Genomic DNA, 72,089 nt, shown 5'->3' on the forward strand with positions numbered 1-72,089 from the left:
GAGCTGGGATAGGTACAGTAGACAGTGTTTTAAGCAAAGAGAGGAGAAATGGGCTAAGAATTCTATACTTGAATGCGCGTAGTGTCAGAAATAAGACAGATGAGCTTGAAGCTCAGGTGAAAATGGGGAACTACGATATTGTTGGGATAACGGAGACATGGCTGCAAGGGGATCAGGCCTGGGAATTGAGTGTACCAGGGTATACGTGCTATTGTAGAGACAGAAATATGGGAAGAGGGGGTGGGGTGGCCCTGTTGGTGAGGAATGAGATTGTCCTTAGCAAGAGGTGACTTGGGAACAGGGGAAGTAGAGTCTGTGTGGATTGAGCTGAGGAACAGTAAGGGTAAAAAGACCCTAATGGGTGTTGTGTACAGGCCCCCAAACAGTAGCGTGGATATTGAGTACAAGTTGATTAGGGAGTTAACATTGGCATGTGCTAAAGGTAACGCAGTCGTTATGGGAGATTTCAACATGCAGGTGGACTGGGAGAATCAGGTAGGTGCTGGACCCCAGGATAGGGAGTTTGTGGAGTGTCTAAGGGATGTATTTTTGGAACAGCTTGTGCTTGAGCCAACCAGGAACGAGGCCATTTTGGACTTGGTGATGTGTAATGAACAGGAATTGATAAGTGATCTTGAAGTAAAGGAGCCATTAGGAAGTAGTGATCATAACATGATAAGTTTTTATCTACAATTTGAGAGGGTTAGGGGCAGATCAGAGGTGTCAGTGTTGCAATTAAATAAAGGAGTCTACGGAGCCATGAGGGAAGAGCTGGCCAAAGTTAAATGGGCGGATGCCCTGGCAGGAAAGACAGTGGATCAGCAGTGGCAGATATTCTTGGGCATAATACAAAAGATGCAAATGCAGTTCATTCCAATGAGAAGGAAGGATTCAAAGAGGGGGAAGGGGCCACAGTGGTTGACAAAGGAAGTCAGAGATTGTATAGCATTAAAGAAAAAGAAGTATGACAGGGCTAAGATGAGTGGGAATACAGATGATTGGGAAAGTTTTAAGGATCAGCAGATCTTAACTAAAAAAGCAATACGGAGAGAAAAAAAATCAGGTATGAGCTCAGTCTAGCCAGGAATATAAAAGGGGATAGCAAAAGCTTTTTTAGCTATGTGAAGAGAAAGAAGATAGTTAAGAACAATGTTGGCCCCTTGAAGAATGAATTGGGAGAAATTGTTATGGTAAACAGGGAAATGGCAACAGAATTTAATGCATACTTTAGATCTGTCTTCACCAGGGAGGACACAAGCAATCTCCCAGATGTATGGATGGGCCAGGGTCATAAGATATCAGAGGAATTGAGACAGATTGACATTAGGAAAGAAACTGTGATGAGTAGACTGGTAGGACTGAAGGCTAATAAATCCCCGGGTCCAGATGGTCTGCATCCGAGGGTTCTAAAAGAGGTGGCTCGGGAAATTGCGGATGCATTGGTAATCATTTTCCAATGTTCCTTAGATTCAGGATCAGTTCCTGAAGATTAGAGAGTGGCTAATGTTGTCTCACTTTTCAAGAAGGGAGGGAAGGAGAAAACGGAGAACAATCACCCTGTTAGCCTAACGTCAGTCGTGGGGAAGATGCTTGAGTCCATTATTAAGGACGAAATAGTGGCACATCTAGATGGCAGAAATAGGATTAGGCCGAGCCAGCATGGATTTACCAAGGGCAAATCATGCCTGACTAATCTGTTGGAGTTTTTTGAGGGTGTAACAAGGATGTTAGACGAGGGTAAGCCAGTAGATGTGTACCTAGATTTTCAGAAGGCATTCGATAATGTGCCACATAGGAGATTGGTGAGTAAAATCAGAGCTCATGGCATTGGGGGCAGGGTTTCAACATGGATAGAAAACTGGTTGGCAGATAGAAAGCAAAGGGTAGCAGTGAATGGGTGTTTCTCAGACTGGCTGGAGGTGACTAGTGGGGTACCACAGGGCTCTGTATTGGGACCACAGCTCTTTACGATTTATGTAAATGATTTAGATGAGGGCATTGAAAACTATATCAGCAAGTTTGCTGACGATACTAAACCGGGTGGCAGTGTGACATGCGAAGAGGACGTTAGGAGAATACAGGGAGACTTGGATAGGCTGAGTGAGTGGGCAGATACTTGGCAGATGTCATTCAATGTGAATAAATGTGAAGTTATCCACTTTGGAAGCTGGAACAAGAGGGCAGAGTATTGTCTGAACGGTGTCGGGTTAGGTAAGGGAGAAATGCAAAGAGACCTAGGAGTCCTAGTTCACCAGTCAATGAAGGTGAATGAGCAAGTGCAACAGGCAGTGAAGAGGGCAAATGGAATGTTGGCCTTTGTTACAAGGGGAATTGAATACAAGAGCAAGGATGTTCTTTTGCATTTGTACAGGGCCCTGGTGAGACCACACCTGGAATATTGTGTACAGTTTTGGTCTCCAGGTTTAAGGAAGGTGTTACGTATTCAGGCAACAATAAATATATGAGTTCGGCAAGGGTTTCTTATAACAAACAACACGTTTATTAAACACAGAAAACAAACCCCCCAAAAGTAAACAAACACTACCGTAACCGGAAACAGCTGCTGAGCGGCTGTTCAAACAGTTCGTAAAGTGATATTCCAAAACAGTTCTTTAAAGTGGTATTCCAAAACAGTTCTTAAAGTGATATTGCCAAAAGTTCGATATGCTCACAGTCCATTTAAAAGGAGAGACTTTACAGGACGATTTAAATTCTCTTTCACGTCGCTTGCTTCGATCCCCGACGTTGAAATTCCCACGAAGAATTTACGAAACAGAATGGCTTAAAGGCACTGACCTTTCCTTCTCCACTACCTTCAATCCTTTCTAGGTAAACCTAGGGATTAGCACGAAGATAGTCAACGAAATCCTTCCAAATAAGGATCAAACAAAGGTCGCCCCCGTTTCACCGTAGAAAGCGATCCTCCTCGATCTTTACTTCCAACCTTGAATCTTCACTCTCCTCTAATTCCCTCGAACTAACAGAATCATAAAGAACCTGTTGGCATTAACCTTTTAAACTTTAGGCATTAAATAAAAACTTCATCCTTCAACTAAACTGCGTCATCACTTCAAACACGCAGTGGCATGAAGTCAACTTGGCAAATCCAGCCACGAACTGCCCCTCCTCACAGGGTGGGGTCTACCTTTTATAACCTGTAAAAAAAAAACCGTCACATGATCTCTACTGGCGGGAAAATGACGTCATTCCACCATCACAAGACCATCACCTCAAGTCCAGTACAGCTTCAACCCCAGTCACATGACAAGGGCACCACTGTCATGTGTCACGAGTACGTAACAAAGGACATTCTGGCAATTGAGGAAGTGCAGCGTAGATTCACTAGGTTGATTCCTGGGATGGCAGGGCTGTCTTACGCAGAGAGATTGGAGAGATTGGGCTTGTACACGCTGGAATTGAGGAGATTGAGAGGGGATCTGATTGAAACGTTTAAGATAATTAAAGGATTTGATAGGATTGAGGCAGGAAATATGTTCCAGATGTTGGGAGAGTCCAGTACCAGAGGGCATGGATTGAGAATAAGAGGTCAGTTATTTAAAACAGAGTTGAGGAAGAGTTTCTTCTCCCAGAGAGTTGTGGAGGTGTGGAATGCACTGCCTCGGAAGACAGTGAAGGCCAATTCTCTGGATGCTTTCAAGAAGGAGCTGGATAGATATCTGATGGATAGGGGAATCAAGGGATATGGGGACAAGGCAGGGACTGGGTATTGATAGTGAATGATCAGCCATGATCTCAGAATGGCGGTGCAGACTCGAGGGGCCGAATGGTCCACTTCTGCACCTATTGTCTATTGTCTAAAAAAATGAGAAATGAGTTGGAAGGAGGTTTTTACATGTACCCATTCACACAAACAAACTCACACCTACATCCACGTGTACAAATTGCTTGCACTCACCTCAATAGTAAGTAAATATTTTGAGAGGCTGGTCAAGGACTACATCTGCAGCATGCTGCCACCCACACTGGACCCCTACAATTCACCTAATGACATAGCTGATCAACAGATGAGGCAATAGCCAAAGCTCTACACACCATCCTTACTCACTGGGGAAGAAGGATGCTTATGGGAGAATGCTTTTCTTGGACTATTGTTCAGCATTCAACATCATAATTCCTCCAGTTTCAAGAAGAAGCTCAGAGACCTCGGCCTTCACCCTGCTATGTACAGCTGGATCCTGGACTTCCTGTCAAGATTGTCGGCAGATGGTAAGAGTGGGCTCCCTCACCTCTGCCCCTCTGACCCTCAACACAGGTGCCCCTCAAGGCTATGTCCTAAGCCCCCTTCTTTACTGTCTGTGGACCCTTGACAATGTTGCCACCCACAGTTCCAATCTGCTAATTAAATTTGCTGATGATACTACATTGATTGTCCTAATCTCAAGGAATAACAAGGCAGCCAACAGAGAAGAAGTCAACACATACAAACAAGCTGGAGGAACTCAGCAGTTTGGGTAGAATCCGTGGAAATGAGCAGTCAATGTTTCGGGCCGAGACCCTTCATCAGGACTGAGGAAGAGGGCAGGAAGGTGGGGGGAGGGTGGGAAGGAGAAGGCTGGTGGGTGGCAGGTGAAAAACGAATCAGAGGAAAGATGAAGGGGTGGGGGAAGGGAAGCAGGGAGGGGATAGGCAGGCAAGGTGGAGAAGGAATGTAAGGGGAAAGTTCTATGGGTAGTAGAAGAAGACAGAATCATGAGAGAGGTGATAGGCAGCTGGAAGAGGAGGCAGCGTGAAAGTGGGATGGGGGAAGGGAGAAGGAGGGAGTTACCAGAAGTTGGAAAATTCAGTGTTCATACCAAGGGGCTGGAGACTACCCACACGGTATATGAGGTGTTGCTCCTCCAACCTGAGTTTGGCCTCATCATGGCAGTAGAGGAGACCATGTATGGACATATCCAAATGGGAATGTGAAGCAGAGTTGAAGTGGGTGGCAAGCGGGAGATCCTGTCCGTTATGGCAGACTGAGTGGAGGTGATCGACAAAGCGGACCCCCAATCTGCTTCGGGTCTCGCCGATGTAGAGGAGGCCACACCAGGAGCACCGGATGTGATAGATGGCCTCAACAGACTCACAAGTGAAGTGTTGCCTCACCTGGAAGGACTGTTTGGGGCCCTGAATGGTGGTAAAAGAGGAGCTGTAGGGACAGGTGTAGCACTTACGCTTGCAGGGATAAGTGCCAGGTGGGAGATCTGTGGGGAGGGACATGTGGACCAGGCAGTCGTGGAGGGAACGATCCCTGTGAAAAGCAGAGAGGGAAAGATGTCCTTAGTGGTGGGGTCCTGTTGAAGGTGGCGGAAGTTGAGGAGGATAATATGCTGGATCCGGAGGCTGGTGGGGTGATAGGTGAGGACAAGGGGGACACGGTCCCTGTTGTGATGATGGGAGGATGGGGTGAGGGCTAAAGTGCTGGAAATGGAGGAGATGTGGGTGAGGGCATCATTGATGACGGCTGAAGGGAAACCACGATTCTTAAAGAAAGAGGACATTTGGGATGTCCTGGAATGGAAAGCCTCATCCTTGGAGCAGATGCGGCAGAGACAGAGGAACTGGGAATAGGGAATAGAATTTTTGCATTTGGCAGGGTGGGAAGAAGTATAATCAAGGTAATTATGGGAGTCAGTGGGTTTATAGAAGATGTCAGTGGACAGTCTATCTCCAGAGATAGAGACCGAGAGATCGAAAAAGGGGAGAGAAGTGTCCGATATGGACCAAGTGAATTGAGGGCTGGGTGGAAGTTACAGGCAAAGTCAATGAAATTGACGAGCTCAGCATGGATGCAGGAAGCAGCATCAATGTAGCGAAGGAAAAGTTGGGAAGCAGTACCAGTATAGATTTGGAGCATAGACTGTTCCACATAACCCACGAAGAGGCAGGCATAGCTAGGCCCCATGCCAGTGCCCATAGCTACACCCTTGATCTGGAGAAAGTGGGAAGAGCCGAAAGAGAAGTGATTAAATGTGATTACCAGTTCCGCCAACCGGAGGAGTGTAGTGGTGTTGGGGAACTGGTGAGGTCTATTGTCAAGAAAGTAGCAGAGGGCTTTGAGGCCTTCTGGATGGGGAATTGAAATGTATAAGGATTGGACATCCATTGTGAAAATGAAGCAGTCGGGACCGGGGAACTGGAAGTTATTGAAGAGGTGGAGGGCATGGGATGTATCCCAGATGTAGGTAGGGAGGGACTGAACTATGGGTGACAAAATGGAGTCGAGGTAGGCAGATACAAGTTCGGTGGGACAGGAGCAGGCCAAAACTATAGGCCTACGAGGACAGCCAGGCTTATGGATCTTGGGGAGGAGGTAAATGCGAGCAGTGCGGGGTGTGGGAATTATGAGTTTTTTTGGCTGAGGATGGAAGGTCTCCGGAGTTGATAAGGGCATTGATGCACTGATGGTACGGGAGACAATGGTTTGATGTTTTTTGGTTGGGTCCTGTTCCAGGGGTAAGTAAGAAGAGGCATCAGAGAGCTGCTGTTTGGCCTCAGTGAGGTAGAGGTCTGGCCACCAGACTACTACGGTACCACCTTTGTCTGCGGGTGTGATGGTGAGGTTAGGATTAGTGCAGAAAGAGTGGAGGACAGTGCGTTCAGAGGGACTGTGGTTGGAACAGGAGAGAGGAGTGGTGAAGTTGAGATGGTTGATGTCTCAGCGACAGTTGGAGATGAAAAGATCGAGTGCAGGTAGAAGGCCCAGTGGGGGTGTCCAGGAGGAAGAGGAGGGTTGAAGACAGCAGAAGGGGGTCATCAATAGGGGGAGGGGAATCCTTGTTAAAGTAGTAGGCTCGGAGACATAAGCGATGGAAGAAGAGTTCAACATCATGCCGGGCACGGAACTCACTGAGGTGTGGACGGAGGGGGACAAAAGTGAGGCCCTTTCTGAGCACAGAACGCTCTGCCTCAGAGAGGAGATGGTGAAGACATGGCAAGGGTTGGGGCTAGGGTCAGAGGAGGGTAAAGAGTGGGAGGTTTCAGGAGGGAGAGGGGGGTTGGGATGTTCAGGGGAGCGGGCTGAGGATCATAGGAATGGAGGGGACATGAGGGGTGGAGGGAGGGTTGGGAGTCGCAGGGAGGATAGGGGGTAGTAGAGACTAGCAAGCTGGATGTTGGGTGCTGGGGGGTGGGTGAGTGGGAAGTGTACTGGCCAATGCTGGACTTTGAGTTTAATACTATTCTGGTGTCCACCTTATACTTAATTTTCCACAGTTCCTATTTCTATTAATTACCAAGTCTTTATTGAGCTCCTGTGAAAAGTCATCTCTCTGCAAAAAGATTTTTTTCTGTGGAAAGTTACCTGATCATGGTCTGCTTCGCTTAGTTAACTGTAAATGCATTGCTCAGTGTGTATGTATAAATATGATGTGTATATATAAACATGAGTGAACTATTTTTGCATCATTGTCAAACTGGGCACATTACATTCCTCCCCCTCTTCCATTAGTATAATGTTTTGAAATGATATACGTGGACGGCATTGAGTCCTTTTCTGTATCTCTACATATGACAAGAAACAACTAATTAACAAATACTTGAAGGCCAAGAAATGATTTGGGACATTCCACCAGTTACGTCTTCCAGCCTGAAGAATCCAGTTTATTCCAATTTTCTCCTTTGTCTTCAGCTCTTGCTCGCTCTCTTCCATGATGTGCACCATAAATCTTGCACATTACCATGTGCCTTCCGAATTCAGTCCATCTTGTCCTGGGATCCTTTGTTTAAAGTGGGATAAATTTCTGCTGAGTGCAATGAAATTGCTGTTTAAATTCCTTTCATGTCTTGGAGATGCTGCAGCTCCCAGGGAGAAGTGCTTTGCACAGTGTAAGCTTGATGGGGAACTCCTGGACCTTGTCACCAGTGCAGAAGGAATGGCACCAACCAGGATAACGTGAACTGGAGTGGAATTGGGAGGTGGTTGTCTTCCAGTGGACCTGCTGCCATTGTCCTAGTGAGTGGGGGCGGGGTCTTCAACCTGTGGGCATGAGAATGCCAACATGAACAAGCACACATATTAAAACATGAGACCCTCCTAGCAGGGAGGCAATGTTATCTGCGCTGGTCACCTGTACTCGTACCTTGAACAAGGTGTCATAAGAAGTGGAGAGGAACAAACTGGAGGGAGACAGACATCAGAGAATTGGCAGTAAATCTCTCTGACCTGATGAATGAGCCATCAGGGCAAGGCCCATCACCTGCCCCACTAAGTGGCGTTAAAGATACCATTGGGCAGGAGAACAATATAGAAACACAGAAAACCTACAGCACAATACAGGCCATTCAGTCCAAAAAGCTGTGCCGAACATGCCCCTACCTTAGAACTACCTAGACTTTACCCATAGCCCTCTATTTTCTAAGCTCTATTTAGCCATCCAGGAGTCCCTTAAAAGACCCCATCGTTTCCGCCTCCACCGCCGCCACAGGCAGCCCAATCCACACACTCACCACACTCTGCGTAAAGAACTTAACCCTGACATCTCCTCTGCACCTACTTCCAAGCACCTTAAAACTATGCCCTCTCGTGTTAGCTATTTCAGCCCTGGGGAAAAGCCTCTGACTATCCACATGACCAATGCCTCTCTTGTACATCTCTATCAGGTCACCTGTCATCCTCCGTCACTCCAAGGAAAAAAGGCCAAATTCACTCAACCTATTCTCATAAGGCATGCTCCCCAATAAAGGCAAAATCCTTGTAAATTCCCTCTGCACCCTTTCTATGGTTTCCACATTCTTCCTGTAGTGAGGCAACCAGAAACGAGCACAGTACTCCAAGTGGGGTCTGAGCAGGGTCCTATATAGCTGCAACATTACCTCTCAGCTTTTAAACTCAATCCCACAATTGATAAAGTCCACAGTCAACCTGTGTTACAGCTTTGAGTGTCCTATGGACTCGGTCTCCAAGATCCCTCTGATCCTCCACTCTGTCAAGAGTCTTGCCATTAATACTATATTCTGCCATCATATTTGACCTACCAAAATGAACCACTTCACACTAATCTGGGTTGAACTCCATCTGCCACTTCTCAGCTCAGTTTTGCAACCTATCAATGTCCCGTTGTAACTATTGACAGCCCTCCATACTATCCACAACTCCCCCAACCTTTGTGTCATCAGCACATTTACTAACCCAGCCCTCCGCTTACTCATCCAGGTCATTTATAAAAATCAGAAAGAGTAGGGGTCCCAGAACAGATCCCTGAGGCACACCACTGGTCACCGAACTCCATGCAGGATATGACCCGTCTACAACCACTCTTCGCCTTCTGTGGGCAAGCTAGTTCTGAATCCACAAAGCAATGTCCCCTTGGATCCCATGGCTCCTTACTTTCTCAATAAGTCTTGCATGGGGTACCTTATCCTTGCTAAAATCCATATACACTACATCTACAGCTCTACCCTCATCAATGTGTTTAGTCACATCCTCAAAAATCAGGCTCATAAGGGATCACTTGCCTTTGACAAAGCCATGCTGACTGTTCCTAATCATATTATACTTCTCCAAATATTCACAGATCCTGCCTCCCAGGATCTTTTCTATCAAATTACCAACCACTGAAATAAGACTCATTGGCCTATAATTTCTGGGCTAACCCTACTCCCTTTCTTGAATAAGAGAACAACAACTGCAACACTGCAATTTTGTGGAACCTCTTCTGTCCTCATTGATGATGCAAAGATCATTGCCTGAGGCTCAGCAATCTCCTCCCTCGCTTCCCAAAATAGCCTGGAGTACATCATGTCTGATTCCAGTGACTTATCCAACTTGATGCTTTCCAAAACTCCAGCACATCCTAAATATCTACATTCTCAAGCTTTTCAGTCCACTGCTAGTCATCCCTACAATTGCCAAGATCCTTTTCTGTAGGGAATAATGAAGCAAAGTATTCATTAAGTACCTCTGCTATCTCCTCCGGTTCCATACACACTTTTCCACTGTCGCACTTGATTGGTCCTATTCTCTCACATCTTATCCTCTTGTTCTTCACATACTCGTAGAATGCATTGTGGTTTTCCTTAATCCTGCCTGCCAAGGCCTTCAGATGGCCCCTGTTGGCTCTCCTAATTTCATTCTTATGCTCCTTCCTGCTAGCCTTATAATCTTCTAGATTCCTATCATTACCTAGTTTTTTGAGCCTTTCATAATTTTTTCTTTCCTTTTTGACTAGATTTTCAACAGCCTTTGTACACCATGGTTCCTGTACCCTATCATCCTTTCCCTGTCTCATAGGAACCTATCTATAAAAAATGCCACACAAATATCCCCTGAGCATTTGCCACATTTCTGCTTTGCATTTCCCTGAGAACAGCTGCTCCCAATATTTACTTCCAAGTTCCTGCCTAATTGCTTCATATTTCCCCTTACTCCACTTAAGCATTTTCCTAACTCATCTGCTCCTAACCCTCTCCAAAGCTATGGTTAAAGAGATAGAACTGTAATCACATTCTACAAAATTGCTCTCTGACTGAGACCTGACATCTGACCAGGTTCATTTCCCAATATCAGATCAAGTCCAGCCTCTCCTCTTGGAGACTTATCTACACACTGTGACAAAAAACCTTCCTGAACACACCTAACAAACTCCACCCCATCTAAACCTCTCATCTAGGGAAGTACTCACTCAACGCTCCCTGACCTGATGAATGAGCCATTTGGGCAAGGCCCATCACCTGCCCACTAAGTGGTGTTAAAGATACCATTGGGCAGGAGAACAACACGGAAGGTCTTCTTGTCTAATATTTATCTGCTACTAATGTCCAAACCGGATTGTCCAAATGCCAACTCGGAGATCGCACTGTGCATAAATTAACCATATATCACACACTCACAATGGATAAGGATGGAGGTTTACCAGAACACAAATACTCACCATACACTAATCGCACATTGAACACAAGCACCGATGTACAGACCAGGAGAACAGCTGGAAACAACCCATATCGAGCTCTGTAATGGGCTTCACGATCTACAACAGAAGATTTGGTCTTCAATTAGCTTCCGTAAATTTTATTTTACTTAATTATGCTTTGAACAGTAGACAATCTGAGTGATCAGAAGCCTGAGAAGACATAATTCACTCAGGCTTGCTGATCGAGTGCAAAAGGATGTAACTCACAGCAGTTTTGGAGCTTTGAGCCGTAGCCAATCAGCATTCTGGACCGATTAGCAACAAGTTAAAATAATGCAGTCATCATTGGAGTTGACAGAGTTAAGAGTGGAGATTATGAGGCTTTATCTTTTTGAGGCTTCAGTGAGGAGAGGCTTCAGTCAGAGAAGGTTTAAAAAGCTGTAGGGAGAGTTATTTTATTACCGCTTCTTTCAATGTAACAGTAGAAATGTCAGCCAAGATATTTGAATGCACCTTTTGTGGGATGAGGAGGCAGGGGGACCTGTGTCCCTGACAACTATACCTTCGAGAAGTGCACCCAGTGGCAGCTTCTAACAATCCGCATTAAGGAGTTGGAGCTGGAACTGGATGAACTCTGGATCATTCAGGAGGCTGAGAAGCTGACAGATAGGACAAATAGAGAGGTAGTTACACCCAAGATGCAGGCACTGGAAACAGGGTGACAGTCAGGAAGGGGAAAGAGGAGTGTGGCCAGTGTGGAGTACCCCTGTGGTCGTATCACTTTGGAAACAAGAGAGAAAATCTGCAGCTGTTGGAAATCAAAGCAGTACACACAAAATGCTGGAGTAAACAATCGGCGTTTTGGGCATCACTTTACATTGTTTGGAGGGAGGAAGTATGATGTAGCCACAAAACATCACAAAAGTCAGGAGTCCGGCATCGAGTTTTACTCTGTGACTCAGAAAGGAAGGGGGGAAAGAAGCAAGCAGTGGTGACAGTGGATTTGTTAGTTAGGGGAACAAAAAGGAGGTTTTGTGGATGAACCAGATTCCTGGTTGGTATGTTGCCTCCTGGGAGCCAGGATCCCGGAATGATTGGATTGAGTCCTCTATATGATGGTAAGCAGCCAGAGGTTATGGCCCTTGTCGGTACTAATGACTGAGGTAGAAAGCGTGACAAGATTCTGCAAAGGGCGTTCATGGAATTACATGCTAAATGTCCAAGGCTGAGATCTCAGAATTGCTACCTAGGCAAGCAGGAACAAGTGAGGTGCCTATTGAGTATAAAAAAACCTAGAGGGCTAAAAGAAGACATTAAGTTGCCCTAGGAAACAAGGTGAAGGGATTCTACCGAGACGTTAAGAATGAAATGATTGCAAGAGACAAAATTGATCCTCTGGAAAATCAGAATAGTGATCCAAAAGAGATGGGGAAGATCTTCAGAGAATTCTGTGCATCTGTAGACTGACACAGTGTATAAAAGTGAAGCAAAGTGTCATCAACTTCATGGACCCTATACAGATTAGGGAGGAGGAGGTGTTTGCAGTCCTGAGGCAAATCAGTGTAGATAAATCCCCTTGCTCTGACAATGTGGTCCCTTGGACCCTATGGGAGGCAAGTGCAGAAATTGCCATGGACCCTAGCAGAGATATTGAAAGCATCTTCAGCCACAAGTAAGGTGTTGGAGGATTGGAGGATAGCTAATTTTGTTCCAATGTTTAAGACCAGTTCTAATGATAAATTATAGGCTAGTGATCCTGATATTGGGGAAAGTTATTGGAAGGTATTCTACGGGACTGGATTTATAAGTATTGGATAGACATGGACAGATTAAGGATAGTCAGCATGGCTTTGTGCGTAGTAGGTCATGTATAACCAATATTATAGAGTTTTTCAAGGAAGTTACCAGGAAAGTGGATGAAGGCAAGGCAGTAGATATTGTCTACATGGACTTTAGTGAGACATTTGACAAGTTCCCGCATAGGAGATTGATCAAGAAGGTTCAGTTGCTTGTCATTCAAATGAGGTAGTAAATTGGATTGGACGTTGGCTTTGTGGAAGAAGACACAGAGTGGTAGTAGATGGAGAATTGTGATTAGTGGTGTGCCACAGTGATCGCCGCTGGATCCAGTGTTGTCTATCATCTATATCAGGGGTCGGCAACCCACGGCTCTTTCAACTCTGTGCTGCGGCTCCCTGTGGCTTTGGAAAATAAATGAGTATTTAATTAAAATGTATTTTATGTTAGTTTGTTAGTTTTTGAAATGTAATTCTAAATTTGAAGATTATGGTGATCTTTTACAATCTAAATAAAACGTTGTGGCGACCCATTTCCTGGCACATCCGAACCGGCTCACAATTTGCCAGCGTTCCGGCTAAGGGTGATAGCCTACGGGGATTTGTGAGTACGTGTCTTTTGGAGCATCCACGCCCATGGGGGGCAGGTTGAGAGAGGCTTAAAAGCAAGGCTGTGTAGTTCGAATAGTTATCTTTGACTGCAGTTTAACCACTCCATGTCGTTATTTTAGCGCTGTGTGTAGCACACCACTACAAAGTGTTTTTATCGTTATTAATATACATCACCACTGCCAATGCCTGACACCCGCCAGTGCGCGCTTCCTTTTAATTCTTCGATCCAAGGTAGGCTAACGATGTAGTAACCTTCAACCCAACGTCTTTTTTTTCGGAGTTCAAAATGTTTTTGTTGCATGCAGAAATGTAATTTCGTTTGCTCCGCAGGAGTTCATCGATTTCATGAATGCAACACATTATAGATTGTTTATACATAGCATAAAGGCAAAAAAAACGTTGTATGCAGTGTTATTTCATTTTAAATGTCAAACGGGTTTTGTGGCTCCCAGTGTTTTCTTTTCTGTTGGAAGCGGGTCCATATGGCTCTTTCAGTGGTAAGGGTTGCCGAACCCTGATCTATATCAATGATCTGGACGATAATGTGATGAATTGGATCAGTAAATTTGTGGATGAAACCATGCTTGGGAGTGTGGTGGACAGCACAGAGGGCAACCTTGGCTTAGGAGGGATCTGGATCAGCTGAAAAAATATGCTGAAAAATGGTAGATTCAATGGCTGACAAGGATAAGGTGCTGCAATTCAGTGGGACCAACTAGGGAAGGTCTTACACAGTGAACGGTCGGGCACTGAGTAGAACAAAGGGATCTGGGAATACAGGTTCATAATTCATTGAAAGTGGTGACACAGGTAGTTCAGGTTGTTAAAATGTTTTGGCACAATGGCCTTCATATATCAAAGTATTGAGTACAGGAGTTGGAATGTTAGGTTGAAGTTTTATAAGACTTTGGTGAGGCCTAATTTGGAGTATTGTGCGCAGTTTTGGTCACCTACCTACAGGAAAGATATAACTAAGGTTGAAAGAGTACAGAGAAAATTTATAAGTATGTTCCCGGGTTTGGAGGGATTGTGTTAGAAGGAAAGATTGAATAGCTTAGAACGTACTCATTAGAACTTGGAAGACTGAACGCAGATTTGATAGAGGTATACAAAATTATGAGGTGTATAGAAAGGGTAAATGCAAACAAGCTTTTTCATCTACAGCTGTGTGGGACTACACATGGGTCATGGGTCAGGAGCAAAAAGGTGAAAAGTTTCACGAGAACATGAGGGGAAACTTCTTCACGCAGAGGGTCATGAGAATGTGAATGAGCTGCCAACACAAGTGGTGCATGCGAGCTCAATTTCAACATACATGGAGGGTTATGGTCCCAGATCAGGTCGATGGGAGTTTTAGTATGGAATAGATGGGCTGAAGGGCCTGTTTCTGTGCTGTACTTTTCCATGACTCCGTGACTCTTATTATAGTGCTGAGAAGACTTCCGTTGCACCACGTTGAAAGAGAGCAGGACATCCTCCTGTTTTCCATCACAGGAGCTCCTACTGCATGGAAGGACATACAGCCTATGTATCTTCACTTCAGAAAGGTAGAAAAAGAGACACTCCCTAATCGCTGACTTTCAACTGCCAGTGCTTCAGGCTGCAGCACACATGGCTGCTTCAGAAATAGCGTACACCTGACTGCTGTAAGTTGAGATGTCGAGGATAACCTGAAGTAATGAGAAGCACAGAATTGTGAAGTTGGACAAACTTGAGTCTGAGGGGAGACTTGTTAGATGTTTATAAAATATTGAGAGGCACTGTAATGGTAGGTGGTCGAGTCAATTTCATAGGGTGGAGGTGCGTCAAAGACTGGAGGATATAGCTTTAAGCTGAAGGGGGGAATGGATCCCCAGCAGGGTACCTTGTTTACGCAGAGCATGTTGCCTGTGATGGTGTTGGAAGTAGACATCATAATGATGCGAAAGAGACATTTAGACGAGCACATAAACATGTGGAGAATGGAGAGATATCAACCATAAGCAGCCAGACAGGCTCAGGTTAATTTGACATTGTGGTCGGCATAGACACAAGCAGGCCAGAATTCTAGTGTATGTTCTCTGTCTTTGAGTTGAGCAGATTCCACCCCTCTGGTCTATGGCTACCCAGGACAGAGGGGTGTGACTCATTCAGGGGGTTGCTTGGCAGACTTGATCCGGGACCTGGTCAAGATGGCCATTCCTGGGTCCACATGGTGGGCAGTCAAGGGCTCTGCCCTCATCCAGAGTTTTGTCCATGCCCAGGTGTCCTTGGAGCAGGAGCATGCAGTGACTATGGCGGATTTCTGGGAACAGTGGCCTTTTGTAAATAATACCAATCATATTTTAATTTCAAATCATGTTTAGTTTTGTAAATTCCTGATCATTTTGTGAGAGTGGTATGGCATATTGTGGAATTAGGTTTACTAATTCCTACACTAACCAATCTTCAGATTTGAATGTAGATTGCAGATTTATTTTAAAACACAGTTCAGAACAATGGTTTTCCTGGAGCTCCAGCTGGGGCCAATTACAAATAAAGAGACACTCCATTTTACCTCAGATGCTTGCATATAATACCATATGACTATAAGATATAGGAGTAGAATTATGCCATTTCACCCACTGGGTTATTGCTGATCCAATTTTCCTCTCTGCCTCAATCTCTTGACTTCTCCCCATATCCCTCAGTAATCAAGAATCTGTCAACCTCTGCGTTAAATATATACACAGACTTGGCCTCCACCAGCTTCTTGCAGCAACGAATACCACAGATTCACCACTCTCTGGCTAAAGAAATTACTAATCTCCATTCGAAAGGACGCCCCTGAATTCTGAGGCTGTGTCCTTGGTCTTAGACTCTTCCAACATCGGAAACATCCCTTCTGCATCCACTCCATCAAGGCATTCACCGTCCAATAGGCTTCAATGAGATCACTCCTCATTCTTCTGAATTCTAGTGATGGCTGGAGCCATCAAACGCTCTTCATATGACAAGCCATTCAGTCTTGGATCATTTTCCAGAAACTCCTTTTAAACATCTCTGGTTTCAGCATATCCCTTTTAAGGGGCCCAGAGCTGCTCCCAATACTCCAACTGAGTCCTCACCAGCGCTTTATACATTCTCAACATTACACCTTGCTTTTAACATTCCAGTCCTCCAGAAATGAATGCTAACATCTCATTTGCCTTCCTCACAACAGACTCAACCTGCAAGTTCATCTGTAGGATGCTGCACAACAGCTCCCAAGTCATTTCTGCTTCAGTGCTTTGTGTTTTCTTTCCATTTAGAAAACAGTCAATACTTCCATTGCTGCTACCACTGTGTTCCATCTGCCATTCCTTTGCCCGTTCTCCTAATCCGTCTGTCCTTCTGCAGCCTCTCTACTTCCTCTACTTCTTATATTCCCCTGAACCTATCTTCATATTCTCTGCAACCTTTGACATAAAGCCATCAATTAGATCATCTAAATTATTAACATATAACCTGAATAGAATCGGTTCCAACACAGCCCCCTGTGGAACACCACTATTCACTGGCAGCCATCAGAAAATGCCCCTTAGGGAGTCACATGATGCAAGGACAGATATGGCTGCTTAGAACAGTGCTCCACGCCGGTGGTATATAATTATCCCTTAAAAATTCACTTTCACAGACTATTTTATCACTGTTGCAGCTCTAAAGTGTTACTGTCTGTGTAAGATGTCAAAACAACGTAAAACAAAGGCTTCCGGAGATATTAAGAGGCATTTGAGGTCGCAGTGCTCCAACCAGACGGCCTCTGATCAAAATGGCAGAGGACCATTGTCTGAGGGAGACCAACAAGAGGCGAGTCATGACTTGGCTGACATATATGCGGCTTTGAAAAAAATCTCGGTTGACTTGGTAAACCTTGAAGACATACGGCAATCTATATCATTAGTGGAGTCAAGCCGTCATCGCTGATAACCAGGCTTGCAGATGTCAAAAAGTGGGAATGAGAAGCCAACCCATTGGCTACCAAAGCTAACAGATAAACTGGAGGACATGGAGAATCGTAACTAGCGCAACAATCTCCGATTCATTGGCATTCCAGAGGGAAAAGAGGGACAGGATGTCATCGCATTTATGGATAAACTAGTCTCGTAGATTGTCGGCGATCGGGAGGAAAAGCTTGAAATAGAACACGCACACAGAGCGCTGGGCCCTAGACCCAGTAACAGAGATAGGCCTCTACCTATCCTTGCAAGTTTCCTCAGGTCAAAGGATCAAGATTTTGTGCTGCGAGCAGCGAGAGTCAAGGGCAAATTTTCCTGGGACAACAACCATGTTATGATCTTCCCGGACTTCTCCAGACCCACATAAGTAAAATGAGGAAAGTTTAGATAATGTAAGAAGATGCTTTGGGGGCAGACTGTGAGCTTTGCACTGCTTTACCCAGCCAAGATAAGAATAGAAACTAAGGACAGTTTCAAGTTTTTTGAGTGCCCACGTAAAGCAAGAAAATTTATTGAGGAGATGGGAGAGTTTAACTACGCTAGTTAAATTGAGTAAGATGTGAGTTGAGTTGTGTTTGTTTTTTTTAAATCTTGCCAGATTGTATTGTGCTGAAGCTACCTTAATCTCACTAGGGCTGACATACTGTTAAGTGTGCTATGTTGACTGTAAAATCGCACCGGCGTTGTTTCTGAGCAGTTAAAACTGGTCTGGGCATTTCATGGACCAGAATCCTTTGTGGAAGGGACGTTTGGCCGTGTTCTTTGGCCACTGTTGCACGCGGGACAGTTTTAAGCACCATTTTGTTACTTTTCAGTTTAAATGGAGGTTTATGAGTCAGTGTCCAAATATTGTAGTGTATTTATTTGATTGTCCTAACTATGTCTTCTCTTAATTCAGATAAAATATGTTTCACCACATGGAATGTTAACGGACCAAGAATCCTATAAAAAGGAGAAAAATAATGAATAAGCTTAGGAAACAAAAATGGGACGTGGTGTTTCTACAGGAAACACATTTATCAACAAAGGAATCAGTAATGCTATGGGGGGGGGGCATTAGAGATCATGTTTTTTACAGTGCAGGGTCAACTAAGAGCTGGGCGTTATAACACTTATCAATAGGCAGTTGCGGTTTAGATGCGAGAAACAGATCAAAGATAAAGTTGGGAGAATCCTTATTATTTTGGCAGAAGTACAGAAGCAACATATTATTTTAGCAAACGTATATGCACCTAATACAGAAGATGAAGGATTTTTGTTGATCATGAAGTAAAGTTACATTCTATTGGAGCTTATGATATCATACTTTGTGGAGATTTGTGATATATATGATTATATCATATATATGTACAATGTCTGAAATACATCATATGGAAATGTTTGTTTGATGATGAACTTCAATAAAAAAATTAATTACAAAAAAAAATCAGAAAACAGCAATCAAAATTCTTTGGACACATCATGTGAAGATTTTTAGTTACAACTGGAAAGCTGGATAGAAAACGAAGCAGAGGCAGACAGAGAATGAGAATGAGAGATGGATTAACATCACGGTTAGAAACTGGGGAGGCAACAACTACAATTCGGAGGGTCAGGGACCGTGATGGATAGAGAGACATGGTCACCCACGCCAAACAGCAAGGCACCTGAATGATGAATAGATTCCAATAATCGACTGTAGTAAGATGTTGTCATATAGAACCTCAAAACTCACTGTGATGGTGCAAAAAATGTGTAATGCCCTCGTCTTGTGGATGCTTGGCGCCTTATGAATCCCAGTGGGAGGGATTACACATTTTTTTCTGCAGTTCATAAAACATACACAAGGATTGATTTCTTCCTTATATCCAAGTCACTTATTCAGTCTGTGTCTCAATGTGCAATTGGTAAAATAATATCAGATCATGGTTGGGTTTGACTAGAGACAATACCTCAGTATAAGAGAATGCAGTCACATAGATGGAGATTTAACTCATCCTTGTTACAAGATTCAATAGTTAGGCAAGCTATGAGACAAGTCAAGGAATATTTAGAGATAAGTACACCTACGGCACCTCAACAGGGACTAACTGGGAAGCCCTGAAGGCAGTTTTGAGGGGATATACTATTCAACATACTCCTTATATAAAAAAGCAGAATAATCAAAAAATCACAAAGTTAGAGAATAAAATCAAAGAGATTGAGACAAAATTGAAGCAATGGATGTCATGCAAAGATTTGAGAGAACTAACATGGCTGAAATATCATTACAATTTAATATTATCCCAGAAAGTAGAATTCTGGCTTTTCTGGGCAAGACAAAGGCAATTTGAATTAGGGAGGAAGCTGGCAAGGTGTATAAAGCAGAGACAATCAATAACTATCATCCCAGCTATTAGGTCAGCAACAGGGGATACTTTGACGACAGTTAAGATATTAATGACACATTCCAAGAGTTTTATAAGGACCTATGTACATCAACCTCCAATTCTAGTGAGGAAGAAATTGATAACTTTCTGAAGCCATTAGGGTTACCTAAGTTGACAAAACAACAACAATACCTTGATTCCACAATAACATTGGAAAAAACTATATCAGTGATGACCTTACCTACGGTGAAAGCTCCTGGCCCAGATGGATTTACGGTGGAATTTTTAAAATGCTATCTAGAACAGCTAGCTCCACTACTGTTCTGTCTGGCTTTGGAGAATGAGAACTTTATAGGGATATCTGTGGGAGGACAGGTTCATAAACTGATGCTTTATGCGGATGATATTTATTATTTGTGTCGGACCCTAGTCAGTCGGTGCCATGACTTTTTAACATTATCAAGTCTTACTCTAGGTTCTCAGGTTATAAGGTTAATTGGACAAAATCGGAAGCACTACCGTGGACTGCATATTACCCTGCATCTGCTTTTTACCCTGGCCAAAGAAGGGTATACGATATTTAGGTATTAACTTTCGGCCTCAACTGAAGGATTTAGTAAAGGTAAATTTTGATCCATTATTACAGAAAATTTCATGTGATTTAGACAGAGAGTCATCATTGCATTTGTCAATGTCGGGAAAAGTAAATGCCTTGAAGATGAATAGCATTCCAAAGGTTAATAATCTGTTCCAATCATTACCAGTTCAAATCCCATTAACATATTTAAGCAATTTGATAAAATAATTAAGGCTTTTATTTGGAATGGTAAACACCCATGCTTATACTTTAACAAATTACAATTGCCAGTTGAAAGGGGGGAGTTTAGGTTTGCCAAAGTTAATATACTATTATTGCGCCTTTACTCTTAAGCATTTATTACATTGGTCTCTCCCTCCGGAGAGAGCGCCTCCTTGGTATCATATTGAGTATTCTGCTCTTCCTCCCATTCCTCCACTACAATGTTTGTCTAAAAAACAAAAAACCTCCTGAGGCAAGGTCTTATCTAATTATATCGCATATACATTTGTTCTAGAATAAGATAGCCAGATGATTTAAATTTAATCCATATTTGAATGAAACCTTGAGTATCTGGATGAATCCAAATTTGTGTATTGATAAGTCCCATTTTTTTCTGGAGGGATTGGCAAGGGAAAGGTATAATTACAAACCCCATTTCCAGAAAAGTTGGGATGTTTTCCAAAATGCAATAAAAACAAAAATCTGTGATATGTTGATTCACATGAACCTTTATTTAACTGACAAAAGTACAAAGAAAAGATTTTCAATAGTTTTACTGACCAACGTAATCGTATTTTGTAAACATACACAAATTTAGAATTTGATGGCTGCAACACACTCAACAAAAGTTGGGACAGAGGCACGTTTACCATTGTGTTACATCACCTTTCCTTTTAATAACACTTTTTAATCATTTTAGAACTGAGGATACTAATTGTAGTAGATTTGCAAATGGAAATTTTGTCCATTCTTGCTTGATATAAGACTTCAGCTGCTCAACAGTCCGTGGTCTCCGTTGTCTGATTCTCCTCTTCATGATGCGCCATACATTTTCAATAGGAGATAGATCTGGACTGGCAGCAGGCCAGTCAAGCACACGCACTCTGTGTCTACAAAGCCACGCTGTTGTAGCCCGTGCAGAATGTAGTCTGACATTGTCCTGCTGAAATAAGCATGGACGTCCCAGGAAGAGACGCCGCATTGATGGCAACATATGTCTCTCTAAAATCCTAATATATGCCTCAGAGCCAATGGTACCTTCACATACATGCAATTCACCCATGCCGTGGGCATTGATGCAGCCCCATACAATCGCAGATGCTGGCTTTTGCACTTTTTGCTGATATCAATCAGGATGGTCGTTTTGGCTCGGAGAACTCGACACCCATTTTTTCTGAAAACTAGCTAAAATGTGGTTTCATCTGACCACAGCACATGGTTCCAGAGTTTTTTGGTCCATCTGAGATGAGCTCGGACCTAGAGAACTCGCCGGTGTTTCTGCATAGAGTTGATGTATGGCTTCCTCCTTGCATAATACAGTTTCAAGTTGCATTTCTGGATGCAGCGATGGACTATGTTAAGTGACAATGGTTTTCCGAAGTACTCCCGAGCCCAGGCGGCTATAATTGTCACAGTAGCATGATGGTTTCTTAGGCAGTGCCGCCTGAGGGCTTGAAGATCACGCGCATTCAACAGTGGTTTCTGACCTTGCCCTTTACGCACTGAGATGTCTCTGAATTCTCTGAATCTTTTCACAATATTATGTACTGTAGATGTTGAAAGACTTAAATTCACTGCAATCTTGCATTGGGAAATGTTCCTTTTGAACTGACTAACAATTTTCTCATGAATTTTGGCACAAAGGGGTGAGCCACAGCCCATCATTGCTTGCAGAGTCTGAGCCTTTGATGGACACTATTTTATACCCAGTCATGATACCTCACCTGCTACCAATTAGCCTGCTTAATGTGGAGTCTTCCAAAGCGGTGTTACTTGAATATTCTGTGCATTTTTCAATCTTATTTTAATTCTCCCAACTTTTGTTGAGTGTATTGCAGCCATCAAATTCTAAATTTGTGTTTATTTACAAAATACAATTCAGTTGGTCAGTAAAACTATTGAAAATCTTTTCTTCCTACTTTTGTCAGTTATATAAAGGTTCACGTGAATTAGCATATCACAGATTTTTGTTTTTATTGCATTTTGGAAAATTTTCCAACTTTTCTGGAAATGGGGTTTGTAAATTGGGAGAACTTTATAATGGTGATAGTTTAAAATCTTTTAATTAATTAAGCCAACAGTACGATATCTCTAGGTCACAGTTTTGGACATATCATCAACTGTGTCAATTGCTACATACAGCTTTTGGTTCTACACAACAACCCCCACAAGTTACTACGATATACTGTCTTTTATACCGTCTGCATGTGGTAAAGGTCACAAAGCCACAACTTATCATTCAGCATTAATACAAATCTCTGGGGACAAATTTCAGTTGGTCTTAAAAGAGCATGGGAAAAAGACAGTGTGACTTTTGAGACGAGCGAGTGGGACAAAATTTGTAAAAATGTCAAAACAACGACAAGAGAACTGATTCAGCTTAAGATTCTACACCATTTTTATTGGAGTCCAGCAAGGTTACATAGATTAGGGTTGAAAAATACCCCTGAATGCTGGTGCTGTGAGGTGAATAAAGGGGACTTAGTACATGCGCTCTGGTCCTGTCCCAGAATTCAAGAATTTTGGATTATGATACATAAGTATATTGGTGATGTTTTGGGTATTCGACTCCCTTTCTGCCCCAGACTTTTTGTCTTAGGAGATACACTTGGGTTAATTGGGGATAAACACTCTCAAAATTGGAGCCAGACAAGTATAATGGTAGGAAGAAAAATTATACTTAGAGGTTGGAGGAACTTGGGGACACCTTCATTTCAGGAGTGGGTCACAGAAATAGCTAAGGTGGCAGTTTTTGAACGCATGTCTTCCAAACAGTTTGATAGATTGGACATCCATACACAAAAATGGGGCAAATATTTATGCTTCCTGAAGGGGAAATAGTGGTGAAGCATATTGCTGAATGGCACTTTTATGTTATTAGAGGTCTAAATAGACACACGTGTATTATATTGATACTTGTTTCTGCCATGTTTGCTTTTTATTTTATGGATAATGTTATGTTTTGTAAGCTTTGATTTACATAATTTCAAACACTCAAGGGTTTGGGGAAAAAATAGTGAAAGAATTTAATAAAAAGTTTAAATCATTATAAAGAAAAGGCCCCTTATATTCCCACTTGCTACATGTCTGTCAGCCATTCCTTTATCCATGCCAGAATCTTTTCTGTAACACCATGGGATATTATCTTGTTAAGCAACCTCATTTTTTTAAGCACCTTAACAAATGCCTTCTGAAAATCCTAGTAAATGACATCCACTGTGTCGATTTGTCCAGCCAACTTGTCACTTTCCTTCACAGAAACCACACTGACTTTGAATATGTTATCATTAGTCTCCAAGTGCTTCAAAACATCATCCTTAATAATAGACTCCGACACTTTACCAACCACTTAACTTAGGATAACTGGCCTATAATTAATCTTCCAGTCCTCCAGGCCCATGCCAGAATCAACTGATCCTTGAAAGATTGTGACGAATGCGTCCGTTATCTCTTTAGTGACTTCTCTCAGAAGTCTGGGATGTAGTCTACCTAGTCCAGGTGACTTATCTACCTTGAGACCTTTGAGTTTGCCTTGCACTTTTTCCTTAGTAATAGCAATGGCACTCACTCCTGCTCCCTGACATTCACGGACATCTGGCACACTGCTAGTGCCTTCCACATTGAAAACTGATGCAAAGTACCCATTAACTTCACCTGCCATTTCTTTGCCCCCATTACTACCTCACCAGCACCATTTTCCAGTGGCCCAATATCAACTCTCACCCCCCTTTTACTTTTTATGTAACTGAAAAAAACTTTTTAGTATCTGCTTTATGTTATTGGCTAGTTTGCCTTCATATTTCATCCTTTCCTTTCTTACAGCTTTTTTTTTAGTTACGTTTTGTTGGTTTTTTAAAGCTTTCCAATCATCCAACTTCCCACTCACTTTTGCTACCTTATATGCCCCTTGGCTTTCCTGCAGTCCTTATTTCCGCTTGTTGCCTACTCCTGCCAATTGAGAATTTCTTCTTCTGTGGGACATATCAATCTTGTGCCTTGTAAACTATTCCCAGAAATTTCAGCCATCTCTGCTCTGCCATCATCCTCGCCAGTATCCTCCTCCAATCCACCTGGGCAAGCTCCTCTCTCAGGACTCTCTAATTCCCTTTATTCAATTGCATTCTGATAGATGTGACTCATGCTTCTCCCTATCAAATTGCAGTATGAATTCAATCATATTATGATCACTGCCTGCTCAGTGTTCCTTTACATTAAGCTCCCTATTAAGATCTGAGTTGTTACACAACACCCAATCAACAATTGCCTTTCTCTGAGTAGGCTCAAGCACAAACTGCTCTAAAAATTCACAAGCCACATTCTTGACTTCAGAATACTTCTTCCTCTTATATATCCTGTATCTCCCAAATTTATTCCAGAAATTCCAGCCATTGAAGCTCTGCCGTCAGCCCTGCCAGTGTTCTTTTCCAATCAATTCTGGCCAACTCCTCTCTCGTTGCTCTGTAATTCCCTTTACTCTACTGTAACACTGATATATATGACTTCAGCTTCTCCTTCTCAAAATTCAGGGTGAATTCGATCATATAATGATTCTTTTATCTTAAGGCTCTCTAATCAATTCTGGTTCATTGTACAACACCCAAACCCAAACACACCCGAGGAATCGAGAAGCAGCTCAGAAACTCAAGATTTCCTGATGTGGGAAGGAGCTCGAACACCATCTGACTTCAAATTACCTGGACGTGGCACTGGATAGGACGCTCTCATTTGCCATACACGTCCAAAACCTCCGAGGGAAATTTGGCTCTCGCAATTCTCTCTTGAAAGTTTAGCAGGCACGAAATGGGGAGCTAATGGTCACACACTTAAATCAACTGCCCTAGCACTCTACTATGCACCTGCAGAGTACTGTGCACCTGTGTGGGGCAGATCAGCCCACGCGAAGAAAATAGACCTGTTACTAAATGAAGCCTGCTGAATAATCGCAGGCACGCTGCGCCCCACACCCACTAACATCATTTACAGACTTGATCCCGCAGAGATCCGAAGACACACTACAACAAAAATTGAAAAAGGTAAACAGAACTCGGATCCACGGCACCCACTACATCATCATGTGCCAGTTTCCAACCACCTGAAATCGAGGAAAAGCTTTGCTACAGTGGAGGAACTACCGCACAGAATATCCCCCCAAACATGCAGGATTGGCCTTTGGCAACAAACAGAAGCCAAAACCCCACCAAACAGTACAGTGCAAGACCCTGTACAGTGAAATGTTGCCAGATGGGGGATTGCTTGATAGACGGAAGTGGTTCACTCTTAATAGAATGAGAGCAGGAGTTTGTAGGATGGGAGACAATATGGTGAAGTGGAGTTTAAAGACCAGTGAATCCTGTGAGAGTGGCAAAAGTGTGCAAAACACCAAACACTTTCTGCGCAACTGCCCACTCTCACCTGATTTAGCCGACACTGACCTGTTCAGCATCAACCAAACAACACTAGAGTGGCTGGCTGTCTGATGTGACAAGCTATGCTGATGATGATCCAAAAGTCGGCTCAATGAGCTGTTATAAAGAGCCGTCTCATTGGCATTCTGGAAAATCCCCCTCTTGGAAACCAGCACCAACATGATCTTTCTCAATCTACCTGCATATTACCCTTTTGCCATGCATTTTGTATCTTTTGTTGTAATTTGTAGACCACATCCCTGCTACTGTTTGTGTGTGTGTGTGGGGGGGGGTCTGTATATAACTTGCAACAAGGTTCTTTTACCCTTGCAGTTCCTTAGCTCTTTCCAAAATGATTCAACCTCTTCCAGCCCTTTGTCTCCTCTTGCTAAAGATTTAATTTCATTTTTTACCAACAGAGCAATGCCACCTGCACTGGCTCCCTGCCAGGACGTGTGAGACAAAGTGTACGCTTAGACACATTCTTCTTTCAGCGACAATTCAGTGAAGCCTACATCATCATATCTGTGCTACAAGTTCATCTACCTTGTTCCATATACCGCGCACGTTCAAATGTAACACCTCAGTCCTGGATTAACCCGTCTCAATTTTGTCCTCGTTTTATGTTGCAACTCATCCTGTTGACTGCATCTTTGCCCTATCAGCAGCATCTCCCTGCTAGGAGTCTCACTGCACATTGCCTCTATTTGTAAACCAACTACCTCATCTTCAGCACTATCACCTAGTTCCCATTCCTCTGCCCAATTGGTTTAAACCCACCCAAACAACTCTGGTCAACCCACCCGCAAGTATATTGGACTCCTCTTGTTCGGTTATAACCAGTCCCTTTTGCACAGGTCATCACTTCCCCAGAAGAGATCCCAAATATGCATACATGTGAACTCCTTAACCAGTTCTTCAGCCACACATTCACCTGGCAAATCATTCTATTCTTACTGCCACTGGCACGTGGCACAGGCAGCAACCCAGAGATTATCAGGCTGGAGGTCCTGCTTCTCCGCTCTCTCCCTAGATTCCTAAAATTTCTCTTCAGGACATCATCATCTTTTCTTCCCGTGTCATTGGTGCCAATATGTATCAAGACTTCTGGTGAATACACACAAAATGCTAGGGGAACTCAGCAGGGCACGCAGCATCTATGGAAAAAAGCACTGTCGACGTTTCAGGCCAAAACCCTTCAGCAGGACGGAAGAAGCTGAGGAGTAGATTAGAAAGGTGGGGGGGAAGGGAGAGAGAAACACCAGGTGACAGGTGAAGAGGGGAAGAGATAAAGCAATGAGCTAGGAGTTTATTGGTGAAAGAGGCAGAAGGACAGGGAAGACGGAAAAGGGTGGGGGGAAGGAGGAACACCAGTGGGAGGCGATGAGCAGGCAAGGAGATAACATAAGAGGGAAAAGGGAATGGGAAATGGTGAAGGGAGTGGGGTGGCATTAATGGAAGTTTGAGAAATTAATGTTCACGCCACCAGGTTGGATGCTACCCAAGGAGAATGTAAGGTGTTGTTCCTCCAACCTGAGTGTGGCCTTATCATGATGGTGGAGGGGGCCATGGATGGAAATTGCAGAATGGGAAGTGGAATTATAATGAGAGGCCACAGGGAGATCCCACTGGTTCTGATGGACGGAGTATAGATGCTTGGTAAAGCGGCTTCCCAACCTATGTCGGGTCTCACTGATAAACAGGAGGCCACATCGGGAGCACCGAACACAGTATATAATCCCAACAGACTCACAGGTGAACTGTCTCCTCACCTGGAAAGACTGTTTGGGGCCCTGAATGGTACTGAGGGAGGAGGTGTAGGGGCAAATGTAGCACATGTTCCACTTGCAAGGACTAGTGCCAGGAGGGAAATCAATGGGGAAGGACTAATGGACAAGGGAGTCGCACAGGGAGCAATCCCTGGGGAAAGCAGAAAGTGGGGGAATGGAAAGATGTGTTTGGTGGGGGTGGTATCCAGTTGGAAGTGGCAGAAGTTTCGGAGAATTATGTGCTGGTAGGGTGGTAGGTGAGGACAAGAGGAACCCTGTCTCTGGTGGAATGACAGGAGGATGGGGTAACAGCAGACATGTGCAAAATGGAAGAGATGTGCTGGAGGGCAGCATTGAGGGTGGAGAAAGAGAAGCCCCTATCTTTGAAAAAGGAGGACTTCTGATTCATTCTGGAATGAAAAGCCTCATCCTGAGAGCAGATGTGGTGGAGATGGAGGAACTGAGAGAATGGAATGGCACTTTTACAAGTATCAGGATGGGATGAGATATAGTCCAGGTAGCCATGAGCGTCCATTGGCTTATAATAGACACTGGTAGATAAGGTTTCTCCACAGATGGAGACAGTGAGATCGAGAAGGGGAAGCGAAGTGTCAGAAATGGACCAGGTGAATTTGAGGGCCGGGTGGAAATTGGAGGAAAAGTGGATGAAATCGACAAGTTCAGCACGGGTGCAGGAGGCAGCACCAATGCAGTCGTTGATGTAGTGTAGGAAAAGTGCAGGGCGGTCACCAGTATAGGCTTCACTGTTCCACATAGCCAACAAACAAGTAGACATAGCCGGGCCCTTGGCTACCCCCTTTGTTTAAAGGAAGTGGGAGGAGCCAAAGGAGAAATTATTTAGAGTGAGGACAAGTTCCACTAGGCAGAGGAAAGGAATTGGCTGGGTCTGGTGTCCAGAAAGAAACTGAGAGCTTGAGGCCATCCTGGTTCAGGATGGAGGTGTATAGGGACTGGGCATCCATAGTGAAAATCAGATGGTAGAGGCCAGGGAACCTGAAATCCTTGAAAAGTTCAACAGTGTGTAAGGTGTCATGGATTTAGGTGGGAAGGGACTGAACCGGGGGGATAAAACGGATCCGAGGTATGCTGATATGAGTTCAGTGGGGCAGGAACAAGCTGAAATAATGGGTCTACCTGGATGAGCAGGTTTGTGGATTTTGGGCAGGAGGTAGAAATGGGAGGTGTGGGGTGCAGCAACTATGAGGGTGGTTGCAGTGGATGGGACATTTCCAGAGTAAATAAGGTTGGTGAAGGTGTGGGAGACAATGGCCTGGTGTTCCTTAGTTGGGTCCTGTTTGAGGGGTAAATAAGAGGATGTGTATGACTGTTGTTGCCGGGCCTCAGCCAGGTAGAGGTCAGTCTGCCAGACAACCAAGCACCTCCCTTATCTGCAGGTTTGATGGTGAGGTTAGGATTAGTTCGGAGGGAGTGGAGAGCTGAGCGTTCAGGACTGAGGTTGGAATAGGAGAGAGGAGTGTTAAAGTCGGGACGGTTGGCAGTTGGTAATGAAAATGTCCAGAGCAAGCAAAAAACCAGGGTGGGGTGTCCAGGAAGAGGTTGAAGACAGGAGAAGGGGTCATCAATGATGGGCGGGGAGTTCTTGCCAAAGAAATAGGCTTAGAGATGGTGATGGCAGAAGAAGAGATCAGTGTTGTGGCAGGCGTGGAACTCACTGAGGTGTGGGCACAGGGGGACAAAGGTGAAGCTCTTACTGAGGATAAAACGTTCTCTTTCAGAGAGGGGAAGGTCAAAGGTAATGGTGAAAACCCGGCATGGATGAGAGCTGGGATCAGAGGGAGGAAGTGGACTGGTAGTGTCTGAGGAGAAGGGAGGCTTGGAGGCTTGGGAGGCAGGGTGAGAGGAAGATGGAGTCTCCGAAGGCCCAAGAGCTGGCGATGAGACCTAAGAGTCTTACTGAGGATAAAATGTTCTGTTTCAGAGAGGGGAAGACTTCTGGATGCTCACTACTGACGAATGAATCTCTTATCAACACTACAGTCACCTTCACCTCCCTGCTGTGCTGAGCCAGGACACCAGACTCAGTGCCAGAGACCCGGTCACTGTGGTTCCACCTTGGTAGGTTGTTCCCCCCTCAGTCTCTAAAGGGACATACTTATTATTGAGAGGAGCATCCACAGCTGTACTCTGAACTGGCTGTGCACAGTCGACCCTCCTTAATCGCGGGTTCCGCATGCGCGGATTCAACCAACCGCAGATCGGGAAAACCCAGAGGCTCGCCTCGCATCTCGCGCATTCGCTACTTGTCTTGTCTACAGGGATGGCTGGCTGGCTATGTAAAGCGCTACAACCTCAAAAAACTTAAAGATCACGGGAGAATCGGGATCAGCTGAGGCGGCATCAGCATTCCCAGAAGAGCTACGATGGTTGCGTCTGTACTGAACAGGTACAGACTTTTTTTCTTGTCATTATTCCCTAAACAATACAGTATAACAACTATTTACATAGCATTTCCATTGTATCAGGTAGTATAAGTAATCTAGAGATGACTTAAAGTATACAGGAAGATGTGCATAGGTTATATGCAAATACTACACTATTTTATATAAGGGACTTGAGCATCTGCGTTTTTTGGTATCCCGGAACCGATCCCCCATGGATAACAAGGGCCGACTGTATTTCCCTTCCTTCTTCTGACAGTCACCCAGTTACCCGTCTCCTGGTACCGACGGTAATTACCATCCTGTAGCTCCTGTCTGTCACCCCTCCCCCATTGCCTCATCTGAGTCGATTGTGATCTGACTGCTGCTCCAGTTCCTTAATATTTTCCCTCAGGAGCTGCGACTCGGTGCAACTGGTGCAGATGCGTTTATCTGGGAGACTGGAGATCTCTCTACCAGTCTTCCCAAGTCCCACACTCAGTAGAAAACATTGCCCCCGAGCCATTCTCACTACACTTGTCTGCCCTAACAGATGAGGAATGAACAAACAAGGACAGGGAGAGAGAGGGAGAGGGTGGAGGGGAAGGGGTAGGGAGAGAGGGAGAGGAGAGAGGGAGGGGAGAAAGAATGGGGGACAGAGTCGGGGGAGAGAGAGTGGGGGCAGAGAACAGGGGGAGAGACGGGGAGGGAGAGAAAGCGGGATAGGGAGAGAGAGAGAAAGGGGTCAGGGAGAGAGAAGAGGGTTAGGGAGAGAGAAGGGAGTTAGGGAGAGAGAGGAGGGAGAGGGGAGGGGAGGGGAGGGAGAGTGAGAGAGGGGGAGAGAGAGAAAGGGGGAGGGGGAGGGAGAGTGAGAGGGGAAGGGGATGATGAGAGAGAGAGAGGGGGAGGGGAGGTGGAGAGAAACTTCCAAGACAACTTCCCACACCCAAACCTGATCAGCTAAAACCACTCCAAACACTGGCACGCTCAAAAAGAATCGCTACTCCGATTGCATTTGAATTAATTTTATTGGCCATCTCTAATGTATCCCTCTTGCTGATTCCTCAGGTCAGAAAGACTGCCATGAAACTCTGCCTTTGGAATCCCAGTCACCCTCCTGATTAAATGGTAGCTCTTTCTACGCAGCCCTAGTGTGGACTGTCCAGTTTATGCATGAACGCGGCCTAGAGTCAGTGTGGATTAGCACTCGCTTTGGGTGTCAGCATTAAGATGGAGGTGTCGGAAAATTATACGTAATTCACAGAAAGCATTGAGGATACATTGTAAGTATAGAATTGTCCTGCAATCTTCAGCATATAAAAATATCGTATTATATTGCATCAGGCAAGACTCTTCTTTCAAGAGTGTGTTGAGTGTGATGCCTGCTTGTTTTGCTTAAGAAAGACTTGTATACCCACCAGCTTCAGTGTCTCCCGGTGATTTTATTCACAGCCACAATAATATTTGCGGGCTTATCCAGGTTACATTTGTATCCCATCATGTGGCCAACAATCCGAACAGCTTACGTATTTCTTTAAGATTAGGACTCACACTTAGATCTGTTCAGGTCAGTGAGCATGGGGTCATGAAACTTCACGAACACAGCAGAGAGCTGAACTCGTACATTTGAAGGTAGTGTGGTGTGTGTCTGCTATGTAGAAGACAAGTATTTTTGGGTAATTTGGTGAGACAGGAACACCAGTTGACGAAGGGAGGACACTGAGCAGTCGGGACACCAGTGGGGTGCACATATACTCACTATATGGTAGCAGACTCATTTGCAAGTGTGTTTGTGGTTTTATAAATAAGTCTTGGTGCAACCGTTTTAAATTCAGTGGAATACAACAAACGTTATGAGTTCAGACACACAGAGTGGCAGGCTGCAGAGTACATTCTCTGGCTTTAAGTGTTTAATTTTTTTATCCATCAGTTACGTTTTGTGAAGTGTGGGAATTAGTGTGGAGGTACTGGAGGGATTCATTATACCCAGATATACCCATCATTTCAGCACCTGTTTAGGTCAGGCAACATCAGTCACAATGTCACCACAGGGAACATGATGTTAGATCTGGCCATTGGAGGACAAATGTTGCCTCAGTCAGAGGAGACACAGTAATGAAGGAGAGCTTCAAGATCCAATACACCGATACGAATCAATATGTGTAGAAGTTGCCACCAATTCTTCACTTGACTGCATATTGGACATGTGTTGTGAAGGAGACAAAGCAGATAATTCATCAATGGACTAAACACACTAAAGTAATTAAAGCACATGCCGGTAAGACAAATGAAACATTGAGTAACCCAGGCTTTGGAATTGGAGAACAAATGATTTTTACGTATTTTGGGTACATAATTATCAACTTAGAAGATGGAAGGCTAAAATAATGTAGAAATTTGGGATGTTTTATAAAACAGCAGATGATTGTTGATCTAAAGTGTTATAAATTCAGTAAGTATTAGCAGTATTTATAAACAAGTGTCCCCCGTTTTTCGAATGTTCACTTTACGACACCTCACTGTTACAAAAGATCTATATTAGTTACCTGTTTTCGCTAACAGAAGATGTTTTCACTGTTACAAAAAAAGGCAGTGTACCCCGAGCAGCCAAGCTCCTCCCCCGGAATTCCATTATAGCCGGCATTGCTTAAACATGTACCTGTGAGCATCTGTGCTTTATGTCCATTTATTTTGTGCATTCATTAGCAAGATGAGTTCTAAGGTATCGGAAAAGCTTAAAAGAGCTCGTAATTGTGTTACACTTAGCATAAAACTAGACGTAATTAAGTGATTCGATCGTGGTGAACAAAGTAAGGATATAGTGAGTTTGGCTAAAGGTTTGTGGAAATTGACAAAGATGATGTTGAAGAGGTTTCGGCATCCTGTGACCAAGAACTGAGAGATGAAGAGCTGATGAAGAGAGAGGAAAGGATAACAATTGAAGCCGAATGCAGTAGTGAAGTCATCCAAGAACTGAATGTGAAGCAATTGCATGAGATTTTCTCTGGGATTGACAACGCTGCAATGATTACAGAAAAGTATGACTTTAATTTTGAAAGGGTACGTAGGTTCAGGGCTTATTTGCAGGATGGTTTGAGTACTTACAAAGAACTTTATGATTGGAAAATGCACGAGGCTAAGCAGTCAATCCTACTGTCGTTTTTCAAGCCTTCCACGTCAGCCACAGCAGACGACAAAACTCAACCTTCAACATCGAGGCAGGCAGGCAGACATAAAGAAGGTGACCTGCCTGCCCTGATGGATACAGAAGACGATGAGATGACTCCCCAGTCTCCCAAAACCTCAACCTCCAATGACTCAGTCTAACGCACCATCCTCAGCGTCCTCACTGTCTTCCCGATTGCAATAAGTGAAACTACACTGTACATACATCATTTCTACTTTATATAGGCTGCAACAATTGCAGAAAAGTATTCCTACATTATATAGGCTGTGTATTTATCAGATCATTCCTGCTTTTACTATACGTTACTGTTATTTTAGGTTTTATGTGTTATTTGGCATGATTTGGTAGGTTATTTTTTTGGGTCTGCGAATGCTCACAAATTTATCCCATATACTTAATTCTTCACTTTCCGACATTGCAGCTTTTCATAGGAATGCTCCACCTGCGAATAGTGGGGGAAACCTGTAATTTAAGTTCTGCACACCTACTGGTGTTCCATGGCAGTCAACAGAAGGAGAAGAGGATAATGATCTTAAGATAAATATTTTTGGATCAAGGAGGGAGATATTGGCCAGATAGAACCAAAGATTACAAATCACTGAATTCAGAAAAATCAGGAACAGTGGAAGTAGACAAAAAATTGTCTTTGTTCTTGCTATGCGCTTGAAGGAGATGGAGGTAGCTGTTTTGTGGGATTGTCCTTGCAGCCCTCCCCCCCCCCTTGTGAACTCTGAACTGATTCCTGCTCTGGGATAATCTGCTCTGGGATAATTGAATGTAGACACAAGGAATTTCAGCTAATGACCTGCTAAAACTGAGACCATTCTCAGATGAATGGCTATTTATTACATAAAAGTAGCAGGCTTGCCAGTGAAGCAATTTGATTTCTCATTACACTCAGTGCGGGTCACTTGGTTTGACTAGTATTGATCCAGCCAGAGTTGAAAAAAACAAAGGCCCAAGGCTGCAGGCAAAAACAAAAGAACAATACTGGTTTTAGCCCTGGACGGAAGCCAATAAGAAGGTGACCTTGAGCCAACAGAATGGCGATGCATCATTTGAATTGATGAAGAACACTGTAAGTATCAGGAGCTTCAAATACGAGGGAGCAATAAATCTCCAGCCTGCAGAGACCAACCATTGCAATGAGGACCCCACGGGCATGTGGAGATTCAGACCATGAGGAATGCTTAGGCATCATAGACTCCTTTCCCGGTAATACCTTTACTCTTCATTGATTGTTCATGAAGGGTCAGTGAATCCTCGTGGGTGTGCATACAGGTAGTTAGTTTGCAAAGCCACATGCATTTTAGTTCTGACAAAAAAGGTTACTTGTTGGTAAACATAAATTTTCTCTGTGCCTCTCAGATTATTATTACTAAGGAGTCGAACTTTGTAACAATGTTCAATGTTCAAAATAAGCTTATCTTTATTTTTATCATTGTGCCTTTAATCAACCAGGCCCTAATGAAGGATTAATGCCAATGCAGACACCAAGATCTGTGCAATGGATGCTATGCAACTTCATGCATCCTTGACATACTTACCCTTGATGATCAGCTGGTAGGTACTATTAGTGCGACTGACTTGATTTTCCATAGTGCAGGTGTAATATCCGGAGTCCGATTCCTGAGTTTTCCAAATGGTGAGTGTTACATTCTCATCAGACAGGGACTGCCGTTGGTCTACCGGGAGTACAACACCACCTCTGGTCCATCGAATGGAAGTGGCCACCCCTCTCTGCACTGTGCAGCTCAGCACAGCTGTGCCATTCTCAGAGAAGTTGCTGGAGATGGATGGTGTGGAGAGAGGATCTGAAGAAAGACAGAGCAATTTTCAGGTAATGAATCAATAAATCAGGATTTATTGCAACAACCCAGGAGCAAATGGAAACTTGGTTCAACATTCAGAGTAAATAAGTTAAAACATAGAACAGTATAGGCCCGACAGGCCACAAAGCAGTGCCAACTTTTTAACCCACTCTAAGATCAATCTAACCTTTCCCTGATCCATAGCCCTCCATTTCTCTATCATCCATGTGCCTATCTAAGAGTTTCTTGAATGCCCCTAATGTATCTGACTTCTACCACCACCCCTCATTAAAAAAAAAGTACTCCTGACAACCTCCCTATATTTTCCTTCAATCATCTCAGAATGATGCCCCTGGATATCACCATCTGTTCCCTAGGAAAAAGTATGCCAACACTTGCGGCTGCCCGCACACATCCTCAGACCTTATTGGTCGTCGATGCAGCCCATACACTTCACTCTATGTTTCAATGTTTCTATGTACATTTAACAAATAAAGCTTATCTTTTTAGTCATGTGCTCTTTGTATTTAACAGCTTGTACTAACTCATCACACTTCTCCAAGTCAGTGCTAATTTTGCAGCTGCTTATTTTTTATCCAGACCTTTCCAACAATTGAGGTACACTGACAGGTCACTGGTACTTTATAGTGTTATGGTCATCTCTATACTACCATGCCACCCTTGAAAAAGTAACTGAGAGACTTATTATTTGTTAAGCTATTCATCCCATCAAACCCCTGCTGGCTCCCAGCGCAACAATCCTTCCTTTCCCACTCCTTCCTCATTTCCCAGGATTCTATTGATTCAAAGCAAATTTATTATCAAAGTATGCACCGTATATGTCACCATACATCACCTTGAGATTCATTTTCTTGCAGGCATTCACAGTAGATCAAAAGTGCAATAGAATCAGCGACAAACTGCACACAAACACAGTCTGACAATCAAAGTGCAAATGAAAGATGTGCAAATACAAAAAAAACCCAATAAATTATAAATAAGTAAATAAATAATCGTGAGAACATGAATTGTCGAGTCCTTGAAAGTAAGTCCATGTGTTATATTCAATGATCAGTTCAGTGTTGTGGAGAGTGAAAATGTCAATGCTGGTTCAATAGCCTGATGTATAACTGTTCCTGAGCCGGGTGGTCTGGCACCCATGGCTCTTGCTGTCTTCTCACTTCTCACTGTCTTCAGCAGCAAGAAGGTGCATGTACATTAACTCCATTCCTGTCTTCCTCTTTTTTTACCAGCGCAGGAGGTAATTTGCTACAGCCGATTAAATGAGCTGCATCCCTTGGGGATATGACGGGAAGCCAGACTACCCAGGGAAAAGCGTGGAGCTGAGAGGCTTCAGTATTACAAACAAGAAAAAAAATCAACAGAAGCTGGAAATTCAAAGCAACACACTCAAAATACTGGGGGAACTCAGCAGGCCAGGCAGCATCCATGGAAAACAGTAAACAGTTGAGGTTTGGGGCCAAGATCTTTCATCAGGGAAATAATAACAGGGTTGTGGTGCAATCAAAAGAGGATGGTCATCATGGGAGATTTTAATTGGATTGGCATCTCCCAAGAGCAAGGTGTTTAGAAGGGGTTGGGGGAGTTTGTTAGGTGTGTTCAGTAAGGTTTCCTGACACAATATGTAGATAAAGCTAAAAGAGGAGAGGTTGCACTTGATCTGGTATTGGGAAATGAACCTGGTCAGGTGTCAGGTCTCTCAGTGGGAGAGCATTTTGGAGATAATGTTTAATTGGAGTAAGGGGAAATATGAAGCTATTAAGCAGGAACTTGGAAGTATAAATTGGGAGCAGATGTTCTCAGGGAAATGAAAAGCAGAAATGTGGCAAATGTTCAGGCGATATTTGTGTGGCATTTTGCATAGGTAGGTTCCTATGAGAAAGGGAAAGGATGGTAGGGTACAGGAAACGTGATGTACAAAGGTTGTTGAAAATTGAACCAAAAAGGAAAGAAAAGATTATAAAAGGTTCCAAATATTAGGTAATGATAGAGATCTAGAAGATTATAAGGCTAGCAGGAAGGTGCTTAAGAATGAAATTAGGAGAGCCAGAAGGAGGCAGGAGAAGGCCTTGGTGGGCAGGATTAAGGAATTCTACAAGTATGTGAAGAGCAAGAGGATAAGACATGAGTGAATAAGACCAATCAAGTGTGACAGTGGAAAATGGTACTTAATGAATACTTTGCTTCAGTGTTCACTACAGAAAAGGATCTTGGCGACTGTAGGGATGACTTACAGTGGACTGAAAAGCTTGAGCATATAGACATTAAGATAGAGGATGTGCTGGAGCTTTTGGAAAGAAGCAAGTTGGATAAGTCACAGGGACCAGACAAGATGCACCACAGGCTACTGTGGGAGGAAGAGATTGCTGAGCCTCAGGCTATGATCTTTGCATCATCAATGGTGATGGGAGAGGCTCCAGAAGATTGGAGGGTTGTGGATGTTGTTTCCTTACTCAAGAAAGGGAGTAGAGATAGCTCAGGAAATTATGGCAGAATTTATGAATATTTGGAGAGGCTTAATATGATCAGGAATAGTCAGCATGGCTTTGTCAAAGGTAGGCCATGCCTTACGAGCCTGACTGAATTTTTTAGGATGTGACTGAACACCTTGATGAAGGTAGAGCAGCAGATGTAGTGCATATGGATTTCAGCAAGGTATTTGATAAGCTACCCCATGCAAGGCTTATTGAGAAAGCATGGAGGCATGGTATCCAAGGGGGCATTGCTTGGCAATAAACTGGACTGGTCAAAGAACACTGAGGCTGTCTACAAGAAGGGTCAGCGCCATCTCTATTTCCTGAGAAGACTGAGGTCCTTTAACATCTGCTGGATGATGCTGAGGATGTTCTACAAGTCTGTGGTGGCTAGTGCTATCATGTTTGCTGTTGTGTGCTGGGGCAGCAGGCTGAGGTTAGCAGACACCAACAGAATCAACAAACTCATTCATAAGGTCAGTGATGTTGTGGGTGTGGAACTGGACTCTCTGACGATGGTGTCTGAAAAGAGGATGCTGTCCAAGTTGCATGTCATCTTGGACAATGTCTCCCATCCACTCCATAATGTGCTGGTTAGGCACAGGATTACATTCAGCCAGAGACTCATTCCACCGAGATGTAACACTGAGCGTCATAGGAAGTCATTCCTGCCTGTGGCCATCAAACTCTACAACTCCTCCCTCAGAGTCTCAGAAACCCTGAACCAATAGGCTGGTCGTGGACTTATTTCCACTTGGCATAATTAACTTGTTATTATTAAATTATTTATGGTTTTATATTGATATATTTCTACACTAGTCTTGGTTTGTGCGACTGTAACAAAACTCAATTTTCCTCGGGATCAATAAAGTATGTCTGTCTGTCTGTCTGTAGATCCAGAATTGGCTTGTCCACATATGGCAAAGAGTAGTTGTAGACAGGTCATATTCTGCCTGGAGATTGGTCACCAGTGTTGTGCCTGAGGGTTCTGTTCTAGGACCCCTTCTCTTCGTGATTTTTATAACTGACCTGGATGAGGAAGTGGAGGGATAGGTTTGTAAATTTGCTGATGACACAAAGGCTGGGGGTGTTGTGGATAGCGTGGAGGGTTGTGAGAAGTTACAGTGAGATATCGATACAATGAAAAACTGGGCTGAGAAGTGGCAGATGGAGTTCAACCCAGATAATTGTGAGGTGCTTCATTTTGGTAGGTCAAATATGATAGCAGAATGTAGTATTAATGGTAAGACTCTTGGCGTGTGGAGAATCCGAAGTATCTTGGGGTCCGAGTCCATAGGACACTCAAAGCTGCTGTGCAGTTTGACTCTCTGGTTAAGGCGGCATATGGTGCATTGGCCTTCATCAATTGTGGGATTGAGTTTCAGAGCTGAGAGGTAATGTTGCAGCTACATAGGACACTGGTCAGACTGGTTCTCACCTCACAACAGGAAATATAGAAACTATAGAAAGGGCTTAGAGGAGATTTACAAGGATGTTGCCTGGATTGGGGAGCATGCCTTATGAGACTAGGTTGAGTGAGCACGGCCTTTTCTCCTTAGAGCGACGGAGGATGAGAGGTGACCTGATAGAGGTGTATAAGATGATGAGAGGCATTCATAGTGTGGATAGTCAGAAGCTTTTTCCCAGGGCTGAAATGGCTAACATGAGAGGACACAGTTTTGTGGTGCTTGGAAGTAGGTACAAAGGAGATGTCTAGGGTAATTTATTTTAAAACGTGGTGATTGCGTGGAATGGGCTGCCGGCGACAGTGGTGGAGGCGGATACAATACAGTCTTTTAAGAGTCTCTCAGATAGGTACATGGATCTTAGGTAATTTTTAAGGTAAGGGCATGTTCGGCACAGCTTTGTTCTATGTTCTATTTCCCTTGTCTATGTTCTATTTCCATCAGGACTGGAGTACTTGTTGCTGCACCACTGTTCTACTCTAAAAGGTGATGATGGTAAGGTAGTTGAGGTTTAAATGGATTTTTAAATAGAAATGTGCCACATAATACACCTGCAAACAATGCACACAGAACGAAATGAAACATAGAAACACAAGAGCAATGTCAGCAGAAGAATAAATCTGAATGATTAACACAAGCAGAGAAATAAGGAAGATTGATCACTGAACACAAGAGAAGTGCATGGTGATGGATCCAAGTCGGCACTAAGATCAAACATTTCCTTAAAAAGTTTCAATGATTGGGACAATTTAATTCCCAATTATGCCAATAACCAATCTTAGAGGCATAGTGACCTGTGAACAAGGTAATAATACTCATAGACATTTCTCCCCCACACACCCATTCCTGGGATAAATCATGTGATGTGGAAGAAAACCTTTGTGATCTGCCTGATAAAAACAATGATATAATGCTGTGGCTTTACTGGGCATTGTTCAGACAACATTTGGAGAATTGTGAACAGTTCTGAGCCCGATATCTAGATTCTTCTTTTTGATGGCAGCAGTGAGAAGAGAGCATGTTGTGGGTGGTGGGAGTTGCTGATGAGGAATGCTGCTTTCCTGCAATAACATTTCATGCAGATGTACTCAATGATTGGGAGGGCTTTACCTGTGATGGACTGGGCCGAATCCACGACTTTTGTAGGATTTTCTGTTCAAGGGTATTGTTGTTTCCACACCAAACTGTGCTGCAGCCAGTCAATATACACTCCGGTACACATCTATAGAGGTTTGTCAAAGTTAAAAGTTTTCAGTCAGAATCAGATTTATTAGATCCCATGCCAAATCTCCACAAAATCCTGAGGAAATAGGTGTGCTGTCATGCTTTTGTCATAAATGCACTTGTTCTGGGTCCAGCTTGGGTCCTCCAAAATAATAACACTGAGGAATTCAAAGTTGGTAACCTTCTCCACATCTTATCCTCCGACATGTTCCTTTGGTTTCCTTCTCCTGAAGACAATAATCAGCTCCCTGGCTTTGCTGACATTAAGTAAGAGGTTGTTGTTATGACACCACTCAGCCAGGTTTTCAATCTTCCTCCTATATTTTGATTCATCACCACCTTTGATTTGGCCTATGACAATGGTGTATTCAGCAAACTTGAATATGGCATTGGAGCTGTGCTTAGCAGCACGGTCATCGGTGTAAAGTGAGTAGAGCCATGGGCTGTGCTCACAGCCTTGTGATGCACCTGTGCTGATGAGAATCATGGAGGAAATGCTGTTGCCAACACGAACTGACTGGGGTCTGATCTAGGACCCAATAGCACAAGGAGCTATTAAGGCCAAGGTCTTGGAGTTTATTGATTAGTTTTGAGGGATGGTGGTACTGAATGCTGAGCAGTAGTTGATAAAGACAATCCTGATCTATCCATTGTTGCTGTCCAGGGTTGAGTGAAGAGCCAATGAGATGGCATTTGCTGAGAACCTGTTGCTCCTGTAGGCAAATTGGAGCAGATCCAAGTCACATTTCAGGCAGGAATTGATTATGTTCCATCACCAACCTCTCCAAAACTTCCATCACTATAGATGTAAGTGGTACTGGGTGATAGTCATAGAGGTAGGTCACCACCGTCACCATTGTAATTGAAGCCTGTTTGAAGCAGGTGGGTACCACACACTGCCAATGCAAGACATTGAAAATCTCAGTGAACGCTCCAGCCAGTTGATTACGACCATGTCTTCACAGTTTTAAACACTGAAACAGTGCCACAAGATCAGCTGATTAGATAGTTACATTAACAAGCAGATGTACGGTGTAGCTGACAAAGAGGCCACTGCTTGTAGGTTTTTCCACAAAGCTTGGGAACCTCAGATTTTCAGACAGCTTTACAACGAAGTGACTGTGATTTGACTGCTTGGAGTCTGCTAGTCTGGACATGTTTTTTGTTCCACTGGAGATACAACAATGAGGGTAAATGCAGGCAGGCTTTTTCACTAAGGTTGAGTGAGACCAGAAATATTAGTCACAGGTTAATGGTGAAAGGTGAAATATTTAGGGGTAAGCAGAGGGGATCTTCTTCACTCAGAGGGTGGTGCAAGTGTGGAATGAGCTGTCCGTGGAAGTAGCGGCTATGCACTCGACTGCATTCTTTAAGAGAAGCTTGGATCGGTACTTGGACAGGGAGGGTAGGAGGTATTATACTCCAAGTGAGGTCAATGGTATTAGGTAAAATGACGTTTGACATGGACTGGATGGGCTGAAGGACCTGTTTCTGTGCTGTAGCGCTTTGTGATTCTGTTCACATCTGAGGTATGAAATAGCAAAGTCATTTGAATTTGTTATTGGCCTAATGAAGTCCATGAAACAGTGACCATGGAGACAACATTGTATGATAAGATCCCGAGACAAGAGCGATGCAGTGTTTGCTCAAAACAAACACTTGCTGTCATTACCTATAAAGAAGCAGAGCAGGAAAAACAATTCAAACAGTCTGGTGCCAGATGTCCTGATCAAATAGAGGCAAATGGTGGGGAGAGAGCAAGGCTTACGCACACAGACACAAGGAAATCTGCAGACGCTGGAAATTCAAACAACACACACAAAATGCTGGTGGAACGCAGCAGGCCAGGCAGCATCTATAAGAAGAAGCACTGTCGACATTTTGGGCCGAGGTCTCAGACCGAAACATCGACAGTGCTTCTCCTTATAGATGCTGCCTGGCCTGCTGCGTTCCACCAGCATTTTGTGTGTTGTTTACACACACACACAGGTGTGATTTTCCCATCATTTGCAATACAGTGTCATTGGTGCATCTTTAGGGACTTTCAGCATTCGGGCCACACCCTCTTTCAATTCTCCCATCAGGCAGAGGTACAGGAGCCCAGTTCTATAATAGCTTCTTCCCACTGTCACCAGATTCTTGAACACCTCTGAGAAACAGAAATTCGGGCTACACTTCCTTTATTCTCTGGACATGACAAAAATAAAGAAACCATAATGACGTGTAAATTACATATAATTTATGTTCTTCTTGTTTCTGCTGCTGCTGCACGATGCTGATTTTCATGGCGTTTATACTCTGGGCATATATGGCCATGACAATAAACTTGACCCTGAACTTGAATCACTTGCACTTGCAAAACAACAGATACAGAACAAAATGTTGCCTCAGCATCCTGTCACCATGAAATTGTTTTACTTCAGTGATTACAGATCGTCTGGAGACTTACCGAAGACTTGAAGAGTTAGAATCCTGGTCCTCTTGGGGTCTAAATCCACTGTCATTTTGTATTGGCCACTGTCTGCTTTCTTTACAATGTACAACACAAGGGATCCATCCGAAGTGTTAACTTTAATTCGATTCTTGTACTTCTCAAATATGATAGGGGGCCCTCTACGAACTTCTATGATGGGAAGTACTATGGTAGGATTTGAAAACGCCCAGTTCAAGATCTCGAATTCCTTGTCGGTTCCAGGGAATTGAACTGAAGAACCTGTAGCAGCCACCATGCTGTGACTCATTGCCTGAGCTAAAAAGCAAGACACTCAGAGTCACGGCTCAGATACACTCACTGACAAACACAAGCAGATGTACAGTGTCTACCCTTCAGATTGGCGACAAAAAAAATGCTCAAAGGGTTCATTTATTATCAAAGAATGAATCCAAATATGACTGAGATTTGTCTTCTCCATATAGCCTCGGAACCAAGAAAGAATATGAAAGTCGTTCTGAGAAAAAAAACAACAAACACCCCCCACCCAACACAAAACGAATGGCATCCTGATCATCAGCCCCCAAAACCCCTCTCCCTACACAAAGTAGGAAATGTACATCAAACCCCAATCCCCCCTCTCCCTACACAAAGTAGGAAATGTACATCAATCCCCAATCCCCCCTCTCCCTACACAAAGTAGGAAATGTACATCAATCCCCAATCCCCCCTCTCCCTACACAAAGCAAAAAATGTACATCAAACCCCAATCCCCCCTCTCCCTACACAAAGCAAAAAATGTACATCAAACCCCAATCCCCCCTCTCCCCCCTCTCCCTACACAAAGTAGGAAATGTACATCAATCCCCCAATCCCCCCTCTCCCTACACAAAGTAGGAAATGTACATCAATCCCCAATCCCCCCTCTCCCTACACAAAGCAAAAAATGTACATCAAACCCCAATCCCCCCTCTCCCTACACAAAGCAAAAAATGTACATCAAACCCCAATCCCCCCTCTCCCTACACAAAGCAAAAAATGTACATCAAACCCCAATCCCCACTCTCCCTACAAAAAGTAGGAAATGTACATCAAACAGACAAACAGACATACTTTATTGATCCCGAGGGAAATTGGATAAACCCCAATCCCCCCTCTCCCTACACAAAAAAATAACAGAACACAACTGGCTTGTCATTCCCCACCCCCCAAACCCGTTTCCTCGTACGGACAGCAATGGATGTGAAGCACAAAAAAAATAAAGCAAGCCTGAAAAAGTCCACAGTCCTTGGAGACAATAGTCCAGTTTATAACACAGAACCATGGTAACATCTTCTGTCGTCAACAAAAGAGAGAGACACCACATAAGTGGAGAGCTTCACTTCCATCTGGTTGAGTGTCTTCAAATGAACCTTCTCTTTTACCGGTCAATATGGACTCAGATTAATTAACATTACCTCTGAAAAACATCAGGCACTACCAGAAAATGCAAAATTGATTTGTTGTTAGATATTCAACAGGAATCCACCATTAAACAGATGAGGGAGGCAAGGTAAAGAGTGTGTGAAATAAATGGATAAATGGAGTAACTGAGTTCCTCCAACTCAGCTGCTCTGTCAATATCTGTGGGAGGGAGCTGGGCACGCAACAAAGAGAGCCCGTAAGAAGAGGTGGAGGGAAGGGGCAGATGAAGAACTGGCAAGTGATCGGTAGATCCAGGGGTGGAGGCAAGAGTGTAACAGAGGCTGGGAGCTGATTGTTGGACACTGTAGATGATGAGATCTGACTGAAGCATGGGACAACTAAGGGAGGGGCTGGTGGGCAGATAGGAACAGTGGGGTGAGGAGTGTGCAGGTAAAGGGCAGATAGAATGGTGGAGGAGGGGAAAGAGAGAGGGACATGGGGGCTGTTGTAGAGAAAATTGGTAGACAAGGAGGAGAGAAATGGACAGATGAGGAATTTACCTGAAATTGGAGAATTCAGTGGTCATGCCATGGGGTTCCAGACTACCCAGGCAGAGGGTGAGGTGCTGGACATCTAAGTTGTGTTTGCCCTCACCTGGCTGTGCAGGTGGCCAAACAGAGATTGGTCAGTCTTGGAATGGGGAGGGAAGTTAAAATGGCTGCCAACTGGGAGCTCATGTTGGACACAGGGCAGATACTCGTCAAACTGGTCACCTGGACGGTGCTTGGTCTCACTGATGTAGAGGAGGCCTCATCCAGGGCTATGGATGAAATAACAAGGTTGAATGCCATGCACATGCATCTCTGTCTCATTCACAGTGGCTGCTTAGGGCCCTGACGTTGTAAGTGTGTAGACCTGCTCCCGATGGTGAAGGTGGAACTGACAGACCGTCTGAACTGAGAGTTCAGAAAGTTTGCTAGAGACATGCAAAAATTGCTGTTTGACCCATTGTGCCTGTGCTCCCTCCCACACACCTGCCTCATGGCCCTCCGTGTTATTAATTTTCAAACTTACACAAGTTGTCATACTTTCAACAGATAACTACATTTCAAACAACGTACTTTCACTTTTCTTCTCACCGAACCAGCTCTTGGGCCAGATTGCAGTTACCGTCCGCCTGCAGAGACTGGAGAATAGATTTACCTGCAGACCACTGGCTGAGAAGCTGCCAGAGGCAGAACAAAGAGCAGCTCAATGTCTTCATCTGTGCAGAGGAGCCGGCACTGGAAACTCATTCAGTAACGGACAGGGGGGCAGGGGTAGCGGTAGGCAGCGAGATTCCACGCCAGAGAGATGTTCATCATGTAGAGAGAGCAGAAGAAATTGAAAGGGCAAAAATATATAATAATAAGCTAGCGGTCACAATTCCAAAACTGGTCTGGGAGTATACTGTACATGCAAGTTGCAAATGGAAGGGCAGGCAGAGGAAATAGTTAAAAAAGCATCATTGCTTCCTAAACAGAGAAGAGGTTACAAGCGCAAACACGAGGAAATCTGCAGATGCTGGAAATACCAGCAACACACACAAAATGCTAGTCCAACCTCATCTCCTTCCAAACGCTCCGTTCTCCACTCCCTCCGCACCAATCCCGACCTCACTATAAAACCCGCTGATAAGGGGGTCGCTGTTGTAGTCTGGCGTACTGACCTCTACCTGGCCGAGGCACAGTGACAACTCGCCGATACCTCCTCTTATTTACCCCTCAATCATGACCCTACCAAGGAGCTCCAGGCTATTGTCTCCCACACCATCACCAACCTTATCAGCTCTGGGGATCTCCCATCCACTGCCACCAACCTCATAGTTCCCACACCCCGCACTTCCCGTTTCTGCCTCCTACCCAAGATCCACAAACCTGCCTGTCCAGGTGGATCCATTGTCTCAGCTTACTCCTGCCCCACTGAACTCTTTTCTGAATACCTCGACACTGTTTCATCCCCCCTCGTTTAATCCCTTCCCACCTTTGTTAGTGACACTTCTGATGCTTTGAATTTTTAAAATCATTTTAAGTTCCCTGCACCCACCGCCTTATTTTCACCGTGGATGTCCAGTCCCTAAATACCTCCATCCCCCACCAGGAAGGTCTCAAAGCTCTCCGCTTCTTTTTGGATTCCAGATCTAACCAGTTCCCCACTACCACCACTCTCATTCGTCTAGCAGAATTAGTCCTTACTCTTAATAATTTCTCCTTTGGCTCCTCCCACTTCCTCCAAACCAAAGGTGTAGCCATGGGCATCCGCATGGGTCCCAGCTATGCCTGTCCTTTTGTTGGCTTTGTGGAACAGTCCGTGTTCCAAGCCTATACGGGTATCCATCCCCCACTTTTCCTTTGCTACACCAATGAACTGCATTGGTGCTGCTTCCTGCAAGCATGCAGAGCTCATTGACTTCATTAATTTTGTCTCCAACTTTCACCCTGCCCTCAAATTTACCAGGTCCATTTCCAACACCTCCCTCTCATTTCTTGATCTTTCTGTCTCTGCCTCTGGAGATGGCTTATCTATTGATATCTACTATAAGCCTACAGACTCTCACAGCTACCTGGACTATTCCTCTTCCCACCGTCTCTTGCAAAGATGCCATCCTCTTCTCGCAATTCCTCTGTCTCCGCCGCATCTGCTCGCAGGATGAGGCTTTTCATTCCAGGACAACGGAGATGTCTTCCTTTTTTAAAGAAAGGGGCTTCCCTTCCTCCACCATCAACTATGCTCTCAAAAGCATCTCTCCCATTTCACGCACATCTGCTCTCACCCCATCCTCCCGCCACCCCACTTCGGATAGTGTTCCCCTTGTCCTCACCTACCACTCCACCAGCCTCTGGGTCCAACATATAATTCTCTGTATCTTCCCCACATCCAACAGGATCCCAGCACCAAGCACATTGTTCCCACCCCCACTTTCTGCTTTCCACAGGGATCGCTCCCTAAGTGACTCCCTTGTCCATTCGTAGCCCCCCCCCCCCATCTCTTCCCACCGATCTCCCTCCTGGCATGTATCCTTGCAAGCAGAACAAGTGCTACACCTGCCCTTACATTTCCTCCCTTACCACCATTCAGGGCCCCAGACAGTTCTTCCAGGTGAGGCAGTACTTCACCTGTGAGTCAGCTGGTATGTTATACTGCATTGGGTGCTCCCAGTGCAGCCTTTAATACATTGGTGAGACCCAACGCAGACTGGGAGACCATTTCGCTGAACACCTACGCTCTGTCCGTCAGAGAAAGCAGGATCTCCCAGTGGCAACACATTTCAATTTCACATCCCATTTCCATTCTGGTATGTTAATCCATGGCCTCCTCTACTGTCCTCAACTCAGGTTGGAGTAACAACACCTTATATACCGTCTGGGTAGCCTCCAACCTGATGGCATGAACATTGATTTATCTAACTTCCGTTAATGCCCTCCTCCCCTACTTACCCCATCCCTCAATTATTTATGTATTTCCCCCTTTTTTTTCTCTTTTCTCTCTCTGTCCCTCTCACAATCACTCCTTGCTTGCTCTCCATCTTCCTCTGGGGCTCCCCTCCCCCTTTCTTTCTCCATAGGCCTCCCATCCCATGATCCTCTCCATTCTCCAGCTGTGTATCCCTTTTGCCATTCACCTTTCCAGCTCTTACCTTCATCCGTCCCCCTCCTGTCTTCTCCTATCATATCAGATCAACCCCACCCCTCCCCCTCCCACTTTCAAATCTCTTACTATCTCTTCTTTCAGTTAGTCCTGATGAAGGGTCTCAGCCAGAAACGTTGACTGTACTTCTCCCTATAGATGCTGCCTGCCCTGCTGCATTCCACCGGCATTTTGCGCGTGTTACAAGAGATTACAGGCACATGGTATTGTTGATAAACTTATAGAGAGCTCGCCAATAAAATACTATTTGTACTTTGGGATTCAATAGGAGAGTGTGACAATTCAGGCAACCACAGGAATCCAAGAGAAGGTATTTAGCAAACATATATTGACAGTGCTTCTCCTTATAGATGCTGCCTGGCCTGCTGCGATCCACCAGCATTTTGTGTGTGTAGCTAACAGGTTAACTAGTATTGTACTCACTGAAATTTAGAAGAAGCTTGCAAATTTCTTTCTAGATTGGACAAAAAAAGTTATGAAATACATAAAACACAGAACATTAGAGAATAGTACAGGGCACATGGGCCACAATATTCTTCCAACCTCTTAACTTTCTCTAAGATCAATCTAAACCTCCATTTTTTATCATCCATGTGTGAATCTAAGATCATTAAATGCCCATAATCTATCTCGATCTACCACCACGCGTGCCAGGGCATTCCAATCACCCACCACTCTCTAACTTACACCTCATTTTTGACATGACTCTGACATCCCCCTATACCTTTCTCCAATCAACTAAAAATTATGCCCCCCATATCAATTCTATCTGTATCTCTTATACATCTCTACTAAGCCATCTCTCATCCTCCTTTGTTCCAAAGAGAAAAGACCTATCTTGCGCAACACACCCTCGTAAGACATGCATGGAAACATCCTGGTAAATCCCCTCTGCACCCTGTCTAAAGCTTTCACATCTTTCCTGTAATGAAGTGACAGAATGAAACACAACATTCCAACTGTGGTATATCCAGGGTTTTACTGAGCTGTAACATTACCGAATGGCTCTTGAACACAATCCCCCAATTAATGAAGGCCAACACACCATTCAATCTCTGGACAATCATATCAACTATCAGGGAATCCCTGGGACAACTTTTTCAAACATTATCAGGTCAATGTTAGGATATTGTGTGCAGTTCTGGCATCACACTGTAGGAAGAATACAATTCCACTGGAGAAGGTCCCAAAGACAATCACCAGGATGGTGTTCAGGAAGATCCAGGTTGGACCATTTCAGTTAAGAAGGGAGTGGGATAGATTGAACTGCTTTCTTTGGAGTAGATAAGACTGAGAGGGGCCTGAGCATTTTGCAAGGTTGTTTCCTTGGCAACAATCCTGAGTGTTCCCTCCTATGTACCCGACCTATGGCGAGCCATAGGTAGGGAACACAGTAGGAAGCTTTTCTCCAGAGGAGTTGACTGAGACCAGAGATCATAAATTTTTGGTGAGAACCAAGTGGTTTTGAGGAAATCTGAAGATTTTGTTTTCACTGAGAAGATGGCTGCAATCTGGAATGCCCTGCCTGAGAAAGTGCGGGATACAAGTACCCTTACAACCTTGACAAGCAATGGAGTCACCAAAACACAAATGGCCACAGGCCAAATGCTGATAAATGGGATCTGTGTAGGCCAGCAAGGACACAGTGAGCTGAGGGATCTGCTTCTATGCTGCATCACTGTATAACAAGGAACAGGGGCTTCAGACATGAAAGATCATTACCAGAAGGTTGCCCTCCAAGTCAACACCATTGGGTCTTAGAAGTATAGTTGTTGGTCCTTCATCATTGCTGGAGATAGAACTTAATATTCGTTCAGTAACAGCTCTGTGGGAGTTCACCAGAAAGACTGCAGTGGTTCAGGAGAGCAGCTCAGATCCATCTTCTGCATTCTGAAAAAGAAATGTGGAAATAAGCTGCTGTACTCAGTGAATAACATCTTGATTTTTCTCCGGTTGCAAGTTCAAGTCCCACTCACTCACCATAACCTCCCTAGGTCTGAGCTGGTCACAGCAGAGTTACAATACCCTGGTTAGCATTTTAATTGGGTGCACACCATCTGGTGTGAAGGGGCCACTTCGGAGGATTGTAAAATCTCAGCCAGCTCCATCATGGGCTTTAGCCTCCCCAGCATTGAAAACATCTACAAAAGGCATATACAAACAAGTTGGATGAACTCAGAAGGTTAGGCAGCATCCGTTGAAAGGAGCAGTCAACGTTTTGGGCTGAGACCCTTCGTCAGGACACAGTGCTGATTTAGTTTGTACGTGTTGATTTGTAACAGCATCTGCAGCGTTTTCTATCTACAGAAGGCATTGTCTCAAAAAGGGTGCATCATTCATTAAAGACCCTCCTTCACCAGTGACATACCCTCTTCACCAGTGACATACCCTCTTCTCATTGCTACCATCAGGGAGGAAGTACAGGTGCCTGTAGACCCACACTCAACATTTTAAAAACAGTTTCATCCTCTGTCATCAGATTTCCAGACAATGAACCAACTTGTCACCAAATGTGTTGAAAGCTCAGTTTAAAATTGTCACTGTTATACAGATATTGATCCAATGGAAACCTTGAGCACTTTCGAATGCCGTTATTTGCAAATCTTGTTATCAATCACAATGTATTTTTTCAAGTGCCTATCTTCTATCCTGTAAATACCCGCAAGAAAATGAATCACAGGGGAGGAAAATGGGCAGTTGGCATTTTGGTTCCAGATTTAATCTGAACTGAAACTAATGCAAAGTGGACGCGAAACTGGCTGCAAATCTTGGGAATAGTCTGCTGCACGTTAGCTCGAGATCTGTTCCAAAACAATGAGAGTGGAAACACGGGGAATACACACTATCGGTTAGAGAATCTCAGCACGCCTGGAGTACCGATTGAAAAGAGTGCAGCCGACATTATGGGCCGAGACCCTTCGGCAAAAGGTCTGTATTTTTTGTGTGTTGCTTGGATTTCCAGCATCTACAGATTTTCTCTCGTTTGTCACATAAACACAGGGAGCTGGTCAAATTTGGCCGACAACAGAATCTGTGAAGCAGCTGAGTTAAATTTGTTTATGTATTAATTAAGCGCTAAAACACAGAACAGGCCCATCCGACGCAAAAGGCCGCGCCAGGCAGGAACCCACCCCGTTCAATGACACGACAATTTAAAATGACCAATTAGCCTACTAACCGACCACAAAATGCAGGGCCGACAAGTCCCCTATACCTTCTTTTCCAAAGATTCTGCCTGGTCTGCTGAATTCCTCGGAATTTTCTGTGTACTGCTTTTCAGCATCTGCAAAGTTACAAAGATCTTTGACGAGAGGAGGAATGTACTAATCCCAGGAGTTTCCAACATTTTTACATTTTCCAACATTCCAACATGAACCACTATCATTAGCCCAGGAGTCCGTCGTAGGTTGGGAACCCGGACGAGACGGGGCTGGAATTGAACACCGATCTATCTACCACACCCCGAGCTCTGACAGCGTCACTCTAACCGCTAGGCTACCGTGGCGCAATGTATAGGATGGAGTTCGTTTACGAACGCCTTTGTTAAAACTGCGTAAACGAAGAATTATGTTTCCAAAAGTAAGTTTGGGCTTAAACCTCCCAAACATCTCTCTCCTCTTCAACGTCGATCTATTATCAAATTGAATGATCTTATATCATTAACGTACACCGGCTGCTTTCAGCAGGGAAAACGCAGACAGACGGTAAGACCCTGAGGGTGTCGGGTTTGGACAGGCAGAGCAACGCCCGGGTTAACTGTCCAGCAGGGCGGCAGGAAATAAGCCCCTCGTCTGCGACGGCCATCAGGAGGAAGAAAGGAGCGGCCAGCCGCTAATCATTCAGTTCGAAAACAAGTTAACAATTCAAACTAAATTAAACTTCAATTCCATCACGTATAAGCTCCAGTACAAGTTTTTCTCTGAAAGATCCAAGATAAATTTCATCTACAATGGAGCTGTGCCCTGGGCGATGTAAATCGATCCCCGCTATGAAGAAAGACTGCTTCAATTCACCAACGACTTCGAGTGTTTTACACTGTCACTTATTTCCGGGTTAAACAGCTCACGGACCCAGGATAATGCTAGTATAAGTGGAAAGGAATTAATAGAATCAATTTTAACCTGAAATCGTATCGACGAAGCAGCAGAAAGAAGATTACGAAGATCATCAGAGAAGGGAAAATGCGAAAGCCAACCCAGGAATAGGGAAGTACAGTGTCCTCTGAGCAATTACATCATTACTATAGAACATTGTGGGCTTGCTGGGATAGAGCTGCTCAGTTGTTTCAAACATTACATTAAAAAGAGGAAGAAAGATTCTAAAGGGAGTAGGGGGCGACCGTGTCTGACAAGGGAAGTCAAGGACAGTATGGAAATAAAAGAGAAGAATAACATTGCAAAGATAAGCGGGAAGCCAGAGGATTGGGAAACTTTTAAAGAGCAAGAGAAGATTACTAAAAAGGCAATACGGGGAGAAAAGATGAGGTACGAACGTAAGCTCGCCAAGAATGTAAAGGAAGATAGTAAAAGTTTCTTTAGGTATGTGAAGAGGAAAAAAATAGTTAAGACCAAAGTTGGACCCTTCTTCTTTTCTTTTTCAATCTTTTTATTGAGTTTCATATAAATATAAAAAAACATAACATAATAATGAATAGGTTATGAATACAATAGACTTAAGATTACATTAATAATAGGATAATGATATCCTATTAAACATCAACAACAAAAAAGTACATTAATCAATCAAGTCTATATAATTATATATGAAAAAAACAAAACTAATCATCAAAAGATAAAGAAAAAAAAATTAGAAATGTGTGAAAGAAAATATATATATGAAACAAACACTAAACTAAAACTAACATGGGCAATAATAACAGTTTATAAGTATATGATAGTGTCAAAGAACTCCGGAACTCCGGAACTCCATACCTGAACAAGAATAAACAAAGAGCATTTATTGTATTTGTCATACTGTCAAGACATAGTCTTGACCAATTTGTTTCTTCAATTTTAATATTCAAATCACTTTCCCATTTTTGTCTTGACTTATGGCCTCCTTGCTTAATTACCTGTCTTTGAATCAAATTATACATGCAAGATATAAATTTTTTGATATTTCCTTTTTGAATTAAAATTTCTATTTCATTAGATTTCGGCAATAACATTGTTTGACCTAATTTTTCTCTTAAATAAGCCCTTAATTGAAAGTAACAAAATAAAGTGTTGTTTGATATTTTATATTTATTCTTTAATTGTTCAAATGACATTAATATACCTCCTTCAAAACAATTCCCTATATATCTAATCCCATTTTGAATCCAATTATATAAAAGTTGGTTGTCCATTGTGAAAGGAATAAGTCTATTTTGAATTAAAGATCTCTTTGCTAATAAAGATTTTTTTATCTCATCATCAACATTTATCTTATTCCATAAATCAATCAAATGTTTTAATATAGGAGATTCTTTCTTTTCCCGTATCCATTTAGATTCCCATTTGTATATAAAATCTTCTGGTACATTTTCTCCTATTTTATCTAATTCTATTCTAATCCATGCCGGTTTATCTTTCTCGAAAATGTTATCCCACTTGTTAAGAAAGGAGGGAGAGAGAAAACAGGGAATTATGGAGCAGTTTTCTTGACATCAGTGGTGGGGAAGATGCTGGAGTCAATTATAAAAGATGAAATAGCAGCACATCTGGATAGCAGTAACAGGATCAGTCTGAGACAGCATGGATTTACGAAGGGGAAATCATGCTTGACTAATCTTCTGGAAATTTTTGAGGATGTAACTATGAAAATGGACAAGGGTGAGCCAGTGGAGGTAGTGTACCTGAACTTACAGAAAGTCTGTGATAAATTCCCACATCAGAGATTAGTGGGCAAAATTAGAGCACATGGGATTGGGTAGGGTACTAACATGGATAGAAAATTGGTTGGCAGACAGGAAACAAAGAGTAGGGATTAACGGGTCCTTTTCAGAATGGCAGGCAGTGACTAGTGTGGTACCACAAGGCTTGGTGCTGGGACCGCTGCTATTTGCAATTTACATTAATGATTTAGATGAAGGGATTCAAAGTAACATTAGCAGATTTGCAGATGACACAAAGCTGGGTGGCAATGTGAAATATGAGCAGGGTGTTAGGAGAATGCAGGGTGACTTGGACATATTGGGTGAGTGGAGAGATGCATGGCAGATGCAGTTTAATGTGGATAAATGTGAGGTTATCCACTTTGGTGGCAAGAACAAGAAGGCAGATTACTATCTGAATGGTGTCATGTTTGGAAATGGGAAGTACAACGAGATCTAGGTGTCCTTGTTCATCGGTCATTGAAAGTAAGCATGCAGGTATAGCAGGCAGTGAAGAAAGCTAATGGCATGTTGGCCTTCATAACAAGGGGAGTTGAGTATAGGAACAAAGAGGTCCTTCTGCAGTTGTACAAGGCCCTGGTGAGACCACACCTGGAGTATTGTGTTCAGTTTTGGTCTCCAAATTTGAAGAAGGACATTCTTGCTATTGAGGGAGTGCAGCGTAGGTTCACAAGGTTAATTCCCGGGATGGTGGGACTGTCATATGTTGACAGACCGGAACAACTGGGCTTGTATACACTGGAATTTAGAAGGATGAGAGGGGATCTGATTGAAACATATAAGATTATTAAGGGATTGGACACGCTAGAGGCAGGAAAAGTATTCCCGATGTAGGGGGAGTCCAGAACCAGAGGACACAGTTTAAGAGTAAGGAATAGACCATTTAGAACAGCGTTGAGGAAAATCTTTTTCACCCAGAGAGTTGTGGATCTATGGAACGCTCTGCCTCAGAAGGCAGTGGAGGCCAATTCTCTGGATGCTGTCAAGTAAGAGTTAGATAGAGCTCTTAAAGATAGCAGACTCAAGGGATATGGGGAGAAGGCAGAAATGGGTTACTGATTGTGTATGATCAGCCATGATCACATTGAATGGCAGTGCTGGCTCGAAAGGCCAAATGGCCTACTCCTGCACCTACTGTCTATTGTCTTTTACATTCAACGCATTATTTTGAGGTGTTACAAACTCTGCCAATGTCAACGTAAACCCGAGAAAATTTGCCAATGCTGGAAATCCAAAGCTGGAGGAACTCAGCGGGCCTGGCAGCATCTATGGAAAAGTGTAAACACCCTGGAAAGTAAGGGTGAATGAGTCACATATGAAGGAGGGGGTCAGGAAAAAGTACAAAGTGACAGGTGATAGGTAAGACTGAGAAGGGGTAAAGTAAAGAGCCCAGAAATTGATTGGTGAAAGAGATAAAGTGCAGGAGAAGGGGGAGTCTGACGGGAGTTCTCAGAAGATCATTGAAGAAAGGGAAGGGGGAGAAGCACCAGAGATTTGATGGGCAGGTAAGGAGAAAATGTGAGTGAAAGGGGAGATGGAGAGAGAAGATGAGGGGAAACACGATTACCAGAATTTCCAGATGATTTCATGCCATCAGGTTGGAGGCTAACAAAGTGGAATATAAGCTGTTGTTCTTACAACCTGAGTGTGGCCTCATCGTGCCAGTGGAGGAGGCCGTGGTCTTACAAGTCAGAATGGGAATAGGAAGTAGATTTGAAATGGCCACCAGGAAATCTCGCTTTTTGTGGTGGATGGAGTGAAGATGCTCGTCACAGCGGTCTCCCAGACTACAGCGAGGCCACACTGGGAGCACAAAATACAGTAGATGACCCCAGCAGTCACACAGGTGAAGTGTCTCCTCAACTCTGGCTTGTTCGCTCACCTCAACAATAATTGCTGAGAGTGCCAGGGGTAATCAGCATGTTAGCGATGAAATCTTTTTTTTAACATAGTTGCTGGAAATCTGTCTTTTTTAGAAGTGAACATACAGAAACCATCACTCAGGCATCATATGTGGAAAAGGATCATTGTAGGAAAGAGAGAAACACAAAGTTAGTTTTCCATAGTAAAAAGATGTGGTGTCATGGAGAAAATGGGGAAAATCTCTTATGGCGTGAGACCAAATGAATTAATAGGGATAGCTACAAAAACATTAGCAAAACATAGAGCAGGAAGAATAATGGTAAGGCTGTGGGGCTGGCCAGCTGATCCAGCTGTAAAGATAGAATTAAAAATAAACAGCCAAAATGATGGCAGATGGAAACAGCCAAATGTGCTACAGACAGAAAAAGCAAGTGCCTAAAATGAAATAATTCATAACACTGCATCTTGCGCGGATGCTAGATGAGGTTGCTTAAGGCTCATTGTACATTGTAATATCAGTAGTCCTGATCCAGACTAAGATTCCTACTTGAATAAAGAAGTTCACCCACAAAATGCTGGAGGACCTCAGCAGACTAAGTGGCATCTATGGAAAAGGGTACTGTCACCATTTCGGGCCAAAACCCTTCGGCAGGACTGGAGAAAAAAAGCTTGAGGTTTAGATTTAAAAGGTGGGGGGAGGAGAGAGAGAAATATTAGGTGAAACTGGGAGTGGGGAAGCAAGTAAAGAGCTGGGAATTTAATTGGTGAAAGACACAGAAGGCCATGGAAGACAGGGGGAGTGGTGTGCACCAGAGGAAGGCGACGGGCAGGTAAGGAGATGAGGTGAGAGAGGGAAAAGGGAATGGGAAATGGGGGTGGGTGGGGGGCATTACTGGAAGTTTGAGCGGTCAATGTTCATGCCATCAGGTTGGAGGCTACCCAAATGGAACTTATGGTGTTGTTCCTCCAACCTAAGGTGGTCTCATCTCAACAATAGAGGAAGGCACGGATGGTCACATTGGAATGAGAACTGGAATTAAAATGGGGGTGGCCGCTAGGAAATCCTGCTCTTCCTGGTGAGTGGAGCGTAGGCGCTTCGTCCAGAAACATCAACCGTACTCTTTTCCATAAATGCTACTGGACTGCTGAGAAAAGCATTGTGTATGTGTTGCTCAATTTTCCAGCATCTGCAGATTTTCTCTTGTTTGTGCACAAAGAACCTACCCCTTTTATACCGTTCACAAATACTGCACGAGGTGTGTCGAGCTGCAGATCCTAAAGGACCAGGTTAGGGAACAGGAGATGCAGCTCGTTGACATTTGCCTGGTCAGAGAGAGCCAGGAGGTGATAGAGAGGCGCTATAAGCAGGTGCTCACACCAAGGCCATGGGAGACAGACAAGTGGGTCACAGACAGGAGGGGAAAGGGGAAGAGTCAGGTACTAGAGAGTACCCCTGTGGCTGTACCCCTTGACAATAAGTACTCCTGTATGAGTGCTGTTGGTGGGGGGGAGGGGGTGCAGACAACCAACCTGGGGGAAGTGGCAATGGCAAAGCCTCTGACACAGAGTCTGGGACTGTGGCTCTGAAGGATAGGGAAAGGAAGAGGAAGGCAGTAGTGATGGGGGACCGTATACTTAGGGGGATCAGACAGATGATTCCGTGGATGCAGGAAAGAAACTTGGATGGTAGTTTGCCTCCAGGGTGCCAGTGTCTGGGATGTTTCTGATCGCGTCCAAGACATCCTGCGGTGGGAGGGAGAACAGCCAGAGGTCATGGTACATATTGGTACCAATGACATAGGTAGGAAAAGAGAAGACATCCTGAAAAAAGACTATAGTTAGTTGGGAAGGAAGTTGAGAAGCAGGACAGCAAAGGTAGTAATCTCAGGATTACTGCCTGTACCATGTGACAGTGAGAATAGGAATAGAATGAGGTGGAGGATAAATGTGTTGCTGAGGGATTGGAGCAGGGAGCAGGGTTTCAGTTTTCTGGATAATTGGGCCCTCTTTTGGGGTAGATGTGACATGTACGAAAAGGACAGTTCGTACTTGAGTCCCGGGGGGCCAATATCCTGGCGGGGAGGTATGCTAAGCCTACTGGGGAGAGTTTAAACGAGAATTGTAGGGGGGTGGGAACCGAACTGAAAAGTCCAGGGAAGAGGAGGTTAGAGAAAGCCAGGAGACAGTGCGAGAGGGAGGATAGGCAGGTAATAGAGGAGGGACGCGCTCAGACTGCCTATTTTAATGCAAGGAGTGTTGTGAACAAAGTGGATGAGCTTAGAGTGTGAGCTTGGATAGGTATCATATGATTAGGAGTTGTCAGCATGGCTTTGTCAAGGGCAGGTCGTGCCTTATGAGCCTGATTGAATGCTTTGAGGATGTGGCTAAGCACAGTGATGCCAGAAGAGCAGTAGATGTAGTATATATGGACTTCAGCATTTGATAAGGTACCCCATGCAATGCTTATTGAGAAAGTAAAGAGGCATGGGATCCAAGGAGACATTGCTTTGTGGATCCCGAACTGGCTTGCCCACAGAAGGCAAAGAGTGGTTGTAGACAGGTCATATTCTGCATGGATGTCGGTCACCAGTGGTGTGCCTCAGGGATCTGTTCTGGCACACCTACTCTTCGTGATTTTTATACATGACCTGGATGAGGAAGTGGAGGGATGAGTTAGTAAATTTGCTAATGACACAAAGGTTGGAGGTGTTGTGGATAGTGTGGAACCATAGAACCATAGAACATTACAGCACAGTACAGGCCCTTCATATTGTTCCGACCCATATAATCCTTAAAAAAAAGTACTAAACACACACTACCCCATAACCCTCTATTTTTCTTTCATCCATGTGCCGGTCCAAGAGTCTCTTAAATACCCCTAATGTTTTAGCCTCCACTACCATCCCTGGCAAGTCATTCCAGGCACTCAAAACCCTCTGTGTAAAAAGCTTACCCCTGATGTCTCCCCTAAACTCCCCTCCCCTAATTTTGTACATATGCCCTCTGGTGTTTGCAATTGGTGCCCTGGGAAAGAGGTGGCAGAATATGATGGCAGAACATAGTATTTAATGGTGAAACTCTTGGAAGTGTGGAGGATCAGAGGGATCCTGGGGTTCGAGTCCATAGAACGCTCAAAGCAGCTGTGCAAGTTGACTCTGTGGTTAAGAAGGCATATGGTGTATTGGCCTTCATCAATCGTGGAATTGAATTTAGTAGCTGACAGGTAATGTTGCAGCTACATAGGACCCTGGTCAGACCCCACTAGGAGTACTTTGCTAAGTTCTGGTCGCTTCACTACAGGAAGGATGTTGAAACCATAGAAAAGGAACAGAGATTTACACGGATGTTGCCTGGATTGGGGAGCATGCCTTACGAGAATAGTTTGAGTGAACTTGGCCTTTTCTCCTTGGAGCAATGGAGGATCAGAGGTGACCTGACAGAGGTGTAGAGATGATGAGAAGCATTGATCCTGTGGATAGTCAGCGGCTTTTTCCCAGGGCTGAAATGGTTGCCACAAGAGGACATAGGTTTAAGGTGCTAGGGAGAAGGTATGGAGGAGATGTTAGGGGTTAAGTTTTTTTACTCAGAGAGTGGTGAGTGTGTAGAATGGGCTGCTGGCGACGGTGGTGGAGGCGGATATGATATAGACTTTTAAGAGACTTTTAGATAGGTACATGGAGCTTAGTAAAATAGAGGGCTAGAGGTAAGCCTAGTAATTTCTAAGGAGGGACATGTTCGACACAACTTTGTGGGCCGAAAGGCCTACATTGTGCTGTAGGGTTTCTAAGTTTCTATGCCACTTTTGGATGGTAAAGCACCAGCTGGCAGCTGCACCTCATCTTATCTCTCCATATGTTGCTCATTGTGATTACTCTGAATGCTGTGAACTGCTGATCCTTCACTGTCTCTAAACATTCACTGTGGACCGGTCTCCTTTTGCTTTCTCAAACCATTCCCACATTCAGGTCTAACACCATTTTGTTTTGCATTCTATATTTTGTGTTATAATTAACGCACTTACCAGGGAGGAATCAATAGACAATAGATGCAGAAGTAGACCATTCGGCCCTTCGAGCCTGCACTGCCATTTTGAGATCTACTATCAATACCCTTGTATTTCTGCCTTATCTCCATATCCCTTGATTCCCCTATCCATAAGATACCTATCTAGCTCCTTCCTGAAAGCATCCAGAAAATTGGCCTCCACTGCCTTCCGAGGCAGTGCATTCCAGACCCCCACAACTCTCTGGGAGAAGTTTTTCCTTAACTCTGTCCTAAATGGCCTACCCCTTATTCTTAAACCATGCCCTCTGGTACTGGACTCTCCCAGCATCTGGAACATATTTCCTGCCTCTATCTTGTCCAATCCCTTAATAATCTTATATGTTGCAATCAGATCCCCTCTCAATCTCCTTAATTCCAGCATGTACAAGCCCAGTCTCTCTAACCTCTCTACGTAAGACAGTCCGGACATCCCAGGAATTAACCTTGTGAATCTACACTGCACTTCCTCTACAGCCAGGATGTCCTTCCTTAACCCTGGAGACCAAAACTGTACACAATACTCCAGGTGTGATCTCACCAGGGCCCTGTACAAATGCAAAAGGATTTCCTTGCTCTTGTACTCAATTCCCTTTGTAATAAAGGCCAACATTCCATTAGCCTTCTTCACTGCCTGCTGCACTTGCTGATTCACCTTCAGTGACTGATGAACAAGGACTCCTAGATCTCTTTGTATTTCTCCCTTACCTAACTCTACACCATTCAGATAATAATCTGCCTTCCTGTTCTTACTCCCAAAGTGGATAACCTCACACTTATTCACATTAAACACCATCTGCCAAGTATCTGCCCACTCACCCAGCCTATCCAAGTCACCCTGAATTCTCCTAACATCCTCATCACATGTCACACTGCCACCCAGCTTAGTATCATCAGCAAACTTGCTGATATTATTCTCAATGCCTTCATCTAAATCGTTGATGTAAATCGTAAACAGCTGTGGTCCCAATACCGAGCCCTGTGGCACCCCACTAATCACCACCTGCCATTCCGAGAAACACCCATTCACCGTTACCCTTTGCTTTCTATCTGACAACCAGTTTTCTTTTCTTTCTTTTTAAATCTTTTTATTAATTTTTAAACAAACATAAATGAACCATGAATACAAAGTGTTTGAGAGTACATAATTGAGAGTTTAAGTAAACATTCAAATATATAATAATAAATATATATAGCCTCCCAAACTCATAGTATTTATGAACAAAAGAAACAAAAAAAAAACAAACCCTAAAAAAAGAGAAGAGAAAAAACACTAACCAACATGGGCCGTTGCATAATGGTAAATACATATACAGTAGCGCCAATAACTCCGAACCTCCATCCAAATAATTAAGGATAATAAAAGTAAAGTTTAGGAAAAGACAATTTAACTCATATGAAAATGTTGAATAAATGGTCTCCAAGATTCTTCAAATTTAACTGAAGGATCAAAAACAACGCTTCTAATTTTTTCTAAGCTCAAACAAGAGATAGTTTGAGAAAACCACTGAAATATAGTTGGAGGATTAATTTCTTTCCAATTCAATAAAATAGATCTTCTAGCCATTAATGTAACAAATGCAATCATTCGTCGAGATGAAGAAGATAAATGACTATTATCCACCATTGGTAAACCAAAAATTGCAGTAAAAGGATGCGGTTGGAAATTGATATTCAGAACTCTTGAAACCCAGTTTTCTATCCATGTCAATATCCCCCCAATGCCAAGAGCTCTGATTTTACCCACCAATCTCCTATGTGGAACCTTATCAAATGCCTTCTGAAAATCGAGGTACACTACATCCACTGGATCTCCTGTGAAATCAAATATGACTTCTGGCTAATTTAGCTCTTTCCTTACACTCTCCCTGCCCCATTCCTCAAAAGGACGTAATACAAAAACAATTCATAACACTGAATGCAAATTGGCTATAGTAGCTATAATATAATTATTAAACAGTGGGATTATCATGATGTACGTTCAGGGGCTATTTTATTAGGCACACCTGTAGACCTGCTCATTAATGCAAATATCTATTCAGTCAATTATGTACAGCAACTCACTGTATGAAAGCGTACAGAAATATTCTGGAGGTTCAGACTAAACATCAGTGTGGGGAAGAAATGTTATCTAAGTTTCTTTGAATATGGAATGATTATTGCTACCAGACAGGGTGGTTTGAGTATCTCAGAAACCGTTGATATCCTGGGACTTCTATGCAAAACATTCTACAGACATTACAGATAATTCTGTGAACAACAAAAATCATCCAGTGAGCAGCAGTCCTGTGGGTGAAGCTTCCTTGTTAATGAGAGAGGTCAGAGGAGAATGGCCAGACTGGTTCAAGTTAATAGGAAGGTGACAGTAATTCAAAAAGCCATGCGTTATAACAGTGGCATGCAGAAGAGCATCCCTGAATGATCAACACGTCGAACCTGGGTTTCAGCTGCAGAAGGGCATGAAGACACGGCATGTACCTAATAAAGTGGCCACTGAGTGTAGATTACACATAAGTAAGAAAGCTGATGACGCAGGAGACAAAAGCAAAAAGATAAAATAAATTGCATTGCAAAAGCAACTCATATAATAATTCTATCAATATATGAAAGGATCTTAAGTCAGGGAAAGTTCCTTCTGGAATCCCATGCTTTATTCTGAATAATGCAAAGAGAATTTGTTAATAATAAGGAGGTGCATAGCAGGTATAAGCAAATAGGAACGAATGGGGTGCTTATGGAATATAAAAGAAATGTAAGAAAACACAAACAAAAGAAATCAGGAGGGCTAACAGAAAGCAAGAGGTTGCTCTGGCAGACAAGGTGAAGGAGAGTCCGAAGGGATTCAGCGGATTAGCTAAGAGTGATAGGATTGCAAGAGAAAAAATTGGTCCTCTGGAAGGTCAGAGTGGTAATTGATGTTTGGAGCCAAAAGAGATGCGGGCGATCTTAAATATTTTTTTTTCGTTCTGTATTTATGCAGGGCACAACACTTTACAATACAGGTGGCTTGGATTTAATTCTAGTCGTTGGCTGTAAGGAGTTTGTACGTGACCTCATGCATTTCCTCCGAATTCTCCGGTTTCCTCCCACACTCAAAGACATACCATTTAGTAGGTGATTGGTCACTGTAAATTATCTTGTCATTAGGTTAGCATTAAAAGATAGCAGATAGCTGTAAGGGCTGAAATCGTCTACTCCATACTGTATATCAATAAGTTACCACAGATTCCACAACTCGCTGGAGGTTGTTGCGTTGGAACTTGTCTCTCTTTTTCATAGTCATTATGTCATGCCTGCGTGTCCAGGCAGCACTCTCTGTCTGAATAGAGGCCGATCTTGTTGATAAGATTCATTTCAACGCCTTCAGCCAACCTGAAACAAAGCAAATTATCTGCTCTCCAAAAAACAACCATTAATATTATTCTCATTTGTCAGTGTCTCCCTTTTTAAAATGGTTTTCCCCAGTGTGTATTGCCATCTCTGTTTGCCACTATCGCCGCTGCTACACCGGGGAAGTTTCTTTCTGGCAACCGTACTTTTCCTCCCTCTCTGGGAGCCCCTTCCACAGTGCTTGATTTTTCCTCCGGTTTCAAAGTAGATTTGATCTTTCTGATGAAAGGATCTGCTATTCAGTGGCTCATAGCTTGGGATAGTATAGCCTTTCAGGTGTGGGTTTGTGTCAGAAATCTATTCATCCTCTAATTTAGCCCTGATGCCTGGGGTAAGAGTTTGTGTGATACACCCAGCAAATACCTTTGCTGGCAGCCTGGATTTTCCTGGGAGGTTTTTATTGCTTGCATTGATATTGGCTTGTTTTTATCGTTACTGCTCCGGTGTTGTGCTGAACTTTGTGGGATGCTATGTTGGTGCTGCGATGTGTGGCAATACTTGCTGACTGCCCCCAACACACCCTTGGGGTGTCAACACAAATGATGCATTTCAATGTATTTTTGGATGTACATGTAATAAGTAAATGAACTTTAAATCTGAAATGCTGCTTGATAAGCTGTGATCTTCGATCAGTAAAAAAAAAACTGTTTTGGATTCAACATCTCTTTTGATTTTCACTGCCCAGTACTGAATTCTGCTACTTTAGATATTTTGCCTTTTTTGTCAGGATCAGAACTGGTCATGTATACTTGCCATTATTTTGTTTCAAAGCAAAAAAAAAATAAGCTGCTCGAGGAACTCAGCAGAACAGGCAGCTCTGTGGAGGGAAAGGGACTACACACACAGAATGCAGGAGGAACTCAGCAGGACAGGCAGTATCTATGGAGAGAAGAACAGGTGACATTTCGGGCCGAAACCCTTCTGGAGGAGAAAGGCTGAGGAGTAGATTTAAAAGGTTGGGGCGGGATGGGGAGAGAAACAAAAGGTGATAAGGGAGAGAAACACAAGGTGATAGGGGAAACATGGAGGGGGAGTAATGAAGTAAAAAGCTGGTAAGTTGATTGGTGAAAGCAACAGAAAGCCATGGCAGAAAGAAAAAAGAGGGGAGGACCACCAGAGGGAGGCAATGGGTGGGCAAGGAGATAAGGTGAGGGAGGGAAAAGGTGATAGGAAATAGTGCAGGTGGGGTGTCATGACATAAACGCGGGACAGTCCATGTTTCAGATCGAGACCCTTCAGCTGAACTGAAGAAGGGGAGGTAGCCATTATAAAGAGTGCAGGGAAGTGGTGGAGCAAAAGCAGTAAGTGATAGGTGGATCTAGGTGAGGAGGGCTGAATAGAGGCAGGTTTAGGTGTGCTACAATCATGCAGGAGGTACGGGAGGCTGAAGCTACACACTCAATGTTTTAAACACAGCTTCTTCCCTTCCATCATCAAATTTCTGAATGGACAATGAACCAACGAGTGAACTCTACCTCACTTTTCTTTACATATTGCACAGTATTCCTGCTCAATTACAAAGTTCAAAGATTCAAAGCACATTTATTATCAAAAAATGTATAAATTATGCACCTTGAAATTAGTCTGCTTACAGACAGCCACAATGCAAGAAACCCAAATAACCAAATTTTATAAAAATACAAAACTCCATGGCAAAGAGAAAGTGACAGAGAAAAAAACACAAATCAAGCAGACAATAGAGGGAAGCTGACAGCATTCTGAACCAGACTGCGTCTACAGATTCACTCTCAGAGCAGCTGGAGTAGGTCCAAGCCTTGTTCGCAATTCATCACCCCAGCGGGGCAAAAACAAAACACATGGAAGGAAAGGGGGGGGCGGTAAGATGAGCAGATGAGATCAGCAGGGAAGTGATAAGAACCTGGTTGATAGGGGGCTGAGGGTGGGGTTAGAAACAAAAAAAGACGTTTCTCATTTGAGAAATCTTGTAGCAACTACAGAAAGAGTGTCTGGGTGCACCTTTATCAGAGGCTAGACAGCTGTGCAAGGGACTGTGCAATGAGAGCATCCCTGAAGCAGCAGCTTTCCATCCTGCTTAAAGAGAACTAAACTCTAGAGGGTTCTGAATGCAGACTGTCAACTATGAGGAACAGAAGAAATATGTGGCAGCAAGGAATTAGCAAGTCTTGGCAATGTGACTTTGACATGTAATGTTAAAATAATTACAGAGGAATTTAGAAGTATTCACCTCAAGGTGCTGTTGGATTGCTCTTTACATTGGTTTGGCATTCTTACAAAGAAAAAAGCAGAGGATGAGAAATTCAAAACAGTTTCTTCCCTCACTTAAAATGAGTTTTCACATTCATTATTGAATATTCATCCCTCCCAATTGATATTCCTGGTACTTATCCTGGCAAGTTGAACAAGTTCCATACCTGCCCCTACACCTCCTCTCTCATTGCCATCCAGGGCCTCAAGCAGTCCTTGCAGTTGAGGTGACACTCCAACTCGGAGTCTGCTGGGGTCAGGTAATGTATTCATTCTCCTGGTGTGGCCTCCTGTATATTGGTAAGGCCCGACGCAGATTGGGAGACTGCTTCACCGAGCACCTACGCTCTGTCAGAGAAAGCGAGATCTCCCAGTGGCCACCCGTTTCGATTCTATTTCCCATGTCCATTGCAACATGTTAGTCTGTGGCCTCCTCTACTGCCACGATAAGGCCACACTCATGTCGGAGAAGTAACACCTTATATTCTGACTGGTAGCCTCCAACCTGATGGCATGAACATAGATTTCTCGAACGTCCGTTAATTGCCCACACCCCTTTACCATTCCTATTCCCATTTCCCTCTCTCCTTATCTCCTTACCTGTGCACCACCTCCCTCTGATGCTCATCCCTCTCCCTTTCTTCCATGGTACTCTACCCTCTCCTCTCAGATTCCCCTTCTCCTTTCTTGTTCCCCTGTCTGCTTCCCTGCTCTTTACTTCACCTGGCCCCCTCTCCTCGCTTCACCTATCACCAACCACCTTGTACTTATTCCTCCTTCTTGGACTAACTTCTCATCTTTGCTTCCAGTCTTGATGAAGGGTTTCAGCCAGAAATATCAACTGCTTACTCTTTTCCGTAGATGTTGCCTGACCTGCTGATATCCTCCAGCATTTTGCATTTGTTGTCTTAACTATTGAATATTCTGGTGACAGTTTCCTTATATGAAAGAGGAAGGACTACAGATTTGCTTGCTCATGCCAGAAGTGCAATCTGGCTTAGACAATAGGAAATTAACAGGAAGACTGCAGAAGGAGATTAGGAGAATGAGCAAGAAAGTGGCAAATGAAATGCAATGTTGGAAAATAAACGGTCATGCACTTTGGTAGCAAAACTAAATGTGCAGGCTGCTGCATTTGCTCTAATGATTAGACTTTCCTTAACAGATGCCTCTGAAATTTATCCCTTCTTCCTAGAATGTAGCTGACCCTTTAATTTTGTGAACAAAGGCCCTGCTGACATCTCATCCATTTATGATGCCTCTTCTGTCATCCCCTCTCCTCCTTCAGGACAGAACAAGTTTGGAACATCTCCAAGGGCTTGAGAAGAAGGAATCTGATAGGAAAGGACAGGAGACCATGGAAAAAAGGAAAGGGGAAGAGCACCAGAAGGAGGCAAGAAGACAAGGTGTGAGAGTAATCAATGATGAGATTGGGATTAGTCAAGAAAGAATTGAAAATTCAGAGGGAGTGAGGTTAGAATTGGAGAGAGGATTGTTAAAGTCAAGACTGTTGGCGTCTTGTCAGCAGTTAACTATAAAAAGATCCAGAGCAGACAGAAGACCAGAGCCGGATGTCCAAGAAGAAAAGGGACAATGGCAGGAGAAGGGGTCACAGGAGTCCTTGTCAAAGAAGAGGGCTTGGAGAAGGAAGTGACAGAAGAAGTGCCCGGCATCCTGGCCGGCATGGAACTCACTGATGTGCAGACATAGTGGTACAAAGGTGAGCCCCTAATTAAGAACTAACATTCTTCCATGGAGAAGGAAAGGTCCGATGGAATTGAAAAGACCTGTCATTGATGAGAGCTGGGATCGGAGGAGGGAAGAGGTTTGATAGAGTCTGAGGAGAGAGGAGGGGAGGTGTGATCATGTAAGGTTGGGAGGGAGGAAGGGGTAGGCTCCAAGGATCAAGCGCTGACTGGGGAGCCTGAGAGACACAGGATTAGAGAGAGATGGCGTGGGGGATGGAGAGACTAGGGTTTCAGCAGCAGGGCATAAAGTCTCAGCTTGGAGGTGGCCACATATTTCAATTTACCATCAATGATTCCTCCTTCAGCACCTGTCACTTCCTTCAAATCCAAGCTGTAGCCATGGGCACGCACATGGGTTCCAGTGATGCCAGCTTTTCATTGGCTACATGGAACAGTCCATGTTCCAGGCCTACAGTAACATTCCTCCCCAACTCTTCCTCTGATACATTGATGCCTGCATTGGTGCTGCTTCCTGCAGCCTTGAGCGTTTTACCAATTTCATCAACTTTGCCTCGAACTCCCACCCCGGCCAAGGATAAGGGTTCCTCTTGTCCTCACCTAACATTCCACTAGGCTCCATATCTAGCACATAATTTTCTGTAACTTCTGCATCACCAATGCGATCCCACCACCAAGCACATCTTTCCTTACCCTCCACTTTCCTTGTGTACTATTTGTGACTTCCTTGTCCACTTATCCCTCCTCACTGATTGCCCTCCTGACTTATCCTTGCAAGTGAAACAATTGCCACACTTGCTGCCACACCCCCTCCCTCACTACCATTCGAAGCCTCAAACAGTGCTTACAGCTGAGGCGACATTTCACCCGTGAGTCTGTTGGGATCATCTACTGTATCAGGTGCTCCCGGTGTGACCTCCTGTATATCGGTGACACCTGAAGTATATTGGGAGACCACTTCATTGAGCACCTTCAATCTGTCTGCCAAAAAAAGCCAGATTTACTGGTGACTACCCATTTCAATTCTACTTCCCATTTCCCATTCTGATGTGTCAGTCCATGGCCTCCTCTGTTGTCGGGAAAAGACCAGACTCAGGTTTGAGGAGCAACAAGTTATATTCTGCTTGGGCAGCCACCAAGCTGATGGCATGAGCATTGATTTCTTGAAGTTCCAGTAATCCCCTCCCCTCTCCTTTACCATTCCCCATTCTTGTTTCTGCCTCAAGCCTTCTCTTCTAATCTGCCCATCATTTCCCTCTGGTGCCCCTCCCCCTTCCCTTTCTTCCATGGTCTTCTGTCCTCAGCTATTGAATTCCTCCCCTCCAGCCCTTTCTCCCTGTCACAAATCAACTACCCAGCTCTTTACTTCACCTGTTCCCCTCTCCCTGTTTCACTCTGTACTGCTTCCTGCTCTTCTTCCACCTTCTTATCTGACTTTTCCCCTTCCTTTCCAATCCTGACGAAGGGTCTCAGCCTGAATAATTGACTGTTTACGCTTTTTCATAGAGGCTGCCTGGCCTGCTGAGCTCCTCCAGCATTTTGTGGCTTTAGATTTTGTCTGGATTTTCACAGAATTTCTGCAGTCTTGTCTCAGGATACAAGCAACACCCAGTCAAACTTCCTAGTCTATTGTTTAAAGTGAAAATGTGAGTCATGGATTGTAAGAGAAGGGTTTGATATGATTGTGAAGCAATTGTAGAGAATGGTAAATACCAAACACATTTACTGTATGTGATGAATACTGTATATTTTTGGGAAATGTAGTGCTGACAATACAGGGAACACACAGAGGACAGTAACAATGGAGTATAGGCAGGGACTGAAGTTTGTTTAGCAGATAGGTGATCTGTGACCGGTGGTACATCACTGGGATTGGTGTCAGGTCCGGCATTCTTTGTGATCTGTATTAACAACAATTGTTATTGTGATTAATGTTACAGATTAGTCCAGTGTATTTATGTTCCTACTTTCAAGTTCCTGAATCTTAAAGTCTCAGAGGTTCTAGCCTGTGACTAACATATTGATGCAATCACAAAGAACACATGACAGTGTCTATAGGTCGTTATTAGATATTATCATAGATTAATAAAATTTTGTGGATCGCTGCCTTGAATTTAAACAAGAACCACTCTTCAAAAAATTTTTCTACATCTATTTAACTTTCACTGACATATTAATCCATGGAAAACAATCACTGGATATGGCACATTCTGATTCTATCCCACAGTAATCAAATAGATGAAGAAAGTAGGTGATTGCTCATGTTAATTGGCTCTGATTGAAACTTTCAAGAAAAGGTCAAGAAGTGCATTATGCCTATTTCCTGCCACTTCATACAGAGTTCAGGATATGTCAGGGTTGGTACACAATTTTCTGGATGTTTGTATATTCACTGAGCTGTAACATTTGACGTATATTTAGGTTATCTGATGTATTTTGCCCAGAACCAGTTGATGCGCCCATTGGAGTTTGAATTTTCAAAGCAGTGCTTCTAGCAGTTGGGATATGATCAATATGCAAAGTTTTTGGCATTTCCTTTACACGTTGAAGATAAATGGGTAATTATAGCAATTAAACCTGTAAATAAACTTTTATTGTTCTACTTCTGTTTAAACTTATACAAAGTTGTTGTACTGTTGAGCAGAATGAGAGGGGAAATATATTCTCCAGAAGACATCCTAATACATAGAACAAAGAACAGAGAACAGTACAGCACAGGAACAGGCCCTTCAACTCACAATGTCATGCCGAACCAAATTAATCAGTAATTAAATGGCCAACTAAACTGATCCCTTGTGCCTACACAATGTACATATTTTCCTCACAGACATGTGCCTATCAAAATGTTTCTTGAAAGTCCCTAATGTATCCATCTCTACCACCAACCAAGGCAGCACATTCCAGGTACCAACCATTCTCTGCGTGAAGCAAACTTGTCTCTCAAATTTCCTTTAAAATTACTCTTTTAAAATTAGATGGTAACTGTGTGACCGTCAGGACGGGGAACAGAGCTGGGCAGAGTATCCCTGTGGCCTTCTTCCTCAACAACACATATACTGCTTGGGATAATGATGGATAGGAATGTCACAGCAGTTGCATCTCTGGCTCTGTGGCTCAAAACAGAATGGGGGAGGAGAGACGAGCTGTGGTGGAAGGGGATTCGCTGGATCGCAGTCTAAGGCAGAGCTTGATAGGATCTTGATTGGACATGCCACCAAAGGTTATGGGAGAAGACCAGGGAGTTAGGCTGAGAAAGAAAGAAAGGATCAGCCATGACTGAATGCCGGAGCAGACACGATGAGCCAAATGCTCTAAATCTGCTCCTATGTATTATGGTCTTATTAACTTAAGTAGTTAACATAATAGTAGTTGACTTAACTTTCCACATATTCACTGGCAATCCCATGCTGTAAATTGGCTGGATAGAAGAGTTTGCTAAATGTGTTCAGAAAAGTTTCCTCAGTCAGTACATTGAATTCCCAACAAGGGTGATGCTAGATCTCCTATTAGGGACTGGACAAGTAATGCACCTCTGTGCGCTAACACACCAGACCAGCACTAGCCCAGTCCCTGGCATCCTGTTTAAGTCCGTGGCACACAAACTTTTCTGTCACCAGCTTTTGCAATGCCCTCTGGCCTGGGTGAGAAAGCCAGTCAAGAATGCACTGCTGCCAGCTCAGTTGTACAGCCGGCCTGGGTTGACACATCACACAATAGTGAATTGTCACTGTCATCAAAAGCAACATCCACCAATTTCAACCCTGTGTCTGCTGAATGCAGCACCTGCATTCTTGGATCTAAAACTGGTCTGCAGGCAAGGAGATAAGGTGAGGAAGGGAAAAGCGGATGGGAAACAGTGAAGGAGAGGGACACCTCCCTCCCCTTTCTTGATCTCACTGTCTCCATCTCTGGAGACAACTTATCCACTGATATCTATTATAAACCCACTGATCCTCACAGCTACCTGGACTCTACTCCTTCCCACCCTGTTACTTGTAAAAATGCCACCCCTTCTCTCAATTCCTCAGTCTCTGCCGCATCGACTCTCAGGAGGAGGCTTTTCATTCTAGAACGAAGGAGACTTCAAAGAAAGGGACTTCCCCTCCTCCACCATGAACTGTCCTCAACTGTATCTCTCCCATTTCACACATGTCAGCTCTTACTCCATTCTCCTACCACCCAACCAGGGATAGGGTTTTTCTTGTCCTCACCTATCACCCCACCAGCCTCTGCATCCAGCACATAATTCTCCACAACTTCCTCCATCTCCAAAGGGATCCCACCACCAAGCACATCTTTCCTTACCCTCCACTTTCCTTGTGTACTATTTGTGACTTCCTTGTCCACTTATCCCTCCTCACTGATTGCCCTCCTGACTTATCCTTGCAAGTGAAACAATTGCCACACTTGCTGCCACACCCCCTCCCTCACTACAATTCGGAGCCTCAAACAGTGCTTACAGCTGAGGCGACACTTCACCCGTGAGTCTGTTGGGATCATCTACTGTATCAGGTGCTCCCGGTGTGACCTCCTGTATATCGGTGACACCTGATGTATATTGGGAGACCACTTCATTGAGCACCTTCAATCTGTCTGCCAAAAAAAGCCAGATTTACTGGTGACTACCCATTTCAATTCTACTTCCCATTTTCCAGTCTGATGTGTCAGTCCATGCCCTCCTCTGTTGTCGGGAAAAGACCAGACTCAGGTTTGAGGAGCAACAAGTTATATTCTGCTTGGGCAGCTACCAAGCTGATGGCATGAGCATTGATTTCTTGAAGTTCCAGTAATCCCCTCCCCTCTCCTTTACCATTCCCCATTCTTGTTTCTGCCTCAAGCCTTCTCTTCTAATCTGCCCATCATTTCCCTCTGGCGCCCCTCCCCCTTCCCTTTCTTCCATGGTCTTCTGTCCTCAGCTATTGAATTCCTCCCCTCCAGCCCTTTCTCCCTGTCACAAATCAACTACCCAGCTCTTTACTTCACCTGTTCCCCTCTCCCTGTTTCACTCTGTACTGCTTCCTGCTCTTCTTCCACCTTCTTATCTGACTTTTCCCCTTCCTTTCCAATCCTGACGAAGGGTCTCAGCCTGAATAATTGACTGTTTACGCTTTTTCATAGAGGCTGCCTGGCCTGCTGAGCTCCTCCAGCATTTTGTGGCTTTAGATTTTGTCTGGATTTTCACAGAATTTCTGCAGTCTTGTCTCAGGATACAAGCAACACCCCCTCAAACTTCCTAGTCTATTGTTTAAAGTGAAAATGTGAGTCATGGATTGTAAGAGAAGGGTTTGATATGATTGTGAAGCAATTGTAGAGAATGGTAAATACCAAACACATTCACTGTATGTG

General features: G+C 43.8%; 1 protein-coding gene and 1 long non-coding RNA gene across 8 annotated transcripts in view; both read right to left on the minus strand.

Moving 5' to 3' along the window:
* Positions 1–4,615: 4,615 nt before the first annotated feature.
* LOC132394502 (CD48 antigen-like) lies at positions 4,616–51,914 on the minus strand. Of its 7 annotated transcripts, none has more exons than XM_059970754.1 (8): positions 51,764–51,914; positions 49,365–49,532; positions 48,066–48,096; positions 45,159–45,238; positions 42,570–42,869; positions 34,672–34,938; positions 10,875–10,970; positions 4,616–7,981 (listed from the first exon to the last, which is right to left on the minus strand). In XM_059970754.1, the coding sequence occupies exons 4-8, from the start codon at positions 45,217–45,219 to the stop codon at positions 7,977–7,979; spliced, it is 729 nt and encodes a 242-aa protein (XP_059826737.1). In that variant the 5' UTR covers positions 45,220–45,238; positions 48,066–48,096; positions 49,365–49,532; positions 51,764–51,914; the 3' UTR covers positions 4,616–7,976. The 7 variants fall into 7 exon arrangements, with proteins under 7 accessions (XP_059826737.1, XP_059826736.1, XP_059826734.1 ...); XM_059970753.1 differs by having other exon boundaries at positions 45,159–45,245; XM_059970751.1 differs by having other exon boundaries at positions 45,159–45,300; positions 48,065–48,096.
* Positions 51,915–71,392: 19,478 nt separating this feature from the next.
* The window catches only part of LOC132394503 (uncharacterized), a 14,740-nt gene continuing 14,043 nt past the window's right edge, over positions 71,393–72,089 (minus strand). The window contains exon 3 of the long non-coding RNA XR_009512343.1: positions 71,393–72,089. This exon is cut by the window's right edge and continues 167 nt beyond it. This is a non-coding gene — a long non-coding RNA (uncharacterized LOC132394503).

Source organism: Hypanus sabinus, chromosome 5, assembly GCF_030144855.1.
Source record: "Hypanus sabinus isolate sHypSab1 chromosome 5, sHypSab1.hap1, whole genome shotgun sequence".
NCBI lineage: Eukaryota > Metazoa > Chordata > Chondrichthyes > Myliobatiformes > Dasyatidae > Hypanus > Hypanus sabinus.

What these genes read in the sequence shown, in the direction of transcription:
- LOC132394502 (XM_059970748.1), bottom strand. Translation starts at nt 49,393, where the DNA reads ATGGTGTTGACTTGGAGGGCAACCTTCTG. An exon ending in TCTCAGCCAGTGGTCTGCAG is followed by an intron (nt 42,870 to 45,158) that starts GTAAATCTATTC and finishes CTTGCTTTTTAG; the next exon opens with CTCAGGCAATGAGTCACAGC. An exon ending in TCTAACTCTTCAAGTCTTCG is followed by an intron (nt 34,939 to 42,569) that starts GTAAGTCTCCAG and finishes GTCTTTCTTCAG; the next exon opens with ATCCTCTCTCCACACCATCC.